Source organism: Acanthochromis polyacanthus, chromosome 8 (assembly GCF_021347895.1).
Source record: "Acanthochromis polyacanthus isolate Apoly-LR-REF ecotype Palm Island chromosome 8, KAUST_Apoly_ChrSc, whole genome shotgun sequence".
NCBI lineage: Eukaryota > Metazoa > Chordata > Actinopteri > Pomacentridae > Acanthochromis > Acanthochromis polyacanthus.
In genome coordinates, this window is record NC_067120.1 from 25,424,212 (window position 1) to 25,495,918 (window position 71,707).

A 71,707-nucleotide genomic window follows, 5' to 3' on the forward strand; every position below is an offset into this window, starting at 1 on the left:
TGTTCTCCGTGGTCAAATTAGGGTGTACAAACCAGCATTAAACAGAAGACAACAAAAAATCATGTTGCATTTGTCAAGGTCCACAGCTTGCAGGAAGGATGGACAATGAAAAGTGGCAGAAGGTTGATTTTTCTAATGAATCATCCATTGAACTGCATCCCAATCAACACAAATCCTGCACAAGCCGCACTGACCCAAGATTCACCAAGAAAACAGTCAAGTTTGGTAAAAGAAAAATCATGGTTTGGGGTTACATCCGGTATGGGGTGTACGAGAGCTCTGCAGAGTGGATGGAAATATCAACAGCCTGAAGTATCAAGAAATTCTTGCTGCCCATTACATCCCAAACTATAAGAGAGGGCAAATTCTGCAACAGAATGGTGTTCCTTCTCATACTTCAGCCTCCACAGTCCTGCAAGGCTGCTTTCTTTGCCATTCCAGATGACTTGATAAATAACTTATTTGAGTCATTGGTGAGACATATGGATACAGTCCTCCAAGCTCATGAGAGTCATACATGATGTTAATTCTTTTTTGCAAGGCACCATGACTTTATGTTCTCATGTTTTTGTAGCATATTTGTGTATTCAGAAGAAAGTATATGTATAATTTCTACATTGCGACAAGACTTTTGTCCAAGCAAAATCTGACCTTTCTGTCCTAATTAAATGATAAAACTCATTGAATGATACAAAACTTTATTTTGACTTAATAAATATAATCTAGAGGGCTTTGTCATTCATATGAGCCATTTCTGATTCTAATTGATCAACAACAAGTCCAGTTGTTATTTGTTGTTCCTACAACTTAAGAGAAGTGACAAGACTTTTGTCAGGGACTGTAAATTGACTGTAGATGTGAATGTGAGTGTGATTGTTTGTCTCTATATGAAGCTCTGTGATAGATTGGTGACCTGTCCAGTGTGTCCACTGTCTTCACACTAACTCAGCTGGGATAGGCTCCAGTCTCACCGCGAGCCTAATGAAGATTAACTAGTGTAGGGATGGATGGATGGATGGATGGATGGATGGATGGATGGATGGATGGATGTTTGACCAGTGGCTGGGATAGACTCCATCCAATAATATGGAGAGCCCCACTGCACACTTTGACAGTACTCAAGCAGTCTTTGTGACAGTCAACAAGGGGCGGCTCCTCTAGTTGCAATTCAAAGTTTACAATCAATGAAGAACACGTCAAAAACCAACAAACCACAGCAATATGTTTGCAACGCATTTTATAAAAGGTGGGGGCTGGCTAATATTAGCATGAGCACTAGTCCAGTTATGACAGGCTGCCAAACCTCTAAGCAGCAAGTTGTCCTGTAACTTTTCAGGTTGAGAGACACCAGGGTTGCCAGTTCTGTGTGTGGTGGTGTAGTTTCTGCCTATCACAAACAGGTGATAAACCCAGTGGCTCCCCTTGTTTAATTTTTTTCTCCTCTGCATTAAGAGCACCAATACTAGCAACGCTGTCCATAATTGGGACTCAGGGTACGTCTTCTTCATGGAGTTGCTCAGCAGAATGAAGAGATCTTTGATCTTTTTCTTCAGCTGCTGAATCTGTAGGTGACCGTGCTGTCAACTCTTTGCCTGATCATTTACATCTATTAGCTCCATTCCCTGTAACAAACCACTATTCTGTTTCTGGAGGAGTTAATTCATTGCTTCACTTAAAGAATCAATGGTGACTCTGGAATGGGAAGAACTCATTTTTGAATTTTCTGTGATGTGGTCATTACTGCAAGACCAGTCATTTTAGGTTCTCTAAACTATTCGTGTGCCTCTGTGGAACTTTTCCCAGCAGTTGTCTGCTCCTGGTTCTCTGTGTTTATTATTCTGCCAAGGAATGTGGTGGAGTTATGTGACGATTGCCTGTCTGTTGGTTTGCAAACACTACTCAAAACCAGACTAACTTTAATTTTCAAGACAGGTCAGAAATGACACAAGGACCAATTATTTAGATTTTGCCAGTGTTGTGGCTTATAATCTGCATCCACGATTTTATCGAGACTTCTCTGTCGGAAATTATACAATGACTAAGCAGTCTTGGTGGAGTACTGCACTCTGTGAGTGCTTTGCTTGTTTATTATGTATTGATCTTCAGTTGTACACTTCCATTCAAAAGTTTGGAATCACTCCGGCAATTTCATGTTTTCCATGAAAACTCACACTTTTCTTCGAGTGTTAACATAATTTCACAGGAGTTTCTAATCATCAATTAGCCTTTCAACATGATTAGCTATCACAATGTACCATTAGAACACGGGAGTGATGGTTGCTGGAAATGGGCTTCTGTACTACTATGTAGATATTTCATTAAAAATCAGTTGTTTCCAGCTAGAATAGTCATTTACCACAAAAACAATGTCTTGACTGTTATTCTGATTAATTTAATGTTATGTTCATTAAACAATGCTATTCTTTCAAAAAATAAGGACATTTCTAAACTTTTGAACTGTAGTGTATATCAAATCTAAACTTCTCCCTTCCTCATATCTTTGCACACTTGTCAGAACACATGACTAGGTGGGAGCAGAAATTGAACCGTCAATCCTTCAATCATTGGACGACCCGCTCAACCACCTGAGCCACCGTCACCCCTTCAACACAGATAGTATTTCAGGGAATAGCTGTGGCTGCTGGTAGGAGCAGGCGGATGTGACCATTAGATTGGGACGGGCAGGAAAGTCTGAGGACATCTGGTGGATGGATGGAGAATAGAAATGACTGCAAGACTTTATAGAAATGCAGGGCGTGGGGGCTAGAGGTGCCAGATGGACAAACACAGGACTAGGGAGTAACTACACATCAGTGAGGGATACTGTGGCACTACAGATCCCTGGTACACTTTCATACTATTAATACTTTAGTTACCAGGTCTGGTTTGTTTCTGAAGTCAATCTTTCTGTGTCCCCCTGTCTTTGAATTAGGCTTTTTTCATTCCACAAGTCTGTGATTCACATAATTAAATGATAAAGCAGTCATTATTACAATAAAGCCAAACAACAAACCCAGCTGTTCTGACAGTTGTTGCTACACTTCATAGCCGCTGTGAGACAAAACTTAGCAGACTGGTGAAAGACGGAAAATGCAATGTTTTTTAAAGGCAGTCTTCGTGAAGTCACATCATCCAAATATAACTCAGAGGCATCTCCTTCACATTCCCCATGGAGGCTACAAGGATAAAGTTAGCTTGTGAGGTAACATTAGAGGCCCCGAAACCTTGGGGCCCCCAGCATGCTGGAGACAGAGCTCAGAGAACCATACAAGGAGTATGAGTGCATCTGTGTGTGTGTGTGTGTGTGTGTGTGTGTGTGTGTGTGTGTGTGTGTGTGTGTGTGTGTGTGTGTGTGTGTGTGTGTGGAGGAAGGGGCATATTCTAATCCAGCAGTGAGTTAAATCGTTAAAGAAACCAAAGTAGACCCTGAGGAACTATAACCCACCATTCAAGGCAAACAGCTTTGATCTTGAGCTGCGCTGTCTATGAAGGGTCAGAAACCAAATACCTTAAAACCTGCCATTAAGTTCATGTCCTCAACATAGAAATCTAATTGTAAAATATCCACTATGATACAAACCACAGTAGATATCCCATTGAAGAGGTGAATAAAATGATATCAAATATGAGGTACTTACACTTCCAATTGGTGTGATGTATGGTTAAAAAATAGGAACAGAAGCTGCTGTATTTTATGGACTTTATTTCTGGAGTCTGGTGCATGTTGATTCACTAGATTCCTCAACTGAACAGACATTTGGTAAGGTCCACCAGGAACTGTCTGTTTTATTATTTTAAGGTCTGGATTACAAATCATAGCTGAACAAATGACATAATTCTTCAGTAAGAATCTCTTTTTTGTTGCTGACAGCTACAGGGCAAGAGGAAGCTCTGATATCCTTTTATAGGCCACTAAATACGTCTCTGGAGTCAGTCTTTGATGTACTGTTTGGAACAAAATGTGTCTCTGTCATATATTTCAGTTTTTATATACCAGCACAATTGATTTGTACTTTTTTTCTGGAAATCTTTCCAAAAATGTCTGCAAGCCCTGTGTTTAAATTACTTAAATATACAGATTAAATGCCATCTGCCCAAAAATGTTCACTACCGTTCAAAAAATTTAAGGTCATTTAGAAATGTCCTTTTTTTTGAAAGAAAAGCAGATTTTTTTAAAAATGAAGATAACATTCAATTAATCAGAAATACAGTCTACACATTGTTAATGTGGTAAGCGACTATTCAAGCTGGAAACACCTGATTTTTAATGGAATATCTGCATGAGATACAGAGGCCCATTTCCAGCAATCATCACTCCTGTGTTGTAATGTTAAATTGTGTTAGCTAATGGTGTTGATAGGCTAACTGATAATTAGAAAAATAATAATTAGAAAACCATTGTTCAATTATGTTAGCACATGAATAAAAGTGTGAGTTTTCATAGAAAACATGAGATTGTCTGGGTGACCCCAAACTTTTGAACAGTTATGTACATAAAACTTCAGATTGCGTCTTGTGATATACAGCATTTTCTTTCCATTTTACAAGGTATTTTGTCGTCTTCTGGTACTGTATGCATCAGTGCACACATAGGCAGAATGGAATGCACCTTCCAAATCTCCTGATCACATTCCTACTCCTCAGGGGATACACCTTTCAGATTTCAGTAAACTGTTCTCTATCATCACTTTCATCATCTTTAATTTTTTAATAACTAATGAAGAATATAAAAATAGATTTGTATGTGCACCTGCACTGACAGAAAAGTAATCTATTTCTAAGGTTTAACAACTTTTTGGTCTGTGTGTCTATATTAAACTCTCAAACTTTCAGGATCACAGCTACCACTGAAGACAATAATTTCATATTCTTATTTCACAGTTAATTTGTGTTTGATCAAGTTTAGGAAAGCTAAAATAATTAAATGAATAAATGAATAAATAAAATATTCAGCAATCCCCCAGCAGGGTTTCCTTCTGACAGCAGGACTTAGATAATCGTAATGGAAATAACATACCACAATTTAGTTAACAATTTATACTTATGAACGCTTATCTTGGCTTTAGATCTATATGTGTAAATATGATGGATATGACATGGAGGAAAAACACACAAACCCATAGTTATTACCTTCCACATCTGACTTTATTACATTTATTCATCATTTTGTGTGAATGCTTTTCTGACTGTGTGGAGTTGAAACTTGGTGTGTGAACCTGCAGAAACTGTCTCAATTCTTCCCCCTCTTACTCTAGACTAAAACAAAATGAAAAAAATACCCTCAGATACCTTAACCCTCCTGCAGCATGGGTCCTCTGAGACATGCTGATCTGCTGTACAGGTCTGTGTGACATAAAGCAATCGCCTGCTTCAACCAGCACATATAAGACACGTGGAGTACATGTAAACAGAAAGACAATCAGCAGCGGTACATTTAGGAGGTCTCAAACATCTTCTTCCTGTCAGCCTTGTCCTCAATGTTCTTACGCCAGTCACCCACTGCTTCTGTTGGCTGGAGAGGACATGAGAAACACACATATTTTATGTGCATGAGAGAATGTGTAAGAGCAGTGGATTAGGATGATCATTTTTATTACACACAGAGATCATATCCTTATAATTTGGGAGCTTTTCTAACATGCTAAAACATTATAGATAAATATATATCACATACATTACCATTCAAAGGTTTGGGGTCACCTACACAATTTCATGTTTTCCTTGAAAACTCACACTTTTATTCATGTGCTAACATAATTGCACAAGGGTTTTCTAATCATCAATTAGCCTTTCAACACCACTAGCTATCACAATGCACCATTAAAACACAGGAGTGATGGTTGCTGGAAATGGTGCCTCTGTACCCCTATGTAGATATTCCATTAAAAATCATTTGTTTCCAACTACAATAGCCATTCATGACATTCACAATGTCTAGACTGTATTTCTGATTCGTTGTTTGTTATCTTCATTGAAAAAAAAATGCTTTTCTTTCAGAAATTAGGCCATTTCTAAGTGACCCCAAACTTTTGAACTGTCGTGTTGGATTTAATTAACCGATATCTCTTTTTTTCATTCAATATCATGAAGTTGATTAGTGTTAATGTGAAGAAAGAGATGAAGCTATTTACCCGTATGTTACTTTTGGTCAGATCACCAGCTTACACATTTAACACAACACCCGACATGGCACATTTTGGGAACTCCTGAGTCCAGTTTGCTTTAAATGCTTAATTAGGATATGTGTGAAATGTGTTTGAGGTAAGTTAAACATTAAAGCAAATCTAATTTCTCACAGACATGAGCATCCTCTGGAAATTTAAGACCTTTCAAGGTTATAAATAAATACATTTCTGGCATTGTATAGTCAATCATCAAATGCAAGAATTTAAGGATTTTTAAAGCTCTCTGTCATTTGTTAAATTTTCTGAAGGAAGGGGAGGAGGGTTGTGGTGGACTTTAGGTTATCCAAAATCCTGGCTATCAGACACTACAGGATATGAGATTGAGAGACACAGTCTGAGATGGCTCAAATATTCTCCAAACACATTCACTGGTAATGATAAAAATCTAATTATGTTTAAAAGAAGCCTCTTGTAATCATTAGATCATGATGAGAAGTTACAATGGGAACCAGCATGGACTTTTACTGGAACAGGTTTAAACTATATAAGTGTAATGTTACTATAACATTAAATTGATGGAAATGGTGAAAATAAAAAGATCAAAAAATGTAAACTCACCTCCTCTTTCACCTCCTTCTTGACCTGCTTCAGGTTGGACCTCAGATCCATGGTCACCTTGTGTTTGGAGCCCAGCAGAGCCTGCAGCATGGAGTCAGCAGACATACGCACTTTCTTCAAGGCAGGTTTCTTCACTCCTCTCAGGTCGACAACTTTGATCTTCAGGTCTTCAATCTGTGAGGAAGACAAAAGTTTTAATTCACTGTTCTCTATTGCTGTGTGGTTGCTGGGATTCTGTCAGAGCTCAGTGGAAGTTTACCTCTTTGTCGGCCTTCTGCACTTTGGCCTCGATATCATACCTGTCCTCATCAATCTTGTCAATGGCGGCGTGAAGCTTCTTGCAGAGTTCCTGTTGATACATAAACCCAAGGACATGACAGTGAACCATACAATATGACTTAAATCCCACCTCTAGTCGTCTCAGCATTGCTCATAAGACTGCTAAGCGCTAAAGGATATTTCAGAGTGCTGCTAACACTGTTGGCCACACTCATTCCTTCACCTAACACTTTGACTTAATTTCTGTGGGTCTTGGATTATATCTGCAAAAGTCCCAAGTCTAGACTAGTGTTTTTTTTTAGCTTCCTCTGTTCTACAGGTTGATTTCTCATCAAAAATTGCATTTATTAGCATTCAGCAACTGTCCTATTTCCATGAGGTTTCAGCACACGTGTTCCTAAGATAATTTTAGTTGAATCTCAACATATACGACACAGAGCAATTTTTTTCATCCAAAAGAAATAGTAGGAACAAATATATTGTAGAGCCACTATAGGACGGGATCAGAGGTGCACAAAACTGTTAAATCAGCAAAGATGCTTCAAAGGATTCTTTTCAGAAGCAAAAAAATCTGTTGTACTTGTTTGATTTACTTAGCTTGGCTCACCTTAATACGCTTTAATTTTAATACTGTAAAATTAGTTGGTTCAATCCAGTTAATTTAAATTGGATCCAACCACTGGAAATAAATTCAATTAACCTTAATAAGAGCCTCTGAAAACACAGTGTAGTGTTTAAAAATATGCTAAGTAAAAAATATGCTAAGTGTGCTAAGCAAGACTAAACACAAACATAATTTCTCTGCTTTTGCTGGTGTAGATATTACTTTAAATGTAATATTTCAGAGTTTTGCATCTGATTACATAGTACTGGACCTCTAGCTGTTTTTTGAAAGATAAAGTAATGTTTTGAGTAACTTAGAAAATTATTGTTACATTTGTCAGAAGAAAAAGTATCAATAATTACAGCCTTAGCTTTAATCACACCCAACCCACCAGTGCCATATTATATGTGGGACTGTGTGTTTTGGTCTGTATTTATTACTGAAGACTGGTGGCAGACAGTGGTGGTTCTAGAAATAAGCCCTCACTCTTGGGTTTTTAGAGGTGTTGAAATTGCTAATAATTTTTTTTGTCTTTTTCCAGGAAAGAACTTGATGCCCCTCTCACCATGAGAGCAGCCTGGTCTCCGCTTGTGTCTGGAGCAGGACAGTTCTCGGCCATGTAGGCCTCTTTGGCTGCGACACCATCTTTTTTCTCCTGCTCAATCCAGTTCAGAGCAATCTGGAGGATCAGACTCTGCAGGAATAAAACGGGGAAGTCATGTGAGCAAACTCCTTACAAGCGGACAGCACTCACAAATTCGTTGCTTTGAGCCAAGAAGTCCGAAGCAGTCTCCATAACAATTAAGAAATAAAACATGTAGACAAGATCATCTGAAATCTGGTCTGAACGATAGACATTACTTTCAAACTGATAATAGTCCCAAAACGAGCACGTCCTCCTGTTTCAGTAATATTTGCTAAAGCTGACAGTGACCTGCTGTTTCAGGAGATTGCCTATTTTGGAAATAAAACTATATATTTGTGAAGTGTCTTTTTAGGCTATATGCCATGTAGCCGTGACAACCTTTGAATTCTCTGCCAAGGAACGCAGTGGGCTTGTGTGACAATCGGCGTTGGTTTGTCTGTTTGTCTGTCTGTTAGTAACATGACTGAAAAACGAACATTTGAATGAAATTTTCAGGGAAGGTCAGAAACGACACAAGGACCAAGTGATTAGATTTTGGCAGTGATGCGGCTCCATTTATTTGTTAAAGATTTCTTTATCATTGCGAGATAGCTGCATGGTGTCACTGTAAGTATGTAACTATGACAACAAGTGATCACTACGTCAGCTGCTTGTTGACGATCACATGATTGTGATCCTACCACAAATCCACCACTGTGGATTTCTCTGTCGGAAATGATACAAGGAACAATTGAATAAACTGTGGGGATGTTTCTGAGTTCCATCAATTTCCGCCGCACACTACATATTTAGGTCGCGCGATTCAGTATCCATACATAACATACACATGTATAACACACGCCTGTCCTCAGTGCAAGGTCATTTTGTTTGTGGATACATCTATATTAAATGGCTATATTCTATGTTGCCGTTATTTCTGATCATCAGTAACTAATAAATACACTTTGTATTTCTAAATAAAAAAATAATGCCTTTCTGAAAATGCCATATGAAGGAGTGAGCAGTCCTGGTGGCGTACTGCTGATTGCTTTTCTTGTTCAAGGCTGTAGGAATTATGTCCCAAACAGTATTAATTTAGACAGAAATCAGTATTTTGCTTGTTGTTTTGTTATTGTTAGTTTTGTACAGTTTTTACCTTCAGGTGATGCCTGCGGCTGGAAGTCATCTTTTTTCTGTTTGGGAGGAGGTTATAATCAGTACTGATCTTTACATGTCACATTCACCCTAAACAGGTTACAATTCTTGCAACAGGCAAAATACCCATCATGATAAAAGATAATTTAACATCTTCTGATGCAGTTTTGCTTATTTAAGTTCATCTGGAACTGAGGTAGATTTATGTGCTTTTTCAACCTTGAATTAGAAAAAAAAAAGTTCAAACGTGTCACCAATTTGCTTAATTTTACACTTATGTTAAAAAAAAATTGCATTCCACATTTACTACTTAGCATGAAATACCTTACTGATTAGAACAAAGTCTACAGTACCCAGGATGTGGTTCAGACTTACTCAGACATCTTGGCAGTTTTTGCAGTTCACAACCTGCATTGAGACACAGATAAGAAAGCAATAAGTATGATGTCTATACGTCTGTGTAGATTCTCCAGGCCAAGAGAATCCTAAGAGCTTCACTGGAAGGCTACTGGATTTCTGCTTCTGTTTGGACATTTCCCCTGTCATCAAAATGCTTCCTCAGTACAGAGCTGAGGAGGCCTCTTCAAAAAGAAATCAAATGTCTTCAAGAAAGAAACAGCAAAGAAAATTCTAGTTGCCTCCCACTAAAAATCTCAGGAGCAATGAGGAGAGGAAACCCTTCAGACTTTTTGACCCCAGCTGAACACCACTCTTCAGATCATGCTGTCAGCGTGAGTTTGTCTGAGCTCAGCATGTTCTGCTGCTGTGATGGAAATGGATGGACAGGAGTATTTATGCCGTAATGCGATCTGAGGCCACAGCTGAAGAGCAGCGACGTCGACTGAACTAAACTGGGAGAGTCAGGATCAAGTGTCATGTCTGCATGATTTTTATGACCAGATCAAGTGATGGGTTAATTTGAAAAATTCTACAATGGAATATCATTAAATAAAGTACATTGCTGACACATTTAAGTTCTTTTGAATGATAAAGTAGGAGGTCAGATTAAGGTTACATGATGTCTTTACAGTAAATTAAAGTCACATTTTGATATATATATTTTTTTGAAAACTAAAATGATGAAGCTGTGCATTTTATTCCGTTGTTTGATTTGTTTGGTACAATTTCAGTTCTTCGTGGTGACTAGACAGGCCTCAGAGACCCAAATTTATAATATCTATAATATCACTATACTTTTTTGAGAAATTAAATTATAACAAATTTGTAGCATGTGACTGCTGCATGTGAAAATGCTGCAACCAGCTATTTATTACACTGAAACAAATAACTGTACTCAAAGCATAATTAAGCTCACAAACCGAATTTCCAGATTCATGAAGCCATTTGAACAACTTCAAAAGACACTTTGGTAAGCTGTGTGTTAAAACCTGAATCAGAATTTTTCTCACTCTGATCGTGGAACTTATTGTTGTATAGATAACATTTAAAATAAAATCAGACTGAACATGCCAGTACAATAAAGTTTGCCTATGTTCAGGTTACAATCACTTTCTAAGACTGTTGTGCAAATGGCTCTTAAAACACAGCACCATAAAACACAGCACAGCGCAGCTAAATGAGTCTCATAAATTTAGGTCTGTCAAGAAGAGGTCGAATGCCACCGACAAACATGCAGAAAGCGAGTTCAGGTTGTCAGGATGGGCCGAAGGTGAAGAAATGGATGACTATGATCCTGTTTTCAATGATGTCTCCCAAAAACTGGTTGAGATGGAGCTGTACTCAGCTTCATTATTCAGCTGATAAAATAAAAGATGCTCCACTAAGAGAGGCTCAGAGAAGTTGTAGGAGAGAGAATAAAAAAGTCAAAACAAGGAAGAGTTCTCACCTATTAAGAGGAGGAAGGACAAGACACACTTGGTGGAAGAAAAGCAGACACTGCCAAAGCCACAGACAGTGAAAAATGAAATAGGTTTATATGGTGGGTTGCGATGTCTCAGCAAAATGCCCAAATCCTCTTTATGGAAATGGATTCCCAGTCAGACCAATGGGCCTGCGAGCTCCTGAAATACACCCGGCCCAGCCCTGCTGCGAAAACCGCCCTCCCTGTGAGCGCACTTCTGAGGGCTTCATGGTGCACATTCACTGTGTGTTTGTGTGGGTGGAATAAAGTGGACATAATTGAACAGTAAGTAGACACTTCAGTCTTCAGGATTCTCTAAAGCAAAACACAAATTCTTAACCAGCTTTTAAACCTAGTCTTCCTTCTTTTTTAAGCAATTTGAGCACAAAAGGAGTCATACTAAGCACTGGACTGTCACACTGAATGGATATTTGCTTTACTGTTAATGAAAAATTCAAAGAAAGCACTGTGTTCCTGTGGCATCTGCATGTCATTTTGACTGAACAGGTTAATCCAAGCTTAGCATTTCAAGACACACCCTTATCAGTCTGTTTGGAATAAAGTACCATTTTTTCTTTTAAAGGAAGAGCCTTTAGGGAACTAGGATCGCTGTCTTGTCTATGTGTAAAGCACAGAGCTACAATAATGACATGATTAGCTAAGCTTAGCATAGAGGCCGCTAACAGGATGAAACAACTGGCTAGGCTCTGTTCAAAAATACACCTAGCAATTCTTGTTTTAGTTGTAACATGCCACTATCTTGAAAACCATACAATATTTTTAGTTTAAACAAATTAATAAAACAAAATACATGTTGAAAAGTGAGCTTAAAAAAGTAAATTGAAGTGCAGGACTAATAAACACAAAAAATGTTCACTGTAACGGCAGCCTTTTTTATGTTGCATTTAAGTTGCTTTGAATGTTGCTCTGAGAAAGTGTGATGTTTGTGGCTCATTAACAGCTGTTACTGCTGTTAAAATAAAAAAAAACAACTTTTGGCATCGTAATTTTATTTTGAATTTGAATCTCTTTCTAGTAAAGAGATTTCCTTGCTTTATCTTTTAGTAGACAAACTGTTTTTTGTTCTTCTGCAGGTTGAGAATTTTCTTGAGAAGAATCTTCTGTTTACTTTAGAAATTGTAGACAAACAAAACGCATCTTTGACTCAGTGTCCTCTTAATAGTTACTCAGCCAAGGAACGCAGGGGAGTTACGAGACAATTGGTTTGTCTGTTAGCATTACTCAAAAACAGACAGATGGATTTGGATGAAATCTTTAGGGAAGGTCAGAAATGGCACAAGGACCAAGATTTTGGCAGTGATGTGGCTTATAATTTGGATCCAAAGATTTTTTTTAAAGATTTCTGTATCATTGCAAGACAGCAGCATGGCGTCACTGTAACTATGACAACAAGTGAACACTTCATCAGCTGCCTGCTGACGATCACATAATTACAATCCTACTACAAACTGACCACTGTGGACTACAATTTTTTTTTAAAGATTACATCCTTCGAGAAATCATACAACGACTGAGCAGCATTGACAGAGTGCTGCACTCTTTAAGTGCTTTTCTTGTTAATCTCTGTTTTAGAATTTTCTCGGCATACAAAAGCCTACAGAACAATGCTTTTCTTTTTTTTTTCTGCAGCATTTGTCAAAAAAAATCTGGTTCTTCTCATGTAACTGTTCCTTAAGAGTGCGTAAAAGCAATAAACTATATGTCCTTTAGGTTCCAGTTTGAATGAAATTAAAGTATTAACAAGTGGATAAAAGTAGCAAACAAATTCTTTCTTATTTCAAAACATTTATTGCTAATGATTCCATGAAAACCTGTACATTTTCAAGTGATGTTTCTCTGCCAGACATTTTAACTGTTTACAGGATAATGCTACCGTGTTTGGTGCAGTCTCTCTTGGGGAAGTGACGTATCACAAAAACAACCAAAAAACAACAAAAAAACATCTAAGCTCCTGCCCCTGAGTGTCCACATGGGACATAGACGAATTCAGTCACTCAGACCTCAGATGGAAACGTCTCCCCTGCCATTGTCCTCGCCAGTTCTCGAGGGTTTTAGGAAGTCTCAAACATCTTCTTCCTGTCGGCCTTGTCCTCAATGTTTTTACGCCAGTCACCAACTGCCTCTGTTGACTGGAAGTAACAATAAAGACTTGTTGATACCAAGAACTTTACAGTCAGGATCCCATCAAGGCAAGGCTACAAAAGTCTTTCTTTTTTATGTTTTCACCCATTTCTTATCCAAGAGGTGTCATCTATTTTCCTTCCTTCTAGACAGACAATTTTTTCCATTCATTTCTCAGGTATAAAGTCAACCTACAGCCATTGCAAACTGCTTTCCATGCATTAATTTGTCAGTAATTCATTACACTGGAAGAAATTTCCTTTTGTCCTGTTAGTAGTTATTAACTGGCAGTGCAGTAAAATATTTCAACTTGTTCTGAATATTTTTTAACTCAACATTTGATTTTTTTTCATTATACAATCTGCCGTATACTTACTGATTTTCCATTTTAAGGGGATTTTGATTGAAAACTGGTTTGAATATTCTTTATGCATTAAAGAGGAATATTTTTAGGACTCTTTAAAGCACACAGTGAATAATCTAGTAAATCTATGGGTTTAAAGGTGGAAGAAATTATGGTACAGCTTTGGATACCAGTTAGCAGTGGTGGAAGATGTAACGGACTTGCTAAAACTGTTGCGATGATTCTTTAAAATGTACAATGTTTTATTTAGCTCACACTTTCCTCAGCAGTACGGAAGCCTATCTCTGCCAGGAAAAAAGAAAAGAAAAGTGTGGAATAAAAATTTTAATTGTCATAGATGTAATTAGTCCAAATATTGACTTGGTTACTATGTCATAATTTTGAGTTGTATAATACAATGATCACATTCAGGACCCCTGTAAATTTGAAACCTCTTTCCCATAGCTAGCTAGCTGATGCAGTGGCATATGGTAAAACTTTAAGTTTTGCTTTAGGAGATATCATGTCAGATTTTCTAACTGGTTCATTTTAATCTGCTTCCAATTGTATTGCTGTATTACTATATTATGTATTATTTACATGTGTGTACAATTTTTTTTGCTTGTTTCTTTGTTTGTTTGTTTGTTTTATTTTTTCAGGCAGAACTTAGTTTCCATGAATTAGAAAGCCAATATGAAAACCTTTAGAATTCAAAGCATACTTTAAAAACAAGACAAGGCATGCACAAAAGTCAACATTAGTAAGCACATTGAACTGATTCCTAAGGCACCGAAGGACCTCTTTAATTGACTAGATATTTGAATTTCATCAAACTTTCATCATCGAAATCTGCAAACTTTCTGAGGAAAAAAGACCCCAGCAGTATGATCAGTGTTAAAAGGTTTAGTCACTGTATTGAATTTGCCTTCAAACGTCAATATTAATTCAGTGTCTGGGAAAAGTTTTAATGAGCTGAAACACAACCTGAAACTCCAACAGTAACGCCTAAGTGTTCCTGAGACAAGAACAGTCCTGGCTGTTGATACACAATCACTATAAAAACCTCGTTTCTCACCTCTTCTTTCACCTCCTTCTTGACCTGCTTCAGGTTGGCCCTCAAGTCCATGGTCACCTTGTGTTTGGAGCCGAGCAGAGCCTGCAGCATGGCGTCAGCAGACATACGCACTTTCTTCAGGGCAGGTTTCTTCACTCCAGCCAGCTCGACCACCTTCAGCTTCAGATCCGCAATCTGGTCCCAGAGAAAAGTTTACTCAGATGTTGAAAAACTGGTCTGATAGAAGTTCAATAACACTTTTATTACAGCAATAATAAAATAAATAAATAGTGATTATATCTTACTTTTTGTTAAAACAACATTTTTTGTCCACAGCTAGTTTCTGATGTCCTTTTTTATGTTTTGTATCTCCTTATGTTGTTGATGATGGTGTGTGTGTGTGTGTGGTTTTTGATTCAAATCTTAAGCTGCCTTTTTAAGAACTCCTGGGACATCTGATGAAAAGTAGCATTTTCAGCTTAATTTAAGTCTTTACTAATTTGTTACATAATTACTTGAATTCTTGACGCACTGAGCCCTTCTCTATCTACCTTTACGTTTAATATGTATACCGTTATTGCAGTACATTCACTCTGTTTCCCCCTGTGCTATTTCTCCGAGTGTCCCTGGTCCCAGAGCTGGATGCTTCAGATCTGCGGTTGATGTTCCACCAACTGGTCCAGTCTCCACCATGTCCACTGTGGGATGCTGCTGCTGACTTTCCTCCAGCCCTCTGCTTCCAACTCCCCTTTTTCCACCAGTGAACTCTGCATCGCCTTCACTATACTTGTTATGCTAACTTACATACTGTTTGAATTTTACTGCTAGCTATATATGGACTATGTTTAATGTCAGAGCCGTACATCATCAGAGTAAACTATGAGTCAGTTTTCAATGTCAGCTTATACTTTGTTTGGTTCACATATCCTGTCATACATGTATCCAAATGTGTGTTGTATTTTCCGTGCTTTCCCACCCCTCCCTCTTCTCCCATCCCTCCCCCTTGCCCTCCTCTGTCCCTCTCAACCCGCCCGGCCAGCAGGCAGATGGGTCCCCCCTATATAGAGCTGGGTTCTGCTCGAGGTTTCTTCCCTGTTAAAAGGGTGTTTTCCTTGCCACTGTCGCCTTTGGGCTTGCTCTGGGGGCCAGGCATATGGGTTCTGTAAAGCGTCTTGAGACGATTTGACTGTAATTGACGCTATGTAAATAAAATTGAATTGAATTGAATTGAATTACCTATTATAAAAGTTATTCAGATACACTATCGTTCAAAATTCTGTGGTCACCCTGGCAATTTCCTGTTTTCCATCAATACTCGCACTTTTATTCATGTCCTAACATATTTGCACAAGGGTTCGTCAATTAGCCTTTCAACACCAATAGCTAACACAATGTACTGTTAGAACACAGGAGTGATGGCTGCTGAAAATGGTCCTCTGTACCCCTATGTTCACCCCCTGTCAAAAGATTTAGGACAGGTTCTAATTCATTTGAATGAGAAAGTGTCCTAAAACTTTTGACAGGGGGTGTAGATATTTCATTTAAAATGATCTGCTTCCCGCAAAAATAGTCATTTACCACATCGACAATGTCTAGACTGTTTTTCCGAATAATTTAATGTTATCTTCAATGAAAAAATGCTTTTATTTGAAAAATATGGACATTTCAAAGTGACCCCAAACCTTTGAACCGTAGTGTATATACTTTTTTATTTACGGCTATGTTAGCCAAATTTCATCCATCATTTCTCCTTTATGTGTTACATTCTCGATATATTGAGTGGTTGAGAGGTCATTTCTATCTATTCTTTGCAATGAATTTCAAATCATTCATCTCTTCAGTTGCCAAGGAGACAGCTAAGATGGGTATGATGTTAAGAATTAATAAATCTAAATTTTCTATGTGTATTCTCTCCAAAATAAATGGTTTTAGGTATACTATTCCCTTCTCTTCATCTGGAATGTGCACTCTCAGGACCAAAGCATTTAAAATCTGTTGCAATAGACTGTTGGAAGAGTGGTTTTCCTGGATGGTACAGTTTATAGATGTCTTTGGGCAACTTTACTTTAACAACAATACATTTACATTTAAGTAAAAGCAGACTTTAACAAAGACCTGTAAATAATCACACTAGATACAATCTGTAAAATTCATCAAATAACAAGGAACAGAGCAACAATACACATCATTATAACTGCGCTTTGCAGTTCTCCCACTCCATCTTCCTCAGAAAAGTGGAGGGTTCCTTTCAAACTGGGATTTAACTTGGTGAGTTTTTGCTCCTGATATTCTTCTCTGAGCGAAGAAATCACTCACTGTTCAGAGCTCATGATCCTGACACCTGACTAATCTGCCATGATATGATTCACCTGCTTCAACAATGTCCATATTAGGAAAACCAGTACCTTACAATAAAGCAGGTCACTCATTAATTAGAAAGACACATTTACATTCAAGACATTTCTTACATTAAAAGTTATTTTTTTTACAAGGCAAAAGCTGATTAAGTGTTGCCACTATGGCTAAAATGACATCTGAACACTAGTTTATATAATGAAATCAGTGATGAACAGCGCTTCCTTAATGTCATGTCTTTCACCTCTTTGTCGGCCTTCTGAACTTTGGCCTCGATGTCGTACCTTGCCTCATCAATCTTATCGATGACCTGGCTGAGCTTCTTGCAGATTTCCTGTTGGTGCACAAAACAAACACATTCCTTCAGCTCTCAGTGTAAAGTCATTGGTACGTTTACTCAAGCACTCTACTTATGTACAGTTTGATGGAACTTTACTTAAAATGAAGTCATAATGAATGTTCAACAGGGTGTCCCTAAAATCTAGACACGTAGGAAATCTCATGAACTATATTTATTTTTACATCCACAGATTAAATGTGACTTTGTCAAAAGAAGAGAGACTTGAACTGGTGTAGGATGGACATATCAAAAGATAGCAGATGAATTGAATCTTTCGACAAAGTCATATTCATTCTGTGGTGGCAAAAAAATTATAGTTAATGAGATTTCGTATGTGGCCAGACTGTAAGAAAACCTTGTATTTTGCATATCAAATATTTTTAAACTTAAAGTATACATTGGTGGTAATTTAAACACCATTTCTATTTTGAAAGGATTTTTTTTTACAGTGTGACATTGCTACTTTAACTTTAACTGCTTCCAGCTCAGAATATGTGAAATTTTGGTATTTAACTAGTTCAGAAATGTTTAAAGGTCTTTAATCCAGCATAAAAGATAAATCACAGATATCATGCGCTTACTGTGCATATGACTTATCACTCCACCAGGGAGCGCAGCAGAGTTATGTGATGATCGGTGTTGGTTTGTCTGTCTGTCCATCTGTTAGCAGCATTATTCAAAAACGGATCAAAGGATTTACATGAAATTTTCAAGGATGGTCAGAAATGACACAAGGACCAACTGATTAGACTTCGGCAGTGATGCGCCTTATAGTCTGGATCTTTGATTTCTGGATCATTGGTAACGGCACGGTGTCACTGTAACTATGACAAGTGAAAACTAGGTCATCTGCTTGCTGACGATCACATGCTTGCGATCCTACTACAAATCCCCGTCTGCGTCAGAAATGACACAAGGAATGAGCAGCCTTGGCGGAGTACTGTGCTCTCAGAGTGCTTTTGTAGTTACACATTTGATTTTGTAAATGGGCGAAAATTTGGTGGGAATTGCAAGAAAATTACAAGGGAAATCTTTAAACTTATTTGTACATTTTTAGTTGAGCTTTCTTCACATAATAATCCACAAGTCTGAGTTTCAAACAGCTGATAATACTACAGGAACTACAGCAGTGTTGTCTCAGTGGAGAGTTTAGTGTCCTATGATGCTCTGCATACTTTTTATGAGGACACTGTTCTACCATAACAAGGTAATACACTACCATTCAAAAGTTTGGGTTCACCCAGGCAACTTCATGTTTTCCATGAAAACTCACATTTTTATTCATGTGCTAACATAATTGCACAAGGATTTCCTAATCATCAGTTGGCCTTTCAACACCATTAGCTAAAACAGTGTAGCATTAGAACACAGGAGTTATGGTTACTGGAAATGAGACTATGTACCCATCCATCCTCTATACACCGCTTTATCCTCATTAGGGTCGCGGGGGGAGCTGGAGCCTATCCCAGCTGACTATGTACCCTTATGTAGATATTCCATTAAAAGTCAGCCATTTCCTGTTAGAATAGTCATTTACCACACTATCAATGTCTAGACTGTATTTCTGATTAATTTAATGTTATCTTCACTGAAAACAACTGCTTTTCTTTCAAAAACAAGGACATTTCTAAGTGACCCCAAACTTTTGAATAGTAGTGTATGTCTGGACTACAGTTTTTTATTTACTATTATAAATATGATTATTATTATGAATATTATTATTATTACTATTTAACTAAGAACGGATGAGAAAGCAGCGTGTACCAGATTCAATGTAAATATAAAATTTTAGTCTCACCATGAGGGCATTCTGGTCTCCACTGAGGTCAGGGGCTGGGCAGTTTTCAGCCACATAAGCCTCCTTCGCAGCTTCAATGTCCTTCTTCTCCTGCTCAATCCAACTGGCAGCGATCTGCAGCATCAAACTCTGAGAGAAAAAAAATATGTACAAAACTTCCACAAGGAAAGCATTAATATTTTTTTTGAAAAGCCAAGGAGAAAGTTTTTTCTCTCACCTTCAGATGATGCCTGCGGCTAGATGTCATTTTCTTTCCCCTGTTAGATGAAAATTAAATAGTTGTCATCAGGACAATGAAGAGATTCTATCAATCAATAGCTTGAATGCGTTGATCCATTTTATTATTTATTCAAATAAACAGTCCAGCACTTTGAGCAGATTGGAAACAGTGGGGATTGACTCACTTAGCTCTGTCTAAAGATGACAAATCCACCTTACAGCACCACTAAATATCACTACATAACATGTAGGATGTGCCAAGAAATAGTGTACAAGCACAAATAATCATTTTTACTTTTGGATTCTGTACAACTTCAACAATAAGTTACAACATGCACAACACAATAATGCTTATAGGTGGATTTTGTTACCTTTGAACTGTGTTTTCCCCAATTTTAGTCCTTCTGCAAAGTTTGGTAAACTATCTCCTGAGTCTAGCATCAAATTTAGCACCTAGATATGAGATCTCATCTACCTCTCATATTCTCACACTCATATTTCCCAAGACTAGCTGTTTCCCCTTGGTTTCAGTCTTTATGCTAAGCTCAAATTTACAGCATAGACACAAAAGAGGTAATGATTTTTCATTTAAGTCTCTGGCACAAAAAGAAGTTGCTTATTTCCCAAAACGTCAAACTACTCATTTGAAAAATGCCTCAAGTGTGATGTTGTTTCACTTGTTAAAATAAATACACTACAGACACTGTCTGTCTATGTCTACTCACACATAAGAGCAACATGTACAGCTGCTGTCAGAGTTGACCTTCACTCTGAACTGGTGCCTTCACATGTGTTCACATCCGTTTAGAAACCTCTCAGAGCAGAGCAGCAGCGTGTCTGGACTCAAATATCTCAACAACTATTAGACTGACTGTACTGAATTTAGGTGCAATGAAATTCATGTTGACCAGAGAAGGCATCCTACTGATCTGGATCCATGCATTAGGTATGATCACCATCTACAATAACAAAGTTCAAAATGGTTATGTTACAGTTTGGGTCACGTAGATGCTCAAACCTCTAAAGAAAAGATCTATACAGACCCACATTCCAGTTATTCCAGAACTGACTTTGTGACCAGTTGTCTGACCTTATCATCAAGTTATTAAAGCTACAAACAAGTATTTCCTGGGAACTGGATTCCAGTTTAGAGCCCAGCACACTACCATTCAAAAGTTCGGGGTCACCCTGGCAATGTCATGTTTTCCATGAAAACTCACACTTTTGTTCATGTGCTAACATTATGGCACAAGGGTTTCCTAATCATCAGTTAGCCTTTCAACACCATTAGCTAACACAATGTATCATTAGAACACAGGAGTGAGGATTGCAGGAAATGGGCCTCTGTACCTCTATGTAGATGTTCTATTAAAAATCAGCCGTTTCCAGCTAGAATAGTCATTTACCACGTTAACAATGTCTAGATTGTATTTCTGATTAATTTAATGTTATCTTAATCAAAAGAAAGCTTTTCTTTCAAAAAGAAGGACATTTCTAAGTGACCCCAAACTTTTGAACGGTAGTGTACTTTAAGCCCAATCTGGAATCTAAACTGGAATCCACTACCCAGGAAATGATTAGAAATCTATATCTATATATATATCTATATCTATATCTATATCTATATCTATATCTATAGATTGATAGAAAGAAAAACTTGAGTCTGATAATTTGAGTCTAAAACGGCCCATGTCTTGGAAAGTTCAGTTCTAATTTGAAGCTCAGCCAGACTATCTCTAAAAGAAGAATAACAAGAAAATGTGTACTTACTCAGACATTTTGGCTGTTTGTGATGTTCACACACTGTTTAGAGAGAGAAAGCACTGCATTAAGCATGGACAGACAGCTTACAGAAAGCACACTGACTCTGTTCACAGCTGAACTGGACATGTCCTGTTGCCTCCCTGTTATCGATCAGCCACCCTTTGACCTCCAACAGGAAAGACGATACTCTTTACTATCATGGAAATCTCCCTTCCAGCTAGCACAAATCAGCTAATTTTGGATGGGTGGGGTTAGATGCCAAGGGCCCTGGCGCTCAACAGTTGCCCCCTCTGAAGATATTCTGCCTGGAATTTAAGTTGTTGCAGTGAGCCAAAGATCTGAGCACGAAATGCCACCGGCAAAGGAACCAAATGTGGCGCCAAGCATGCGGTGAGAACAGTTAACACCAATTCTAACATCACGCAGGCATGCAAAACACTGTCTGACACCAAGCTGAGCTCAGAAACAGGTTCAGATCACAATTTAAGGGTCTGTTCTCACATGAACCCTTAATAAATAGTAATTCCTCTGGAGCCAGAAAAGAACAACAATAATGCTAATCCCACTGTCCCAAAGCTTGATCTCACAAACACAAATTAAATCCACTCTATTGTGACAGCAACTGTAAACTGAGCGTCATAAAAATCCTACTTTCTAAATAATTTTTTTGTCTTTTAGTCAGTGTCCTACAGGTCACCTAAACATGCAGAAATATGAAATATGTCAACAGGCAGTTCGACATATAAAGATAACATTTAACTGAATATAATTTAAATTAAATTCTTTCTTCACAGAAATTCCTGTCTTCAGTTAATTAGTGCCAAATTACTAATTTAAAAAAAAAATACTATTGAAATATTTTTCATTAGAAATATGATACATCAGAATAATTTATAAAATTGTTGATGAAAAATGCAACAAAATTCATCTTTTCCCAGACACTGAGCTTTAAATATTCAAAATTCAAGTTGGTAAAACTAATATGGATTGTTTTTGTTATTCACAAAAGTGTCACCAACACCATCCAAGCTGCAACCACACCAAAAGACCCTCAATTCCTAGCAAACTTGATTCTCAATAAAAGTCTTGTAGCGCCACAATCCAAACTTTAACCCAACTGAATGTCCTGTAGTTTTCACCAGAGCAGAATGTGTCCTTCAATCAAGTCCAACAAGTCTCTGGTCTGATATCTGTGATTCTGCTCCGTAGCTCAATTTCAGAGGTCAGAGGCCACACCTGTAGCAGCACCTTTAGAAAAGAGTCCCACACATCCACACACTTAAAAACACCTTTGCAGAATTAAGGAAGTCCCACCTGTCAAGCTGAGCTCAGTGTGTATGGAGTGAATAAAGGCGAGCTCCAGGAGAGACTCTCACCTACCGAACGTGACGAGGACGAGCAAGGGAAGGGGGGGAGACACTGCCAAGTCGCTAAGAGTAAAGATTAAACAGGGTATATAGGGTGTAAAGAGCTGGCTCAGCAGGAAAGTCAGCACTGTTTATGGTAACAGGGCCACTTCAGACCAATGGGTCGACAGGCTCCAGAAATACCACCACAACTCTCTGAGGAACCTCATAAATTTCTGCCGCAGGAAGCTGCCTCTCTGGAGTGGATGCTGGACGGACGATATCAAATTGCCAGACAAGTGAAGAGGTGATTGTTACACAACAGTCAGGCAGTGGGGCAGACATTATTAATGCTCACTGATCCAGTTTCCTTTATAGTATGCCAGCAGTGAGAACAGCGTGAGAAGCTGATAGTCTTTTGAACTAAAATTCCACTTCACTTAAACTGAGTCTTCAGAGGGCTCAGTTAGACAAATTCAATCTTGGAAGCCTACAGTTTTAATTTAAAAGAAAATGTAATTTTGTCATAAGAAAACAGCCGGTATGAAGAACAGCAGTAATTATGTCATCTTCCAAAAATCATATTAGGCTTTTTTGTAATGAAAATGAAAATGAAAAGTCAGTTAAATTAAAATGATCTCAATATAGAAGTCAATTTAAATATGTAAACCAAGAATATATATATATATATATATATATATATATATATATATATATGTGTGTGTGTGTGTGTGTACATCGATATCAACCATCAATTAACCTTTCAACGCCATTAGCTGTGTACCATTAGAACACGGGAGTGATTGTTGCTGAAAAAGGCGTCTGTACCCCTATGTAGATATTCAATTAAAACTCAGCCATTTCCAGCTAGAACGGTCATTTACCACATTAACAATGTCTAGACTGTATTTCTGATTCATTTAATGTTATCTGCACTAAAAAAAATACTGTTCTTTCAAAATTAAGGACATTCCTGAGTGACCCCAAACTTTAGAACAGTATGTATAAGAAAAAAGTTGGTTCCTTTCAGTACCAATGCATCAAACTTAAATTTAGCACCACAAAAAAGCAAACAAAACACATCAAATGATTACTGTCACACAACGACCTTTTAACATTTTTAGCCTTTGGAAATCATTGTCATATCTTGTGTTTCTTGCAAAAATGGCAAGAAATTCATTCACCACTTTCATTCATATGAGACAGAGAGGAAAACTGTAACTCACCGTTTGTAGAACGTTGTGTGGCTGCAGCTTTGTTCATGATCATCACCAAGCATGATAGAGGAGAACTGTGATTTGAAGTATTTTACAAGAAAGCTAAGTTTCAAGACAGTAACTTGAGAGAGATGATGTGCAGGAAGGAAAAAGGCTCTCTGCTGACATCTGGTGGTTCATCCTGGGCACAGTGTCAAAATAAACCTGTTAAGTTCAGGTGCAACTTGACCCTGGAAAAGCTTCTACTACTGCTTTTCATTTTGAGAAACAAATCTTAGATTCAGACCTAATTCAAAAGTAAGAAGATGTATATGTGTCCTTTTGAGATGTTTCCCTGAAACACAAATGAACAGAAACAAAACTAAGCAAATTCATGCTAAAAGTTCCCTCTTTTTCCTCTAAACTTTTCATCATTGTCTGGAATAAATTGCAGCATGACAGCATTGCCTTATTCCAAAAAGAAAATTTAATTGTACAAGTTTTTCCAATTCCATGAAAAAGGCCAAATGTAATAGTGGACAAAAGATGCAGTAGTCCAGAGGGTGGGAAAACGGAAAATTTGGATTAGAAAGTCTTTAAGAACTTTCGAACATCTTCTTCCTGTCAGCTTTATCCTCAATGTTCTTACGCCAGTCGCCGACTGCCTCTGTAGCCTGAAAGACGAACAAGTTCAGCACAGTGATACATGTCCTGCATCCAAACACCAGGTACCAGTCTTTCAGGTAGTTATGTAACACCTCCTCACCTCCTCTTTGACTTCCTTCTTGACCTGCTTCAGGTTGGCCCTCAGGTCCATGGTCACCTTGTGTTTGGAGCCCAGCAGAGCCTGCAGCATGGCGTCAGCAGACATACGCACTTTCTTCAGGGCAGGTTTCTTCACTCCGGCCAGCTCAACCACCTTCAGCTTCAGCTCTGCAATCTAAAAACAAAAACACACAAACCTGAAATAAAGAACAAAGCTACTACACAGTCAAACAGACTCTCAGACTGAGTGACAACTGGCAACACAAGCAAGTCATCTTCCTGTAAGGAGACTCAACTGGTTGAACATTTATGTGGGAAGATCTTCTTTACATCAACACTAAGAATGTTGCTTTGAATTTGTTCAAATCTTCAAAAAACTGCCTTTTTTCAGACTGACAGTTTATTCTTAACCATTTGCACAGTGGCTTGGTGGTTAGCACTTTTTCCTGGTTTGCCTCCCGGCTTTCCCGGGGTCTTTCTGCGTGGAGATTGCATGTTCTTCCTGTGCATGTGTGGGATTTCTCCAGGTTCCGGGAGCAGAAGGAGCAAATGTCCCATGGTGGAAGTTTCATGTTCATAGCAACATGCTTGTGTTTAGATAGTTTTACGAACTCTGTTAGCCTTCGTTTTGTTATATTCTGTTCTTTAATTTGAAAACATCCACCAGTCTTGTGTTCTTTGTTATCACTTGTATGTTCAATTACCTACTGAGCAATAAATCCTTTGCCTGAACCAAATAACATTTGGTTATTTTGTTCCATCCAGTTGACCCTAGAGGTTGGATCATAACAGACAGGTTTTATTTAGGTCATTTCTTGATTGAATATGTGTGGAGGTAATCAGGCTTGGGTGTGATCAGTGAAGTTGAACTCACTTTCCAAAAAATGTGATTAGCCATAGTTAATTCATGATTTAACAAGGGAGGCAATTTCTTTTTCGCATAGGGTCAGGTGGGCTTGGATAGTGTTTCTTCCCTTAAAACATTAAATCCTCATATAAAAACGTTTTGTGTTTACTCTTCTGGACCCCCTGCAGTTCGCCTACAGAACCAACAGGTCTGTAGACGACGCCATCAACCTGGCTCTCCACTTCATTCTGCAGCACCTGGACTCAGCAGGAACCTACGCCAGGATCCTGTTTGTAGATTTCAGTTCTGCTTTTAACAGAGTCATCCCTGCCCTGCTCCAGGGCAAGCTCCTCCACTTGAGTGTGCCTGCCTCCACCTGTAGATGGATCACAGACTTTCTGTCTGACAGGAAGCAGCATGTGAAGCTGGGGAAGCAAGTCTCCAAGACCAGGACCATAAGCACTGGCTTCCCCCAAGGCTGTGTTCTTTCCCCACTACTGTTCTCCCTGTACACCAACAGCTGCACCTCCAGGCACCAGTCCATCAAACTCCTGAAGTTTGCAGATGACACCACCCTCATCGGACTCATCTCTGATGGGGATGAGTCTGCTTACAGACTGGAGGTAGACAACTTGGTGACCTGGTGCAGCAGAAACAACCTGGAGCTCAACGCCCAGAAGACAGTGGAGATGGTGGTGGATTTCAGGAGAAACACAGCCACCCCTGCTCCCATCAAGCTCTCTGACTCCACAGTGCTCACCGTGGAGTCTTTCCGCTTTTTGGGATCCATCATCTCCCAGGACCTGTCATGCCCTCCTGCTCCTGTGATCTGGCTCATCAGCACAACGACGAACAGCTGTGCTGAGAGCGCAGCTGGGAGAAATAAACAACGCATGATAAAGCCTGGATCCGCCGACAGATCCAGTGCCGGTTCATTGCTCCATCGTCCATGTCCCACGACGCACTCCGCTTTCATCCCGCACTCTGTCCACCGTCTCCCGCACGTCGCTTCCTGGACTCTGTCCCTCCCTTGGATAACGCTGCCTGTTTTCTTGCCGTCATCTCACTCCCTCCATCGGATCTGTCAGTTATGCCCCTTTTTCTGCCTGTCAAACAGTGGACAATCTCTGGACCTTCCGTGAGTCACCTCTCCCCAAAATTCAGCTTAGTTTTATGTTTAGTTTACCGTGGCCCTCGGGTCCGCCCTTGGTTTAGTTTAGTTTATTTTCTTACCCCCGTTGTTTCCCTCCTGCCTCCTTATTTAAGAAATTGTCTGTTCACATATTCTTTTCCATTAAATCATTATTAATTTCATCCACCTGTTTGTGCCTGCTGTTTGGGTTCACACGCCATTGCGTGACTGAATGAACCGGCCACCCCAGAACCCAGCAGGCTCTAGATTTTTTTTCTCTTTTTTAATCTCTGCTCCTTGATTTCCCACCATCTATTTTAATGGCAGATAACCCAAGGGAATCTCCCTTCTGGGGAACTCGATTGGCTGTCAGGTCTACCCCTTTGAGGCTTGCAGCCTCTCAGTCCCCAAGATTATGGAGGCAGCTTCCGCCATGACTAGGAAGCTGGTGGCAGCCCTCCCTCACCTTGTGAAGGGCGAGGCTGCCGCCGCAGTTCTTGAGATTCTTAAAATAGTCGCCTCTGGCGTGGAGACGCTCAAAGCGGCCGGTGCGACCTACGGGGGTCCCTGGCCGCCACCAGAGATCCTGTGATGCTTGGAGTCGCCACTTCGTGCCTGAAAGTCTTAGAAATGGGCGCAGTGTTCCTGGAAGGGTTGGACATTTCCCCTCCCCAGGTTCAGGGGGAGCCAGTGGCTCCCTTCCCCTGTGACTCCCCTGGCTGCCAACCAGTTCCGGATTCCCCGCCATCCATAGCACCCCCTCTGCAGAAGCCTGGTCGCCGTAGGCGCTGCGCCAGGAAGCGCCGTGGCTCCCCGGTTCATGCTCCAGAGGGGTTCTGCACCCCCTCAACTCCAGAGCAGGCCGTAGTCGCCTTCCTCCCCGTTGAGGAGAGGCCCCGTGCCGTTCCACTCCCTCCGGCTGAGGACAGGCTCCGAGCCGCCTCACTCCCTCCGGCTGAGGAGAGGCCCCGAGCCGCCTCACTCCCTAGGGCTGAGGAGAGGCCCCGTGTCGCCTCACTCCCTCTGGCTGAGGAGAGGCCCCGTGCCGCCTCACTCTCTCCGGCTGAGGAGAGGCCCCATGTCGCCTCACTCCCTCCGGCTGAGGAGAGGCCCCGTGCCGCCTCACTCCGTCTTCCGTTCCTGTGGGGCCTATTGCCCTGTCTTCGGTTCCAGTGGGGCCCATTGCCCAGTCTACTGTCCTTGAGGGGGCCATCGCCCTGTCTCCGGCCACTACGGGCCCGACGGCCTTAGAGGAGCTCAACGCTCCTCCCGTGCCCTTAAAGGGGCTAAAGGCTCCCGCTGCAGCATCTTAGGAGCAAGAAGCTCCCCCTGCAGCATTTAAGGTGCAAAAGGCTCCCCCTGCAGCGTTTAAGGAGCAAAAGGCTCCCCTTGCAGCGTTTAAGAAGCAAAAGGCTCCCCCAGCAGCGTTTAAGGAGCAAGAGGCTCCCCCTGCAGCTTTCAGGAAGCAAAACGCCTCCTCTGCAGCTTTGATGAGGCTCTCCGCCTCCCCGGCAGCTTTAAGGAGACATTTCTCTGCAGCCTTAAGAAGGCGTTCCGCCTCCTCTGCAGCCTTAAGAAGGTGTTACACCTCCTCTGCTGCTCTGGAGAGACGGCCCGCCTCCCTGGCAGTCTCAAGGAGGCTTTCTCCGTGTCCTTGTCGACGCGTCCCGCCTCCTCCATGTCCTTGTCGAGGCGTCCCGCCTCCTCCGTGGCCTTGGTGAGGCGTCCTGCCTCCCCCGCAGCCTTGGTGAGGCGTCCTGCCTCCCCCGCGGCCTTGGTGAGGCGTCCTGCCTCATCCGTGGCCTTGGTGAGGTGAAACGCCTTCCCTGCATCCTTGAGGCAAACCGCCTCCCCTGAATCCTTGAAGAGGCGTGGCGCCTCCTCGGCAGCCTTGAGTGGGCGTAGCTCCTCTTCGGTAGCCTTAAGGAGATGTAGCACCTCCCCCCGAACCCCGAAGAGGCATAGCGCCTCCTCTGAATACTTGAAGAGGTGTGGCGCCTCTTCGGCAGCCTTGAGGGAGCTTAGCTCCTCTTCGGCAGCCTTGAGGGGGCATAGCTCCTCCTCGGAAGCCTCGAAGAGGCATAGCATCTCCCCACTAGTCCTAAAAGGGCCCAACGCCACACTAACACCAAATGGCTCCCCTGCAGGGACCACCCTAACACCAAACGGTTTCCCCTTGCAGAAATAGCCTCCCCAGTCCTGTCCCCAGTCCCAGGTCCAATTTCGCTCCCCAAAAAGTCTCCCGGTCTCAGTTTGGCTCAGTCCCCTGTTTTTTGCTTAGTTCAGTCTCGTTCTAAACCAGTCCAATTCAAGTCCTGTCCTGTTCCGTCCAGTCCTAACCCAGTCCCGTTCCAGTCCAGTCCAGCCCTGCTCCCGGAAGGTGTACATTAATGAGAAATAAAATGAACTTTTTTGATTTTGGCAAATGGCTGCAATGACAGAGAGAGTGAAACATTTCAAGGGGTCTGAATACTTTCTGTACCCACTGTATATATAATTCAAGAAGGGGGCAAATGTTTTTTCACAACACTGTATGTTTTGGTGAGTAGCAAAAAATATAACAACTTTCGTTTGTTCACCAGCCCATTTTAACATGCACAAAGATAAACCTAAAAATGACATCATTAAACAGAGTGACTTTGGCTTTATCGTAGCATGTTTTTGTGAAAATTCAACAGTTTATCTGTTCAGCTTCAAAGCTAAGAGAATTTTCTAAGCCTAACACCTACTGTTTTAGAGATCAGAAAAATCAGAAAAATACATGGGGGTTTCCACTGGAAGCAACATTTTGCTAATTTAGATTTCAGAAACATCATTTTTTGTTTGTGAATTGATGTGTACTGTATAGGTCATAACTTTTTGACTTGTAGGTGTCAGAATGTGTGCAGTAGCAGATTGTGAATGTCAGAATTTGTCATTTCTATCTCCACTATATTTCAGTCATCAACACATTACAAAAGTTCATAACCCTCTGCCACTAACATGACTCTTTTTCTCTTTCACTACAAGATCAGCATCTAATTACACCAAGCCAAAGTTTAACTGTAGTAGAAAAATTCAGTTTAGAATTATGAAAAGGTTTTCTTCGCCTTTAGCGTACAAAAGCAAAGGTATATGTACACAAAACCAAATCCAGCTTACACTACAGCATCTAAAACTGAGAGATGTACCTCTTTGTCTGACTTTGCCACTTTGGCCTCAGTGTCATATCTTTCTTCATCGATCTTGTCAGCAGCCTGGGCCAGTTTTTTGCAGATTTCCTGTTTGTATGAACAGACACAGATTTTCTCTGAATTGTCCCATCTCACTGGAGTGAAGAATTAAAGTTTGATAAATGTGGTGGTGTTGTTTTTTTTTTGTTTTTTTTTACCATCAGAGCCGCCTGGTCTCCGCTCATGTCAGGGGCAGGACAATTCTCTGCCATATAAGCTTCCTTGGCAGCTGCGATCTCAGCAGCTTCCTGCTCCAGCCATTTAGCAGCGATCTGCAGTATCAAACTCTGCAAGACAACGACTATGTTAAACACTGGGTTTTTAAAAATACAAGCTTGAGCATCATGTTGGTTAACTTATCAGCAGAAACTGAATCAGCTCTGATGTATCACAGTTGCAAGCTGTTTACCTGACATGTTAGCACAGCAGACACAAAGTAACATTTATTTTCTCGGGGATACTAGGTAAATTGCATTAATCCAGTTTTACCTTCAGATGATGTCTGCGGCTCGATGTCATCTTCTTTCCCCTTAAATGAATAAAAATATGTTATTATTAGCAAAATTAATAGATTCTAACAGAGGCCCTTTAGAAATGATTGGATATAAATGATTTAATATAAAATATTCTAATTAGTTCTGAAACAGTTTCTTGACTTGACTTGGAGTAATCTTTAAAGTATTCCAAACAGAAGAAACATATACTTACTCAGACATCTTGAATTGTTGTTGGTTACAGACTCTGGTAATAATCAGAAAAAAAATTGAAAAGACAATTAGGACAAAAACATGAGACAATTGAGATCCAAAACTAAGCTCTAACAGAAAAACAACACTACATTACCATGTTTACATGACTTTATGGACATGATATTAGCCACAAATATAACCAAATTAATTTGTGAACCATCAATTCACTCATTAGTGAATCATTTACATATATTTGCAATCTATCACTTACAACTGGAATAATTAAATATGAAATTAGCCAAAATTATTTCACTGTATAATAATGGAGACAAACATGTGTTTACCAATTATAGGCCAGAATCGTTGATTTTACAATTTGCAAAAATCTCAGAAAAAAATATTTATTACTAGGTTGGATGAATTCATAGACAGGTATAATATTTTAAGCAGTAGTCTGTAGTAACTTTTTTCTGTATCTAAACTGCTCAAATATATTCTCTTTGCAGATGATACCACCTTATTTTATTCTGGGGAACATTATCAAAAAAATATAAAAAACAATTGCTTTAAAATACAAAGTAAAGGGTTTGTTGGATAACAACGTATTGTACATATTCTATAATTCTGTGATTGTTCCATATCTGTCCTACTGTGGTGAAGTTTTGGGAAATACCTGTCAGACAAACATCCTGTCAGTTTTCATTTTACAGAAAAGTGCCATCGGAATAATTATGCAAAAGAAGCATAGAGATTCAAAAAAGCCATTATTCCTTCAGTTAAAACTGTTGAAATTTCACGGCACAGTACATTAAAAAAAAGTGCTCTGGTATGTATAAAGCACATAAAGAAGCCAGTCAATTTCCAGAACAGATTTGCAAAAAGAGAAAGTAAGTAGAACTTAAAAAGAACAGAGATCTTCATAAAACCAAGATTTAAGACCAAATCAATGGAAGGTTGCTTTTCTGTGAAAGGGGTCAATTTATGGAACAATCTAGATGAGGAATCAAAGGAATCTAAATTACACACAAGATTTAAAAATGTAATTAAAACCAGCATATTATTAAAACACAAAGAAATGACATAAGACTAACATAGCGTTTGTCATGAGAGAAAATTATGATATGAGTGACAGCGGGTGTGCAGCTCTCTCAGATTTTAGAGTCACGTTGTTGTTTGTTTTTAATGTTCATTGTAAACTGTTTTGTATAATGGGGAGATTACATAAATTTATTATTCCTTCTCCATCCATCCATCCTCTATACACCGCTTTATCCTCACCAGGGTCGCAGAAGGTGCTTGACCCTATCCCAGCTGACTCGGGCGAAGGCAGGGGACACCCTGGACAGGTCGCCAGTCTGTCGCAGGGCTACATATACAGACAAACAATCACACCTATGGACAATTTAGAGTAACCAATTAACCTCAGCATATTTTTGGACAGTGGGAGGAAGCCGGAGTACCCAGAGAAAGCCCACGCATGCACAGAGAGAACATGCAAACTCCATGCAGAAAGATCCCAGGCCCACCCCGGGATTTGAACCAGGGAGCTTCTTGCTGCAAGGCGAAAGTGTTAACCACTACTCCACCGTGCAGCCCTATTCTTCCTCCTGCTCCCTTTAATTCAGAAGTTTGGGATTTTTTGTTTTTCTATTATATTGAATTGATTTTTGTTTTTTTCTTTTGTCAAAGACTGATAATTACCTACAGCAGTTGACAGACTTGCGGAAGTTAGGAGGAAGAGGAAGAGTTAGCTGACCCTTCATCTTGTTGTTAGATCACAATGAAAGCCTGACGACCTCCTCATGTGGTCCAGGTAATACAACTGCAATCCAATGCTAATGTGTTCTGCATGTATTTATGTCCTGCATTAATCAGTTCTCGCTGTCCAGACAAGTTATCCAGATCCAGATTACATGTTAACAGCAGTAGATAGGATATTAAAGACATTACCTGGATTACAAATACTATTAAATATTAATTAAGTTCTGTGTAGAGTGATGAAAAGATCATGGTCATAATGACGTTTAACATCAGCTCACATCAGGATTATAAATCTGATCCTTTAAGATTGACTTGAAACTTTAACATTTATTATTTATCAAACATTGTTTTGTGTTTAAAGCCTTACAAGCAGAACACATTATAACATGGCTTTCTAAAATATAATAACTTTGTGTTAAAAATGTAACTTGCAAAGCTTTAATTAAATTTTTATATAATATATATAATAATATATTGATAATGATAACAATAATAATTTTATTTATATAGCACCTTTAAGAACATTGTTCACAAGGTGCTTTGACAGTTAAAGCATGCAACAAGCAAACAAGACATGAGACAAGGCAGAACAGTCAATTGAAATAAATATGAAAATGAAAATAGGTTAAATAAATAATTAGCTAGATTAGCACTCATATCAAACAAAGGATAGGCAGTTTGAAAATTAAAAAACAAGACTGAAGGTAAAAGTTATAAATAAAAAATACAGCAAATAAAATAAAATTGAGAATTAAAGAATTAGAGAGACAACATCACACCAAAGAGACAAACAGCTTAACATATAATAAAACAAGAGGACATCTAAAATAAACAGGACAAAATACAAAATACAACACAAAAACTGAATAGAGCTAAAAGTAAACTTCACATAAAAGCAAGTCTATAAAAGTGGATTTTAAGAAGCGATTTAAAAGAAAATACTGGCTCTGCTAATTTCATCTCCTCAGGCAGTTCATTCCAAAGTCGAGGGGTCCTGATGGAGAAAGCTGAGTCACCCTTAGATTTAAGGCTCGACTTTGGAAGGACCAAAAGGGATCCACATGAGGTTCTAAGGCTGTCAGCAGGCTCAAAAGGGGTCCACAGATCACTAATCTAGCTTGGGACGAGACCATGGTGAGCTTTAAAAATGATCAGTAAAATATTAAAATGAATTCTAAAATGGACAGTAGAAGGAAGCCAGGATAGGTGTGATGCAAGAAGCCCAGCTGCTGCGTTTTGGACAAATTGGAGACAACAGAGTAGCTTGACAGCAATGTCAGAAAGGAGGGAGTTACAACAGTCAAGATGGGAGAAGATAAGTGTATGCACAAGTTTTTCTAGGTGTGGGTATGACAGCATCAACTTACTCTTGGAGATTGTACATTAGCTTACTGTAATTAACATTGGATGTTTCATAAAACATTTTTGTCAATGGTCTGTGCGCCTTCTGCAGATTGTAGGGGACTTGTGTCATCTTTAATCATTTCTCTATTTAAGAATAGAAACTCAAGGGTCCCTCAATCCTAAGCCAGCAGGGTCACTGCTAATCCTGGCTCAGGTTCAAAGGTCAACAGTGACATTTATGATGAGCTCTTTAAGAGCAGTAACATCTAAAGCAGATTAGCTTACCTGACAGAGAAGAGCTAAATGCAAGTGCTGACACTGTGTGCAAATACAGAAGTAATACTGATTATTTTTTTAAGGTGTCTTTTGCCTGTCAGAGCAATATGGTATAAACTACTTTAAAGCTTTCATTTTCTTTGAATATAGGGATGCTATTCCAAACACTGCGGGGTTGGAAAGGATCATCTTCCACTGTGGAGAAGGACATCACTTGCAAAAAAGGAAATATTTTGTACATTTTTTTGCTTCCCCGCTGTTTTTTACTTTTAACCCTTTTTAACCCTTTTTACTTTTAACAGCTCTCACTTGTCAGCAGTAATGTGATATCTGGATAATTTTTAAATTTTTCACTAAAAGGCAACCAGACCAATAAGGAGTTAAAGTTTTTGGTTCAATAAGTTATGCAGAAAGATAGAAAGCAGAACCCATAACCTGTTTAGGAGCATGACACTAACACTACCATTCAAAAGTTTGGGGTCACAAAGGCACTTTCATGTTTTCCATGGAAACTTACACATTTATTCATGTGCTAACATAATTGTACAAGGGTTTTCCAATCATCAGTTAGCCTTTCAACACCATTAGCTAACACAATGTAGCATCAGAACACAGGAGTAATGGTTGCTGGAAATGTTCCTCTGTACTCCTATGTAAATATTCCTTTCAAAATCAGCCATTTCCAGCTAGAATAGTCATTTACCACATTAGCAATATCTAGACTGTATTTTTGATAAATTAAATGTTATTTTCATTGAAAGAAAAGCTTTTCTTTCAAAAATAAGGACATTTGTAAGTGACCCCAAACTTTTGAGTCCTAGTTTAAGTTTCACCTCCACTGTAAGAAGATAAAATAAATTAAATAATACATCTTGTTGTATGTTTTAGATATTATATTGTGTTTATCCATGAATATGGGAAACTTATTAAGTTTAGTTTTTGTATAATTTCAAGAACAGAATTGCACAACTCAATGTGAGACCAAAAATTTATCTTAGACATGGAAATGGCTTTGCCACATTTAGGTCTTAAGATATGTCACAGGACCTGATCTATGTTGTACATTTCTGTAAACTGAAATTATCCTGTAATAAGCAGAAACTGCATCAGACTGACTGCATTCTGCAAAAGGTGAAGAACTTAAAAATTGTTTAACATTTAGCATCACCTTCACTTTAGCCACTAAATCCACAAGTAAAAAAGTTTCTCACCTACAAAGTGACGATGAAGAGGTCAGCAGAGACTGACTGAAGGAGTGGGAGACAGCAAGGGAGTCACAGACTATAAAGTAAAATCCAGAGATATATATGGGCTTGGACAGGGTTCAGTAGTTCCTCTTTATGGTCATGAGGAACTTTCAGACCAACCAGACAAAGTAGCTCCTGAAATACCTTCATCCTTTGACCACCCACCTCATAAATTCTCCTTCAGTGGCATCTGGTCAGGCTGAGGTGGTTAACAATCCAATATGGAACAGGTTAGGATGTCATTCAGATATGAAGAGATCTGCATTAGAGTTAAAGAAAAATGAAGACTGACCTTAACTAGACTTAATACAACTTTCGATGCTGGATAATACACCCAAATGTCACCATCATCTAACTTTGTAGTTTGTGGTAAAGTGGATTAAAATATATCTGGGTCAGACAGTCCCTGACACTAAGAGCTTCTTAATTTGAAAACACCCTTCCATTAAATATTTAAAAAGGTTACTTTGCACACCGTCTTAAACCCTAACTGCAAAAAGAAGGGCATTGCATTAATCTTGTAACATTTACACTACCACTCAAAGTTTGGAGCCACTTATTTCTGAAAGAAAAGTATTTTTTTTTCAATAAAGATAACACCAAAGTAATCAGAAATACAGTCTTGACATTGGCAACATGGTAAATGACTATTCTAACTGGGAACAGCTGATTTTGAATGGAATATCTACAGAGAGCTACAGAGGCCCATTTCCAGCAAGCATTACTCCTGTGTTAGTGGTACATTGTGTTAGCTAATGGTGTTGAAAGGCTAATTGATGATTAGAAAATCCTTGTGCAGTTATGCTAGCACATGAATAAAAGTGTGAGTTTTCATGGAAAATATGACATTGCCTTGGTGACCCCAAACTTTTGAACAGTAGTGTAGGCTAAATATACAACGTGTCGGAGATTCATATGGCTTTTCTTCATTGTCTTTTGTAACAGTTTTAACTAGCACATCCTTTTTCTAATCATTTTAAAAGTTGATTTGATTTCTGGAAATTATTTCACAACCCCCTTCAATGTCTCGCCACTTTCACTTCAGAAACAGTTGAGCTAGTGGACTGTTAGCTGAATTTGGCAAATAAATAAATAAATAAATAAATACCCTGTACTTTGCCTTTAAATGACACTTATTTGATATGAAGCAGTCATGGAAAGGGGTTCTGCATAATTTAATTCCAAAAGGTCAGATTTATTCAAGCGTTCAATAAAAATACAGCTACGGTACCAAGATGGAATTATGACTTGGATAATGTCCAAAATGTGAATGGAAGTTACATGTCAGAAACTGGTAGTGACAATGACCGCAATAAATGACAACCACATCATCAGTGTGATCTTGACTCTGTAAATGTGACAGTTCTAAAGTTAACTGCTTTAACAAACCATTTAATAAGAGCCACTTGATTTATCTGCTTTGATCTCTTTGAAAAAACAATATATAATCTACTACAAACTAATGGCTACTACAAGAAAAACATCTGTCGCTGGTTAGCATTTTATTTCTCGTACATGATGCTGATGGATGAAGGAGTAAGGAGGACTCTGGTCGACTCGGTCGGTCAGATAATCAATCTTCTAGCTCCATCCTGGTGGAGGAGGACAGACTCTCTGATCCTCATAAGTCTATAGAGTCAGGAGGACCTTCAGAAGCCCACTGGCTACGGAAAATCCTGGCTACTAGTAGTCAGTAGTTTGTTATCAATATTGTTGACAGAGTTTTTATTTTTTCTTAAGCCTGTTTAATTTATATCCAAATTTATGCAGAATGGGCATTCAAAATGTACCAGACCATCTATGCCATATAGTAACTGTGTTCAGAGGCAGATTAAAGACATACCTTTTGACTTGAGTCCATCAGAGCTGTTTTGCTTAATGTCAGATTCCCAACTAAAAACACAAAAGAGACGGCAACTGAATTAAGCAATAGAAAACACAAGATGTAATAAAGTGAAAGTTAAAAGTCACATAATGTATGAAGACTCAAACTGACTTACCTTCTGAGGGACAGCAGGTCCATTTAATATAGTCATGTGTTTTGTCAGTGGAAAAACAGAGTAGTAAGACCGTAAACTAAAACATGGAAATTGCATAAGAATGCCTTTGAGAAAACACCTCAGCATTAGCAGAGGATATTAATATGCACAATGTTCAGTACATTTGTTAAAATGTCTTCTAAAAATTTTGTGCTTTAAACAATTTCATAACTTTGCTAGTCCAGCATGTGTAAGGTGTTTGAAGTGGACTGCAGCCTGAAAGCAGTGAGGTGTGGTACAGGAGGTCCTCTGCTGACACCATGTGGTCGATGTGGATTGTCTGTTCTCTGAGAGCTATGCATTCTGCTCGACATAATTTAAAACCTCACCAATCTGGCTATTCTGGTGACTATAAGAAACAGGTGTGGTGATGCTCAAGCAATACTGACATTTAGCACGTATCGTATGTGAGCCTTGCTGAACAGAAGGTTAAAACACTTGACTTTTTAAATAATGAATAAATATTAAACATGAAGCATATTTGTGCATATCATAAATGATTTACAACACACTATAATGTAGTTGTAATCAGATAAAAGATGAACAGAAGATGGATATAATTTAATATCCAAAATGTCTTCATAGAATAGGTTAGATAAATTCTACATTAATTAACATTTTGAATGTCATTATAGCTGTGCACAATGACATTTTGCTTTACTGTAAACCATTTTTTAAATGTTTATATACCGTAATTGCTAAAATGGGAACCCTAACCCTAACTTAAAATAGCATTATCATACAGGCAAGTTTTCGCAATAACTGTATGCAGGTTTATAAAGTTTGAAGCGGGGATTTGAGTGAAAATACATCCATCCATCCATTCTCTATACACCGCTTTATCCTCACTAGGGTCGCGGGGGGTGCTGGAGCCTATCCTAGCTGACTTAGGGCGAAGGCAGGGGACACCCTGGACAGGTCACCAGTCTGTCACAGGGCTACATATACAGACAAACAATCACACTCGCATTCACACCCACGGACAATTTAGAGTCATCAATTAATCTCAGCATGTTTTTGGACTGTGGGAGGAAGACGGAGTGGCCGGAGAAAACCCACGCATGCACAGGGAAAACATGCAAACTCCATGCAGAAAGATCCCAGGCCCACCCCGGAATTTGAACCGGGGAACTTCTAGCTGCAAGGTGAAAGTACTAACAACCAAGCTTCTGTGCAGCCCCGAAAGGACAACAGTTTTTGTGAATTACCAAATAGTAAAAGCGATCTAAAAGATTTCTGGTCATGAAAAAATTAAACTCATGGTTCATTTGCAGTTTTTTGGGGGCTGTTGACTGTGTCTCATATCTAAAGTTTATGAAGACAACAGCTCAGTGAAGAAGAAAAAAAGGTATTTTCCTAAATTATTGATCTGGAAATTAGAATGGGACATTTCAACATTCACTTTTCACAACTCCCTGATCATATGAAACATGACAACCCCACATTAATTTTATATAGTACTAGATGACTTTCCCAATGACATTGTAATGGCAAGTATAACTGGATTATGTTCCGAATCCATTTCTGAGCTACATTTATGTACTCCACAGTACATAGTGCAACATTTGTGTATGGTTAGCCAGCAACAGCACTTAGGATGCAAAAAGGTTGCAGTTTGGTTAAATAATGTTATGTTTGGTCATTGCAGGATAATCATGTGGCAGTATATTGCAAAAATGTTTCCTACTGAGCACATCACTGAGCATTTTAACATGTTCAGTACGACCATTGTTCAGCCATATAATTAACATTTCCTCATCGTGTTACCTAAAATATAATCCAGTTTAGTTGCAAATAAATGTGATCTCTACAAAAATGGGGTTGATGCATTAGGAAACATGGATATTATGTCTTGTCTCTTGTTGTCATGCACTATAAAAGAGCACAATCTCAATAAAGCTTAAGCACACCTTCAAACAGAACTCATGTTATAATAAATTTTAGCAGCATTAATCAGTTGCATTATGATACTTCTATAAGACATTGGTAGTAAGCTTTCAGGTTTCACTTTTGCTCCTGATTGTTTATGTTCTTAAATTTAAAAAAAAGAAAGACAAAAAGAAAAAGGACCTTTAATGTTTGAAAAATAAGGATGAATTCTGTTTCAATTTTCATTGCAACATTCAAAAGAAACAAATCCAGGAAACCAAGCTCAACGTTGTAATCACTCAATAAATCTGATAAAGGTGTGTCATATGCTTAGTCAGCAGTGTTCTGCATCACTGAGTCAAAGACAAAATATCTCATGTCAGCAGATGTAGGAAAAAAACACATTTATTACAAAAAGACTAGGAGCAGGAAGTTGTCAAAAGTGACCATGTCAATAGAGGGAACAGGATGTAGCACTGCAGAGAACTGTGATCCTGAAATATCAGAAATGAAAGGGTCTTTACCAGTCTAAACCATTCACTATACAAATGTACAATAACAGTGTAGACTGAAACTTACAAATTTAATGAAACAAAGGGTATTTCAATTCACTGAAAAAATCCTGAAATTTGATAAAAAGTTCTAACGGCCCAGAGCAGCTACAGGAGCAGAGTTAAGTTCTTTAGGCAGCCTCGAACATCTTCTTCCTGTCAGCCTTGTCCTCAATGTTCTTACGCCAGTCACCAACCGCCTCTGCAGGCTGAAGGACACAAACAAGGCACCACATTCAATAAAAATCCACCCCTCTTTCACTTACTAAACTCTGCATGATCCTCCTTCTGCAAAGACTCACCTCCTCTTTCACCTCCTTCTTGACCTGCTTCAGGTTGGCCCTCAGGTCCATATTTACTGTGTGTTTGGAGCCCAGAAGAGCTTTCAGCATGGCGTCAGCAGACATACGTACTTTCTTCAGAGCAGGCTTCTTCACTCCGGCCAAGTCCACCACTTTGATCTTCAGGTCATCGATCTAAGTAGAACAAGAAGTTGAAAACTGAAATCAAGCCAACAGTGAAGCAGTGGTTTTACTTTTTTATTTATTTCTTAATTTTTTTCTGATGTATTTTGTGACTAATTTTTGTGATAGTCCTCTATTTTTATATTTGATGATTTTATATGTAAAGTGTCTTTGAGTATTTTGAAAAGCGCTATACAAATAAAATATATTATTATTATTATTATTATTATCGTTGTTGTTGTTGTTGTTATTATTATTATTATTACACCTAGTGGGTGTATAGTGTGCTTCAGTCATGGTGTACCTCAGAGCTTGACACTGGCATCTTAATTTTAAGTTATTAAGTATTTTAGGTTTAACCAAAATTATTTTGCCTTTTAAAGAAATCCCATTACCCCAGTAAAGTGCATAACAACCAGCTTACCCAGACACACATAATTTCCACAAAAAAGATGCAAGATGACCAAAACAAGGGCAAAATTGCCACAAATAGACACAAAAGCAGCAAAAAGAGACAAAAGCAACATAAACTGGTTCCAAACGACTACAAAATAACCACAAATCAGCACAAAAACAGGGGAAAATACCATAGAAAGACACAAAATCTCCACTACAAGAATTGAGATTACCACTACAAGAATCATCTGGTTCTTTATCTACAGTAACTTTGTTTGATGATCAAAGCTTGATCCTTCAGTGTCGGCTCTTCCTGTCATAGTGAAGCAGAATTTACCGACAGTTGGACTGTTCACCCACTAATAGGGAACGTGAGCTGGGTTTAGACCATCATGAGACGGGGTAGTTTTACCCTACTGATGATGCGTTGTTGCGATAGTAATCTCTGAAGTGCACAAAATGCAGCTGTTGTGCACTTTATTGCAGTTTTCCATGTGTCTTGACAGGTAGGTTGTTTCAAGTGCCTTGGAGAACTTGCCATGGCTCTGCTCATTTAAGCTGTCCATTATGTTGCATTTAAAATTCTATGTACAGCATATCAACTATTTCATTGTTTATAACTCTGTATTTTTGGGCTCAATGTCATGCTACAGAATGAATATTTGTCGCCTCTAATAGTAATAAGAGGTGTACCTCTTTATCAGCCTTGCTCACTTTGGCCTCCAGGTCATACCTCTCCTCATCCACTGCATCGATGAGGGCGTGCAACTTTTTACAGGTTTCCTGTAAGTATAAATAGTAGCTTATATTCTGAAAACTAAATTTCACTGATGAATGTACAGTAGTAATGACAAATGATGAATTAAAAAAAGTCTTTAAAGTTTTGACAGTCAAACAGAGTCGCCAATTAAAGAGATGCTGATAAAGAAATGACAAAGCTCTCAGTGGTAACATCTCTTACCATGAGGGCAGTCTGGTCTCCACTCAGGCTGGGAGTGGGACATTTCTCAGCCATGTAGGCCTGCTTGGCAACGACAAGTTCCTTTTTCTCCTTTTCTATCATGCCCGCCGCAATCTGCAGCATCAAACTCTGCAAGAGAGACAAAAAGTCAACTGGTCAAAGGCAAGTAGCTAATTGATCCATTTGTTCAACAATTTTGAACAAATATTTGAGGAGTTCTTTATCTCCATGTGAACACTGATGTGAGCTCTTTTTTCTAAAAAGTTTAATTCAGTTTCGTGTGCAAGTAATTCATTAAAATGTGTTTGTAGTCATGAGAGTATAGACGTACACAGAGATTCAATTGTTAGCCCATATTGTGCATAAAGCATTATTTCATAAGCCATGTACAAGTAACAATAAAGTTAAAAAGTGGATCTTCCTTCTTCGCTGTATAGTTCACTTCTGAAGAACTTGGTTGATTTCCACAATCTCTACAGCCTCATTTGTTTTCTGTGTAGACCCCTCAGACCATTTCTCTATCAATCATCTGACTGAGCTCCACAAGTTTTTTGGTCTTCACCTGCATCCTCATGGTTTTTTCTACTTAAATATAATTAGATGCAACTTATAGATAGTTGGATAGATTCTTTAATACAATAATGACTGTATTGCAGCCCATACGAGAGAACAATTCACATGTCACAGCTAAATTACTTTACAAAGAGATATTTTCAAGAAATAAATACTCGGTAGAAGAAGATAACTGCTTGAAAGCTGCTAGCTAGCTTAATTTAGCAAACGCTCATGTTCTATACTGCTCACATTTGCATTTTATTCACATATAATCCTCATAATTTATCATACTATCTCGATTGGATGAACAGGGTATTCAGATAATAGTACTAATTTGGTTGATCGATCTTGTATGTATATATATATATATATATATATATATATATATATATGTACACACGTGGACAAAATTGTTGGTACCCCTCAGTTAAAGAAGGAAAAACCCACAATTCTCACTGAAATCACTTGAAACTCACAAAAGTAACAATAAATAAAAATTTATTGAAAATTAAATAATCAAAATCAGCCATCACTTTTGAATTGTTGATTAACATAATTATTTAAAAAAAACAAACTAATGAAATAGGGCTGGACAAAAATGATGGTACCCATAACTTAATATTTTGTTGCACAACCTTTTGAGGCAATCACTGCAATTAAACGATTTCTGTATTTGTCAATGAGCGTTCTGCAGCTGTCAACAGGTATTTTGGCCCACTCCTCATGAGCAAACAGCTCCAGTTGTCTCAGGTTTGATGGGTGTCTTCTCCAAATGGCATGTTTCAGCTCCTTCCACATATGTTCAATGGGATTCAGATCTGGGCTCATAGAAGGCCACTTTAGAATAGTCCAACGCTTTTCTCTCAGCCATTCTTGGGTGTTTTTGGCTGTGTGTTTTGGATCGTTGTCCTGTTGGAAGACCCATGACCTGCGACTGAGACCAAGCTTTCTGACACTAGGCAGCACATTTCTCTCCAGAATGCCTTGATAGTCTTCAGATTTCATCGTACCTTGCACACTTTCAAGACACCCTGTGCCAGATGCAGCAAAGCAGCCCCAAAACATTACTGAGCCTCCTCCATGTTTCACCGTAGGGACAGTGTTCTTTTCTTCGTATGCTTGGTTTTTGAGTCTATGAACATAGAGTTGATGTGCCTTACCAAAAAGCTCCAGTTTGGTCTCATCTGTCCAAAGGACATTCTCCCAGAAGCTTTGTGGCTTGTCAACATGCATTTTTGCAAATTCCAGTCTGGCTTTTTTATGAGTTTTTTTCAGCAGTGGTGTCCTCCTTGGTCGTCTCCCATGAAGTCCACTTTGGCTCAAACAACGACGAATGGTGCGATCTGACACTGATGTACCTTGGCCTTGGAGTTCACCTTTAATTTCTTTGGAGGTTGCTCTGGGCTCTTTGGATACAATTCCAACGATCCGTCTCTTCAATTTGTCATCAATTTTCCTCTTGCGGCCACGTCCAGGGAGGTTGGCTACTGTCCCGTGGGTCTTGAACTTCTGAATAATATGAGCCACTGTTGTCACAGGAACTTCAAGCTGTTTAGAGATGGTCTTATAGCCTTTACCTTTAAGATGTTTGTCTATAATTTTTTTTCAGATGTCCTGGGACAATTCTCTCCTTCGCTTTCTGTTGTCCATGTTCAGTGTGGTACACACCTTTTCACCAAACAGCAGGGTGACTACTTGTCTCCCTTTAAATAGGCAGACTGACTGATTATGAGTTTGGAAACACCTGTGATGTCAATTAAATGACACACCTGAGTTAATCATGTCACTCTGGTCAAATAGTTTTCAATCTTTTATAGAGGTACCATCATTTTTGTCCAGGCCTGTTTCATTAGTTTGTTTTTTTTAAATAATTATGTTAATCAACAATTCAAAAGTAATGGCTGTTTTTGATTATTTAATTTTCAATAAATTTTTATTTATTGTTACTTTTGTGAGTTTCAAGTGATTTCAGTGAGAATTGTGGGCTTTTCCTTCTTTAACTGAGGGGTACCAACAATTTTGTCCACGTGTGTATATATGAGAATTATTTTGGAAGAGATTTTGCCCTGCCTTGTACCTCGTTTTTATGAGGTGAGCTTGGATGCAATATGTAGACGTAACAGGAATTTTCTGGATCTGCTGGACAGGGTGTCACATGGCACTGTGGGCACTTACATCAAAATAACACAAAACTAAAATGTCACTCCTGGACGATGAGGCCAATGTGAAGCACGAGCACAATAATTCCCCAGATAACTACTCCACCAAGGAATGTGGTGGAGTTATGTAACCATATGTGTTAGCTAGTCTCTCTTAGCAACGTTACTCAAAAACGGACTGACGGATTTAGATGAAATTTTCCCGGAAGGTTAGAAATAACCAAGTGATTAGATTTTGGCAGTGATGGGGCTTATAGATCCATGGATTTCTTGAAGATTTCTGTATCATTGCGAGATAGTGGCACATCACTGTATCTACAGTGGGTACGGAAAGTATTCAGACACCTTGAAATTTTTCACTCTCTGTGTCATTGCAGCCATTTGCCAAAATCAAAAAAGTTCATTTAATGTCTCATTAATGTACACTCAGCACGTCATCTTGATGGAAAAAAACAGAAATGTAGAAATGTTTGCAAATTTATTAAAAAAGAAAAACTGAAATATCACATGGTCATAAGTATTCAGACCCTTTGCAGCGACATTCATATTTAACTCACATGCTGTCCATTTCTTCTGATCCTCCTCGAGATGGTTCTGCTTCTTTATTGGAGTACAGCTGTCTTAAATTAAACTGATTGGACTTGATTAGGAAAGGCATACACCTGTCTCTATAAGACCTTACAGCTCACAGTGCATGTCAGAGCAAATGACAATCATGAGGTCGAAGGAACTGCCCAAGGAGCTCAGAGACAGAATTGTGGCAAGGGACAGATCTGGCCAAGGTTACAAAAGAATTTCTGCAGCACTCAAGGTTCAACTCTTCCTAGACCTGGCCCTCCAGCCAAACTGAGCAATGGTGGGAGAAGAGCCTTGGTGAGAGAGGTAAAGAAGAACTCAAAGATCACTGTGGCTGAGCTCCAGAGATGCAGTCGGGAGATAGGAGAAAGTTCCACAAAGTCAACTATCACTGCAGCCCTCCACCAGTCAGGGCTTTATGACAGAGTGGCCCGACGGAAGCCTCTCCTCAGTGCAAGACACATGAAAGCCCACATAGAGTTTGCCAAAAAACACATGAAGGACTCCCAGACTAAGCGGTATGTGTGGAGAAAAGCAGGCACTGCTCATCACCTGCCCAATACAATCCCTACAGTGAAACATGGTGGTGGGAGCATCATGTTGTGGGGGTGTTTTTCAGCTGCAGGGAGGATGAATGCGGCCAAGTACAGAGATATCCTGGAGGAAAACCTCTTCTAGAGTGCTCAGGACCTCAGACTGGGCCGGAGGTTCACCTTTCAACAGGACAATGACCCTCAGCACACAGCTAAAATAACAAAGGAGTGGCTTCAGAACAACTCTGTGACCGTTCTTGACTGGCCCAGCCAGAGCCCTGACCTAAACCCAATTGAACATCTCTGGAGAGACCCCAAAATGGCTGTCCACCAACGTTCACCATCCAACCTGACAGAACTGGAGAGGATCTGCAAGGAAGAATGGCAGAGGATCCCCAAATCCAGGTGTGAAAAACTTGTTGCATCATTCCCAAGAAGACTCATGGCTGTACTAGCTGAAAAGGGTGCTTCTACTCAATACTGAGCACGGGGTCTGAATACTTATGACTATGTGATATTTCAGTTTTTCTTTTTTTAATAAATTTGCAAAAATTTCTACATTTCTGTCTTTTTCTGTCAAGATGGGGTGCTGAGTGTACATTAATGAGAAATAAAATGAACTTTTTTGATTTTGGCAAATGGCTGTAATGACACAGAGAGTGAAAAATTTCAAGGGGTCTGAATACTTTCCGAACCCACTGTATGACTACAAGTGAGCACTATGTCAGCTGCATGCTTCTGTCTGTGGTTTTGACCTACTTTTTTTTTTTTTTTTACAAAATCTTGTCCATATGTCTGGATAACTAATATTTTCACTTACATCCTGGGACTTAACATTGCAGGCATTTAATAAACCCAGAGTAGAGACAAATTTAACTTCAGCTCTTTCTAGTGTTCCAGAACACCCAGATTAATTCAGTCTACCCAGTTACAGATACTGTCTTAACAACAATAAAGCTGTATTCTTATGGAGCTCTCAATCTGTAATAGGACTTTAAACTGTAGAGCAGTGTGAATGTGGAAATAGGTTGTATCATCAAAATTGGGTGATAGACAGGAAAAGTGTAAGAGTTGGCAAACCCTTTGAATGCAATGACAAGTTTTTCCCACTATCCACATCAAAGCAACAAAGTGTTCACACAGTGTAATCTGAATTAGTTTCCAGAACCCAAAACCACAGCAAATGCCAGTTGAAAAATTCAAAATTAACTCTATCAACACCATGTAACAGTTTCTCTGTGTTTAACCGATTGAACCAGCAGGTGGTGTGCCACACAGCTTTAAACTGTCTCATTTGAGCTGCTGCTTCTGGTTTCTGTCTACTCTGACACCTGTGACTAAGACAAGATAACCAGGAGTTCAACCAAACCAATAAGTCATTTCGATTACAGCTCATATAAACTGTTTTACAACAGCCATACAGTGATTACCACTGCACATTACAACAGATCAACAATTTCCCGCCTAATTTCCTGAAAATTAACCAATAACTGGCTATAAATTACAATGATATTTTCCAAGATCTTTAACAAATACATGGGAAAGGCCGAATGTTTTAAGTTCCACTACATCATATTTGAGGACGAATTTCGAAAATTTAGGAAATCATGAGGTGGACCACTGAAAAATAGTCAATAGTTTCCTAGATAGACTAGTATGTTGTTGTATTTGTTGATCATCAGATCTATTTGAAACACAAAACTATATATTTTGTGCAGCTCAAAATTAACCAACAAGTTAAATTGCTGCAGAAATACACAACATCAGTTAAATGATTATTTATTGATATTTACTGACCAAACAGATCTACAGAGAGTTTTTTAGTCTTCTGGGAAACCCTGATGGCAATCGAGGTCAGTTTACATAACACATGATTACCTTTTTTTCTGGAAAACTCAAATATAACCTTTATCTTTTTAATTTTGGCTAAGGTGTACAGGGCCTTGTTTTAAATCCTGCAATGTCCAGCTGAAAAACAGCTTATATTGAGGACATTACTGTAGTGTACTACTGTATACTACTGTATCCCTGAACTCCTGTGGTGTACCATTACATGTCATAGAAGTTCAAATAGAGGTGCAGCTGAACATATCCATAGCACCACAGATTCAACCACAAACACAGCTGAAGTGAGAGCAGTTATCACATCGTCCCAGTGAGGCAGAGCAGCTGCAGCTCACAGCCAGCAGCTGTATACTGTCAGACATCTGACTCTTTGTCCTCATATTTTTCCTCCTTTTCTTTATAATTTGTTTTCTTTTCCTCTCCTTCTTTTCTATCTTTCCATCTTTGATCCTTTCCTCATCTTGAGCCTTCTTTCCATCGTTCTGTATTGTTCATATTCTTTTTTTTCTTTTTGTATCATTTTTTTCTTTCTTTTTACTGTTCATAGTATGGGTGAGAGGAAACACACCACTTAATCCTCATTAGGATGGGGGACTGGAGCCTATCCCAGCTGACTTATAGGGTGAAGGCAGGGGACACCCTGGACAGGTCACTATTTTATCACAGGGCTACATATAGAGACAAACAATCACAGTAACATTCACACCTATGGACAATTTAGAATCACCACTTAACTTCAGCATGTTTTTGGACTGTGGGAGGAAGCCGGAGTACCCAGAGAAAACCTATGCATGCACAAGGAGAATATGCAATCTCCATGCAGAAAGATCGCAGGAAGGCCAGGATGCAAACTGGGGATCTTGTAGCTGCAAGGCAAAAGTTCTAACCACCAAGCCACTGTGTAGTCCCGGCAAAGCGATCTAAAAAGATACCTCATGATGACTTTTCATTGGCTCTATACACTTTCACACACAGAAGACGTAGGATGCTTGATCTACAGCTACACATTCCCTTCTTTAAAAAGAATCATATATTGAAAATTGAGAAATACAAAAACATACAGTTATAATTCAATGAATATTCTCTGCAAATACTTTTGTAAGTTTTCCTGTGATTTTTATAGTTCAAAAATTTTGACATTTTCTATGAGGAGGCTTGTAGCTCAGAATGTTCAGGAAACTTGTTTTTCTTTTTTCTTTCTTTTTGTTTTTTTTTTTTTTACAGTATCCATCAACAGATTCATTCCTGAAGCACTGGAACCAGTACAAAGCTCAGACAGAAACCATGATGAGTATCATACCTTGAGATGATGCCTGCGGCTCGAAGTCATCTTTTTGCTGTAATGAGCACAGACAACTAGTCAAGTCCAAAGTGTAACACAGACGGAGATGGAAAGAATTTGACTTCAAGTGCAGTTTAAAAGTTAATTATTTCTCTTTCCATTTTGAGCGAGTTTCCACAATCCAAAGAGAAAATATTTAACTCTTTATCAACTACTGCTGATGTTTCTGAACTAAATGATTTTATATCACAAAAATCAGTAACAAGTAATGGAGAAGCAGTACTTACTCAGACATGTTGGCGGTTTCTTTTTTTCACAACTTGTTGGAAGAAAAAAAAGCAGGAGAAAAAGTCATCATCAGCAAATCACGAGGGACTCTGCTGTGTATAAATGTGTCTTATTCAAATGCTTGATGATCAACTGAGTGGTGACAGAGCTAAGTTTGGAGTTTGGGTCAAATGTCGACACTGACACCTACGATAAGCTCCCTTATAGGTGGTCAAAACTAAATATCCTCTGGGAGTTAACACATCAATTCCTTTCACAGAGAAGAATCTCTGTGGGAGAATGTGCCACGGCAGCATGATAGCTGCCAGCATTTATCAGTCCACAAACGCTCACACGCTCCAAAAACAAATTGGTCTCAACAAGGCAGCTGGCCCCAGAATCAGATTTCAGGAGTTATTTTTAAAGAAATTAATTTTCCATTTTCCAGGGGAAACTAATCAAAAACAGCTTGATTAAACATTTAAACTGACTTATTACAATTGTTATTTTTTGAGGTGTAGAAGTATCTGAAAACAACTAAATGCCAGTGTTTAATTTAATTTAAACATATTCTCTCAGTTTTCCAGATAAGAACTTCAGAAGATTCCAATCTAAGTTCAGAAATCAAACTTCTGAATTTTCTGAATCAATCATATGCTTTGCTAAGCAATAACAGTATATTGCAATAAAAATAAAATAAAATAACTATAACAATAATACTGAAAATACAAAAATGTAAAAATTGTCTATGAATTAATTTCCATGAGAACAGTAACACTGCACCCCAGACAGACTTTATAAATCAGTTAAATACTTAAAAGTTTAAAGTACACTGTACAAGCATGTTGGCATAAGTCATTTTTATTTTCATGTTTCTTCAGCCTTTTTTTTTTGCAGCCCAAACCTCCAGAAATGTCCAGTCCCAGCACAGAGATATTCATAAACCAGAGGCTTTAAAAATATGAAATTCACCTTTAAAAGCAACAACGCAGCAACAGTCCAAGCTTTGATTTTTTTCCTCATCTGTTGCTGTTAATATATATATATATATATATATATATATATATATATATATATATATATACATATATATATATTAAAAAACTTCAACAGTCAGTTTTGATCTATTTTTTATCTCATTCTTTTTTGAAAGAAGTGAGAGAATCTAAAAATGATCCAAACAATCACATCTAAAAAGTCTAAAGCATTAAAAAACAGACTAAAATAATCCAAGCATAGAATTTTTAATTTTACAAGTAGTCCAACAATGAAACACAGTTGATAAAGTTCACAAATCATTTTAGCAGTTCAGAAAATTGGTAACGCAATGCTGCAATCATGCAATTATAAAAGCTGTAGCGTTCAGGAAAAAGCCCAGGCATCTAAAATTTCCAAAGCAGTGAAACAGTTCAAAAGTACACAAGTAGAAATCTTCAGAGAAAGTTAAAAGTGAATAAGAGCATCATCCAGCCTCAACTCATTCAAATCTCTGTGCTGTTCAAATACTTGATCCTTCGTCTCCTTTGCCCTGGATCACATTTCCCTTCACTTATTAACAGAGCCCAAGGGTCAGGACTTTCATCACCTTAGCACTTCACCAACAGGTTCCCCAAAAATGCTAACAGACTCCATGCAACAGCCGTTCTGCATCCATTTACAAGCTCTGGTGAGACATGCAGAGAGGAGGAGGAGTACAACGAGGAGGAAGACTGGGAAACTGGTCTCACCTACGACGGGACAGAAAGTTGAGAAGAAGGACAGCACTGACCAGTGGCAGTGGGAAAGAATCATCCCTGAGGTTTATATATGAGGCTTCTGATATGGATATGGAGCCCCTGTTTATGGAAATGCAGGATCCTTAGACCAATCGGCTGGCAAGCTCCTGAAATGCCATCATCCCCTGCCAAGTTCACCCCATAAATCAGACGTCATCAAGGAGGAGCCTGATTTCATTTTAGGACTCTGCTTGGTGCCACCAAGACGCTATAAAAGGGACGAAAAGAATGATGATTCATATTCACTATAAAACCATCAGAGTCTAATCACTGAACCAGATAAACATTGGACTGGTGAAAGCAATGGGACAGGAAAGATGATGCTGAAGAAGCCAAAGATTACGTGATTTTAACACTGAATGCAATAACTGCAAACAATGGGCTGGTAATTTAAGAGGTTATTTACTTAAAGGCTTTAACAGGTACAAAGAATCCGATCTGCATCCTTAAAGCACCTTTTTTCCCCCCAAACTTACATAAAGATAAGTCTTCTACTTTGCAAAAGCTGCATAAAACAGGAATACAGGTATGGATAAAAAACTGATTTTGTTACACTTTTCAATCCTGTGCAAGATCCAAGTTCAGAAACTATTTCCACTTGTAGAAAGTGTCATCAGTTTTTTGGAAAAGTTTAAAAACTGTATGCCAACTTCATCTTTTCATTGTTTTTGCAAATAATATGCATTGCATTTAATTATCCACAAGTTTTATTTGTTTGCTGCTCTGAGAATGAACGGTGTTCTTAAAGTCAGTTTTCATTCGTTTAGAATTCACAGTGTCAGACCTCACCGTGCAAAACTGCGTAAACATGAATGTCTTATCACTAACTGAAGTCAGGTTTCTCGTGAAGTCTTTCACAGTTGGCTTGAACTCAAATCCCAACATCTCCCTGGTGGCACCTTCATTTGCAGATTTCAGCTGTGGAGTATCAGGTCAGATGCTTTCCCTGAAGGCTGTTACCAGCAGGGTCTGTTTCATGGGAGGAGTGTGAAGGTTGGCCTGTACATTAATAAAGAATCAAGTTTGTACACTTGAAAACTTGATAGCCTTATGAGTTACTCTTAAAACAATGTGATCTGATACTCAGTTGACCAAAATAAAGAACTAAATATTGCTAATGTCTGCTACCTATAGGCTTTCCATGAGGTCACAGTTAAGGGTTAAGGCTTGTCTTATGTCAGGATGATTAAGATACTTTTTGGTATTTTAAAGGAGACCTCGAGACCCAGGGCAAGATCAAAATCCAACATCTTTCTCTTCTCGTCTCTAATTATGCATATTTTTTTTAAAGATTGGAAGGAACAAAGAGCCCTTAAGGCTTAAAATACACAAATGCATTTTTTTTTAATCAAAGAATGGTGTTTACCTGAATTCAGAAGATTGATCACAAGACCCAAAGTGTGGTGATAATCTGATGATGAAAATATAGTTCCAGGACTCAACAGCTGATGACCCTTACACTTCTGATCAACACAATCCTAATTTATAGCTTTATAGAATTGGAAAAGTCATTAAAGCTCTTCTTGATTTTCCCAAAAATCGAAATTAACGGTGTGACAGACCTGCAGCGCTTGTCAGACTGTTGTGAGTTCAGGCACAGGCTCAAAAGAGAGAAACTACCAATGAAACTTTGATATCACTTTTAACTATTGCCCCAAATAAAGTGCTTAACAAGCTCACATCTCTGCCGTCTATAAATATCTCTTAATTACTGGCTGGCCTGGTGAGAATTTCATCTTGGATTGCTGATCTGAGATGTGGATCTGCCCTCAGAAAGACTTCCAGACCTTTCTCTGGCTGCAGAAGGCCCTCTCATGTTAACACTTGTGCTATAAAAATATGTGGGCATGATTTCAGGTAGGCAGGAAGGCAAACTTTCCATGTGGGTAAGGTTACCTGTCGATTGAAATTCCTCTCTGGGAGAATTTACTTGAACAAGAATACTTTCCGGAACATGTAAAATTACTTCTACAGGAAACTGCAGGTGGTTGGGTTAGCCCTTCAGAATTCAGTCACTTTAAAGACCTCTTTTCTTGATTACTCTGGCAAAGAATGCAGCGGAGTTATGTAACGCTAGTCGTTGGTTTATCAGTGTGCTTGTCTGTCTGTTCGCAACTCAAAAATGGACTAGAAATGACACAAGGACCAAATGATTTGGCAGTGATCCGGCTTATAGTCTGGATCCACGGATTCGTTAAACATTTCTGGATCACAGCAAGATAGCAGCACAGCATCACTGTAACTATGACTGCAAGTGAGCAGTACGTCAGCTGCCTGCTGACAATCACATGATTGCGATCCTACTAAAAATCAACCACAGTGAACCAGGAATAATTTAAAGATTTCATCCATCAGAAATCATATAACTGAGCAGCCTTGGCCTCTCTGAGTGCTTTTCTTGTTTTTAATTTATGTTCATGTAATTTTTACTTCACATATTTCAACAATATTTTTTTCTGAATTGCCAACTCCATGGTTTGGTTTGGCGAAGGCAGCTACATAGTTAATGCAAGAGAAAGATTGTTGTCATTTAGTAAAACAATCACAGCTGTCATTATTGGTTGTGCTAATGGCATGGATTTATTACTCCGCTACAGAACTCAGTGGAGTTCTGCGACAATTGATCAGATGTGTTTGTCTGTCTGTTAGCAACATTAGTCAAAAATGGACTATTTGGATGCAATTTTTAGGGAAGGTCAGAAATAACACAAGGACCAAGTGATTAGATTTTGGCTGTGGTGCGGCTGATAATCTGGATCCACGGATTTGTTAAAGATTTCTGTATCATTGCAAAATAGTGGCACGGTGTCACTGTAACTATGACTAAAAGTGAACACTATGTCAGCTGCCTCGTAACTATTACATGATTGCGATCTTACTACCGCTTTGGACTTTAAGGGACATATTTGTAGGAAATTATATGTGTTAGAATGCTACATTTCTGGCAGTGCCATATAGGGGAATGCTCGGCCTTGGCAGAGTACTGCGCTCTCTGAGTGCTTGTCTTGTTGATATTAGTATAATAGCCTGACAGTAGACAGAAATATTTTAATCTTGTTTGGTGTAGGCATTCATTGTCCCTAGAAAATGATTCCTAATGGCTTTGATGATCCTGATTTTGCCCCTAGAGCTTCCTGCAAATTTCCGTTTTTGATTTATTTGTTTGTTTTTAAACTATCAACAGGATAGATGAATACAAAATTAGTTTCAGACATTTAAGTAACCTGAAGGGCATACTGAAGTAAATTTCAAGTTAAGTGACTTCGTAACTCAGTTTTACCGTCATCATCATGATCACTTTCACATGAAGAGACCTGATGGTTTGAAGTAGTTGTAATAGTTGACCTAGTGAGTCCATTGTTATAGACACTGTACAGATTAAGTCTAATGTTAGCCCTCAATTAGTCACCTCCAGTTAATTTCAGAATCGGAACAGCTGTGGCAGCTATACGACATGATTCTAACACTAAGGTGAAAATATCTTAAAGTCTGCTGTCCACCTACCAGAGGATAGATCCAAAAAATCCCCGATGCAAACTGATGCCCCTTTAAAACATGTTCAGCTCAGTCAGTCTGGGTACTTTTAAAAGCATCAGGCACCAGTTGTCCCTGTCTGCTGTCAGCCCTTGGGACTGACTCAGCTTTTTCTCCATCTGTCTTACTGCATTAAAACCTCATAGGCAGGTTTGACTACAATCTAGCCAGTGTCCTCCCTCTATAAACAACGGCTTAAAGTATCAGATAAAAAGCCAGCAGATCATCATCACAGCAATATAATGTGCAATATTAAAAAAACAAACAACTTTCCATTTAATTACCTGACACCATAAATATATTCACAATGTGCTAGCCTCCCCTGTTAGAGAATTCCTGCCCTATCCAGACAGTAGAAGAGCAGTTAAGACTACAGCATATCATAAATGTGATTGGGTACTTCAGTTAATAACACCTTTGGCTCATCTGTTTTCTTAGTTAAAGCAGTGAGGAAGTGGAATGTATCCACTCAAACATTAGAAATTCAGGCAGCTTTGTATTGTATAAAACCATGCTCAAGGTTTTACTAAATTCAGCTAAAAAAATGTCACTGCTAATGATTGCCCTGTACGTATTGTATTTATTGCATATTTTGCTTCTTGTCTTACACTGATGGACTGTTTCTCTAATTGTGAAGCACAATTGTTGTTCTGTGGTTGGTTGTTGTTTGTCTGCCAAGAGACAACAGATATAAACAGTTGCTAGCAAAACTCTGGTGTAGTTTTGTAAAAAACAAGAAAAGTACTCAGAGATTGTAATACTCTACCAAGGCTTTTCAGCTGATAAAATCTTTGAAAAATTTGTGGTCCTCAGCAGTGAATTTATTGTAAGATCCCAATCATGGGATCATCACGAAGCAGCTGACATAGTGTTCACTTGTAATCATAGTTACAGTGACAGTGTGCCTCTATCTTGCAATGATACAGAAATGTTTAACAAATCCGTGGATCCAGACTATAAGCTACATCACTGCCAAAATCTGATCAATTGGTCTTTGTGTCATTTCTGACCTTCCCTAAAAATTGTATCCAAATCTATTAGTTCATTTTTGAGTAATGTTGCTAACAGGCAGAAAGACAGACAGAAAAACCAACAATGATTATCACATAACTCCACCGTGTTCTTTGGTAGAGTAAAAGTGTTTATTATTTTAATAACATGTAATTATATTCTCAGTTGCAACTCATTGACCCTCTAACAGTTGCCTAATAATAAGTGATTACTGGGGAAAGATTGTTCAACTAATAATGTTCCTAAAAGTCTTGGATGTGCTACGTGTGCACTCCTTATGCATAAGCTCCAGACAGACAAACCATTGCTGATTACCTCATAACTCCACCATGTTAAAAATGCTGGGTTCATAGAACTTAATGGTAAGATAAGACTGACAGAAAAGTTGGAAAACAAAACTGAATTGTGGAGAAATCCCTATAAAAAGTAAATAGACAAAAACAGACAAATTAGCTAAACCAGTCAAAAGCTAAAGCCTGTCAATAGCTGGGTTTCTATTACAGTTTTTCGCAAAATAACAGTGATATTTCTAAAATTTCGACAAAGTATATTTGTGCTTTGAGCGTATTTCCATTGAAGGTTGTTCTGGGCAGAAGCATTGTAACTCTCGTAAAATATCATCCTGTGAGATTTCACTGCAGGAAGATGGATGCCCAAAACCTGTTTCTATCTCCTTATAACACTCTGCATTCCTCTGCTGTTTGCTGTGTAGTATGACAGTGATGTTTTTCTCAAGAATAATGGCAAGAAAAGTCTCGGTCTCCTCTTCTGTCCACATGTACCACGCCATGTTTACTCCGAGAGAACTAGTCATGTGACCAGGTACGTCACGTCCGGTGACGTATAATTGCGGAAAAAGTGTTTCCATTGCGCTTTTGCGATATTTTTCGATATCGAAACGTCTGAAAAACCACCTCATGAGAGCGTAAAAACTTTTTTGCGATATTTTAGTCCTTTTTCGAAATTCAGGTGTTTACATTACCAGTTTTTTATTGCGCTATTTACATTTTGCACATATCTAAGGGTAATGGAAACCCAGCTTCTATTGACGAAGCATTTGTGTAATCGATTTTATAGTTAACTCTTTACCAGTAACCAACTCACACCCTCTGACTCGAGGTGCCTCCAGGGGGGGCCATGACCCTCCTGAATTCTCACCCCACCCCATGTGACCACCTCAGAACTGATAGGCCAAGTTCATTAGCTGAAAGTCTAATGTCTAAGTTTCAGTGAACGTAGCTATGCCACCTAAGTGTAAGTGAAACAGCATGGTGACGGTGCTGACTACGTGTAGTAGCTGTCGGTCGGCTGTTCTGTTGAACATCATAGAAAGTGTTTGAAGACATAGGCAGTGCCTTTAGTTGATGAAGCCTCACACAAATCTCAAAGCTTTAACAGGAGGTAAAATTAAGTTTGTTGTTCCCAGATGTTTGGAGCAGTCTTTCTTCTGTGTTGATTAAATACCTGCAGCATTGTAACTTTACTAATCATTTCTAATTATAAATTAGTCCAAACATGGAGACAGGATATATTAAGATTAGTTTTCCCGAAAGATATATGCATCAGTGAATTAATGCTCCAATGGATGTGTCCCCTCTCATCACATTTTAGTAACTACTAAAATATAGAGACATCAGGCTGCACATATCAGACATAGACAGAATGCTATATTTGAAATAATAAATGAAATATTTATGTGTTACTGATGGGTGAATTTGTCTCTTTAATTTCAGTGGTGTCTCTTCTCCATTTTGAACAGTGGTCCCCCAACAAGCAAAAACATTAACTGCAGATATATTGGTCTATGTACATCAGTTAATAAGTAACCTTCACTGTAGAATAAGAAACCAAAATATACTGTATTAGTATTGGATTTCTTAACTCATTCTGACATAGTTTTCAACTAGCCTATTTGCAACAATAGGATAATAGAATTCATGAAATTCATTTATGGCTTTTTGTTTTGGTCCCCAAGCCAAGATTTTCAGTGCAACCCTTAAAAAAATACTTCTGCCACCGAACAGCAAAAAAAAAGTGTCAGCAGAGTTGTAAGCATTTAGCATGTCAGACTATAGGAGTGAAGGCTTAGGGAAAAGGCGGTGACAGTTCTGAGTGAGGCGTAGACAGCAGAGATGACAGAGTTTGAATCATGCTGGGAATGTGGCGGCAGAGGGTGACGCTGGGGGTCAAGTTCATGGTTCCGTCAGAGAGATGGGCAGGTGTTTTCTACAAAGATGCTCCACTTACAACTTGAGCCCCAGGAATGTTCTGTATCTCAGGTCCGAGTTTGGAAATGAAGCGTGTGGCCTTTCCTCGCTATGTGAAAGCATTAATAACTATATGCGTATGTTTACATGGAGTATGATTCATACTCCTGATGCTTGTAGTATCTTGCTCAGATCCAACCACCATCTGGTTGTGTTTGTATCATGGGAGAAGTGTCCTGCAGGGATGGTTTGTGTTTGGATTTACTTGCTGTCACTTGCTTTTCCTATGTCAAAATGCCATAACTTATAATACATACACTACCGTTCAAAAGCTTGGGGTCACCCAGACAATTTCATGTTTTCCACTAAAACTTGCACTTTTATTCATGTGCTAACATATTTACCTAAGAGTTTTCTAAGTATCAGTTAGCCTTTCAATGTGATTAGCTAACACAATGTACCAGTAGAACACAGGAGTGATGGTTGCTGGAAATCCGCCTCTGTACCTCTATGTAGATATTCCGTTAAAATCAGCTGTTTCCAACTAGAATAGTCATTTACCACATTAACAAGGTCTAGACTATATTTCTGATTTATTTGATTGATTTTTTTTTCAGTTATCAATAGCATTAGGACTAGGATTGAGCATCCGTGAAATCCAGTAGTATTTGTACGAACTACCAAATTTCTTTAATTGGGACGTCCGTACTGGATATATTGTCACAAGGTCACAAGTTGAGGTAACAAAGATTCTTCCTGCTCTCTGCTTATCATGTTGCATTGGAGCTGCTTATTGCCTTTGTGCCGTCTGTGTTGGCGTTTTCCTTTACCGTTTCCTTGACCTGTGTGAGAATTGTCATCTATAAAACTAGTAACTGATATCTAGGTTATCCCATAATTGGGAAACATTTCACGTCCCACTCTTCAAATATCAAATAATCCATGTACAAAATACTAAAACATGCAGTTGTTGTACTTGACCAAATCTAAAAACACTAGGAGAAAAGAATGTTTGAAAATGAAGTTCCCCCCTACAATATTTTTTTCATTGATGTATCTTGTAATTGTGGGGGGAAAAAATTTAATCAACATAATATTCAAATAATAATTATTATGCATGGAACATGCATCCCACAACAACCCTGTTGCCGTAACCTTTTTAGCTGAGAAAAAGACATGAGAAGAAGACGAAAACAGTGGATCACATGTCAGCCTTGACTGAATATCTCTATCTCTTACATCAGTAAGTTTGTCCTATTGGTCAGCAGTAACAGCTGAGATCAGTGATGTGTAAACTGAGCCAATCAAGCCTCTGATAGTTTATTACCCACTATTGATGAATTTGTAGCAAAAAATTGTAAAAGAAAAGGTATATTTTTCAAAAACTTTGAAGCCCAAATGTCTTCCAGTTGTGGAATGACCCATCTATTGAATATTAGAGCAGTCTAATTTTAACAAGTTCTAATAAGTTGGATGGTCTTCCATTCATTCTGAACATTTTTCAGTGTTTCGAGCAACATCTTGTGGCTATTTTAGGAGCTACAACAGAACAATCATTTCAGACACTGACTTTTGGCTGCTGTGTGGTTTAAACTACTCACAATTTGTTAGAGTTTCATGGAACATTGATGGTTGTTCTGTTTGCTTGCTGATCGACTTGATTTTCATTCAGATTTGAAGAAATAAATGACTGGCAGAAGATCTAAGCCATGGATAGAGGTACACAGGCTATGGCAATAAATGACACCGGTGTCCTCCTGGTAACTCTCTACACAGACATGGGAGCAGGTGCTGTTGGAGTATGTTTTGGGTTCAATTTCCTTCAGCAGAGGAAACTCACCTCCTCTTAACTTCTTTCATCTCTCAGTCCAGTTGGCCTTCATAAGGTCCAGTGCTCCCAGCCAGGGAGAGAGAAAACTGGAAGAAGAGGATATAAATTTGATTTAAATACAGCTTTATCAACTGTGCTTAAAAGGTGAAGTTCAATATACAGATCCACTAGTATATTATAAACTGCAAAGAATCCTGAAGATGACTAAACTTCATTACTTGTCACGGAAACAAATTCACTTAGGTGTCTGCAGTCACTCTCTTTAGCGTCTAAGTGACAGTGGGGTCTCAGTATAAGTGGCACGCAACAGATTGAAGACTATTTCTCACATTAGACTGTAATTAAATTTGTCATCCAATATTGTAATCTAACGCTTTAACACTAAGGCCTTTTGCAATGTTTTATTTAATGTAGAAGTGCTGAAGTATGTGACATTGAGAGCAGCTGATTTCACTGATTGGCAACCTTCATTCAGTGAGAAGGAACTAATCAGTGAAATCAGGTGCAGCCTACTTGACTGAAACACAAACCCACTGGTTGGATTGCAGTTATTGCCACAAATGTAGCACAGTCAAGAAAAGTTAAAATCTTAGTGTATAATAGGGATGGGTTTTTTTTTCCGGCTCAGAGCTCTGAAGAAAGTTTTCAAAAATCAAACTGAAAAAGGAACTTCTTTGAGCATTTATGTCAATGCTGGTGAGTCAATAATAGAATGTGGAAAGGAAACAAAGCTGCCGATTTATTTGTTTTCAAAATAAGCATTCCTATCCTGGATACCTGTCCTAAGTGTTGCTGTCAGGAAGTTGTTGTTTGTGAACAGTTTAGAAGCTCACAACGCATCTCTGACATGCAACGGCACACATGGTGATGAGAAACTCATATCTGGCTGACAAAGCAGTTACAATGCTGTTGCTGCCATTTTCTGGGCTCTTACCACAACATAATCAACACTGTATCCTATAGTGTTGCCATGCGTTCTGTTTACATTGTGAAAAGTGGAAGTTCACAAGCAGATAAAGTATTCGGTTTTAGCCAGGAATGATGACTGTATGACTGTATATGAAATATGGACAAAACTTATGGATCTGAAAGTGAAATCAACATGTAAACTCCTTTAACATGCATTCTTTCTAATGACCAGTAAGGAGCAACTCCACTAATTGCCTCAAGAAGTCAGATTGTATATGAAAAAATGCCACTACTTCTGTGTTGATCTGTAACCTCAGTAAACATTTTCATCATGAGTATATGATCTTGATCACTAGTTTCTAAATGTTTTAAAAAACAGCGTATTTATCATGTAATTGATAGACTTAACTTATGGTAGAGTAAAATAGACAATAAGTCAGAATGTGTTTTAGGGCGGGACTACTTTGTAATTGATAGGTTGCAACAATGTCTCCTTCTGTAGTATATTTGTCTTCTCAGTCAGACCCACTGCATCACATCCAGTTTCATCAAGATGTGGTCACCAAATGGCAACCTGGTGGTTTCAAAACATCCATTTATCTATCCATTCATTTTCTTATGCTTATCCGGGGCTGGGTCATGGAGGCCGCAGACGAAGCAAGTCATTCTAGATGTCCCTCCCCCCAGCAACACTTTCCAGCTCTTCCTGGGGGATCCCAAAGTGTTCCCAAGATACATAATCCCTCCAGCAGGTTCTGGGTCTACCCTGGGGTCTCCTCCCAGGTGAATGTGCTTGGAAAACCTCCAAAGGAAGTCTCCCCGGAGACATTCGAATCAGATGTTCAAACCACCTCAACTGACTCCTTTCGACACGAAGGAGCAGTGGCTCTACTCCAAGCTCCCTCTGAAAGTCAGAGCTTCTCGCCTTATCTCTAAAGCTTAGCCCAGCCATCCTGCGAAAGAAGCTCATTTCGGTCGCTTGTACCTGTGACGTTCCATTTTCCCATCGAAATACTTCACACTCGGCTGCCAAACAATCCAGTGCGTGCTGAAGATCATGGTCTGATGAAGCCAACAGAACCACATCATCTGCAAGAAACAGAGATGTGATCCTGATGTCCCCAAACCAGACACCCTCCTCACCCTCCATGAACACCACAAACAGGATCAGAGACAAAGGAAAGCCCTGGCAGAGTCAAACACCCACAGGAAAAGTATCTGACTTTGTGTTACGTATGTGAACACAGCTCTCATTTTGGTTGTAGAGGGACCGATGAGTCGGTTTCAAAACAGTAGTCTATAAACCATTGGGTGACGTCACAGTTGCTATGTCCATCATTCTACAGTCTAGGCCCTGATCTACTGTTTAAACTTCTAGAGTAAAAAAGCAAAGTAAAAAAGCAAGTAAAACACCCCAGTCATTGTGTACAATTGTAAACTGTAAGTATATCTAGAACAATAATTGGATGAGTTTATTGAAAAGTCAGACTCAGACACTGTCCATGAGCTCACTCATTCTTCTCTGTAAGCCTGTATCTTATGACAGACAAGAGATGTTATTGTGAAGTACTGTCACAGTATAGTTCAGCATAGTGGAGATTGCAAAATGCAAGCTCTCGTCTCTCCAGATGGCTCTGCTTCTACATTCTCTTATTTCTAATTCTGACTGGTGTGAGTCTAAGCGAAGAGGCAGCTGATATTTGCAGGATATGATATGGCCATCAACAGAGGTCAAATATAACCCGCTTTAACTCTGAGGAATGAGATGCCAAGCGCTCAAGACATTGTTGAGGCTGGTGCAAAGTGACTGATGTCCCATCGATAATATTCAGCCAGCAAGTGCACTCATAAACAGAGCCTCTTTTTGGCATAAAATCATGTCATAGTTTCCTGTCAGTGCAGATGAGAGGTTGACATGATGAGGATTACCATAGGACCTAACTGCTGTGACACTGGATAGAAATATAGGCCTGTGGACTAAACACCTGACAATCTAACAGTTGCTTCACATTCTTAATTTAATATGATGTATGACTATTTCGTCAACAGATAGACAGCAAACCACGTATTTTAACAAGATCTGGAAGCTGTGAGCGAGTGAGGTCTGATACAGAAGCCTCTTAACTACTACAATATTTTAATATTTTAAATCTTCTGCAAAGCCAGAAGGATTCTTCTGGAGAACTAGTTCAGTTTACTAAACAAACATGAACATTATTTAAATGTGAGATCATAGTTAGAGATCGTTGAGGTGGTGGAGACAACTGTGGTGAGAAATGGTCCTTTCAAGTTGCTGTTCAATCTTAATTAAATTAATTGCAGAAAATCTGTCAACTAAATGTGGGAAAAATAACTCTCCAACGCTGTTGCCATCGTCATATTTGCTTTTACTGATGCACCAGCTTTCCATAAATTCATGCATGAACGTATTTTTAAAAAATTGTGAACATTTGAGTTTAGATTCCGTTTGGAAACAAAACTGGAGAAGAAATGCAGGAAATCTAAAAATAAAATAAAGTAAATAAAATAAACAAACCCGAAATCACAGTCAGTTTTTTTTTTAGAAGTTCTCTGCTTGGGTGAAGAGGAAAAGTTGGTTTAAAACAATATGTCTTGAACATCTCTCAAGCTTCAGCACAACTGGAGAGATGAGAAATGATGAAAGATGATAAAATACTATAAGTGAACTAAAGTGTAACATTTTTAGAATTAATTCAAAAATCTAAATGTCATCATTGCTGTCACACCCGCGGCTGCAGGTGCCAGGTAGCAACAGTGCTCTCCCCTCCCCCTTGTGTTTTGGTTTCACTCTCTAATTAGGTGTGCGTTTGCACAGAGGCTGGCAGCAGGTGATGGCAGTCCCTAATCAGAGAGAGAGGTGCATGAGCACATGGGAGCAGTCCAGTCAGCCACTCCTCCATAAAACCTGACGCCACGCACCACTTGTTGCTGGACCGTGAACATTCTCTGGTTAGTGCAGGGCACCATTTAGTTTTGGCTTCTCGTCTTGTGCTTTTGGTAATTCTGTTTTGCTCCATTCCAGACCGGTTCCTGCCTGCTTGTGTTACCCTGGTTTCCTGGTTCCGACCTTCCTGAATTCCTTTGCAGAATCCCTGTGTGGTCTACCCCTGGATATCTCTGGTCTCCTCACATCAGTACTGGCTCACTCACTCCTGCACCTCGGACACCAGTCACCTGCCGCGCCACCTCTGTTGCTAGTCCACAAACCCTGGCCACCACGCCACCTCCGACGCCAACCTCACAAAGCCCTGCTGCCATTCTGCTGCTGGATTCCTGCCACGCCACTGCTGGTTCCAGCAACAGTCACTTGCAGCTGCTACGTCACTACTGGCTGTTCACTACCACCTCTCAGTGCACTGGTCTTGCCTGGAGACATGTATATAAGCTGAGTTTCCAAATTCGTACAGTACCAGACTCAAATTCATTTTTCCTTAGTGTCTAAATTCTCTGACATTGTATTTGGGCTTCTGTATTAGCTGATATATGATTTTCGTATAACACTTGATTGTAGTATTTCACATTATTACTTTGTGCTTGTTCCTTGTCTCAAATAGAGTATTCCTGCCTTGGTGTTACCGTACGTATGTCTGCTAACGTTACACTCTTCTTGTATTGTAGTTAGTCCGCCTCCCCAGTAGGAGGATTCGAGACTTCCTTGGAAGGATTATTTCTGCGTCTAGTGTAGTTCTGGTTTCCGTTTTCTCTTTTTTTTGTTGTCCCTGTTTTGTAAACAAAGTCTTTTAAATTGCTGTCTGGTCTGAAATCTTATTTTCTGGACTTGAACCTCTGTTCACCGTAACAATTGCACCATCCTCATCTTTTGTAGTTCAATGACTTCATATCACCTTCTGTAGCTCTTGATGCATGTATTAATCATTTCTTCTTTTGTGCAACATTTAGAAGGGGAAAATCAGGTATTATTGGCTTTGCTGTGTGAATATGAGATAATGTTGCAAGTTAGCTGATGGTAAACAACTGATTAATGAACCAGTCACTGTGAAGCAGCTGATGTCCATCAGAGGATAGTACAACCTCCCTGAACCATGCTCCATTCATGTAAGGATGATAGACTGTAGTTGTAATGAAAGTATATAATCTAATACTCAGTTCATTCAGCTCAAATCCTTTAAATCCATCACTACAGCTGCACACCAGGGCTCTGTCCTGGGGCCCCATCCTCTTCATCATTTACCTCCTTACCCTTGGCAATATCTTCCACAAATTTAATATTCCTTTTCACTACTATGCAGATGACACCCAGCTCTACCTCATCAGTAAACCCTTGTCCACTCTCCCATCCATGTTCCTCACTGATTGCATTGCTGAAATGAAAACCTGGTTTACCCTGAAATTTCTTAAATTAAACAGTGACAAAATTGACGTTCTCCTCATTGGCATCAAGTCCACTTTATCCAAAACCAATAGCTTTTCTCTCAACATCCATGACTCCTTCATTTCACCTTTCCCCCAGGGTAAGAGTCTGGGTGTCATCCTCAACAGCACTCTATCTTATCAATCTCACATCAGTAATGTTACCCAGTCTGCCTACTTCCACCTACAAAACATCAATTGTCTACGCCCCTCCCTCACCCGCCATCCTTGTCCACAGCCTTGTCACTTCCTGTCTGGACTACTGTAACTCTCTCCTCTTCGGCCTCCCTCCTCAAATCCCTCCATAAACTTCTACTGGTCCATAATTCAGCTGCCCGTATCATCACTCGGACCCAGGGGTAGACTGGCCATCTGGCATACTGGGCATTGTCGCAGTAGGCCGGTGTTTAGTGGAGGCCGGTTGAATCAACTAGCTGTGAAAATGGATGGCAGTGCAGCGTCGGGCCCATATCCAGCCGTCACCAGCAACAGGAGCCACAAGGGCTGGGCCGCGACAAGTAGCAAGGGCACCACAGTGAGCATGGAAGACCAGGGTGCGAGTCCGGGTAGAACTGCCGCACATGCAGATCTTGACGGTAATAGCAAATATTCAACTCAGTAGCACCCTAGGTGTCCAGGGTGTCCCCTGCATTCACCCCAAGTCAGCTGGGATAGAGTCGAGCACCCCAGCGAGGATTAAGCAGTGTATAGATAATGGATGGATGCATAGATAATGAATGTACTGTGTGACTCAAAAGACCACATTTGTCTTAATGAAGCTGGGCATAACTCTAAAGACATCACAAATTGGGTTTGCATCCAAATTTACAGTTGCTTTTAAAAGATATTTGAGAAAATTGGCAAAAGAAAATGCAAATTGCTATTGATTTCCATCAGACAGTAAATGCTTACAAACTTTTTAGAAAAAGCAAAATGGAAATAAAGCATTTCTGTTTAGGTATTACTATGTGGAAAGCTGCAGTTCCCTCACTGTTCATCACTGGAATCTTGAGGCATATTTAGAAATATTACATTTTAAATGTATGATCCAGTGTGAGCAAAGGGAGGACAGAGTTTATTTTCAACAGGAAAGTGAATGAGCGTACCTCTGCCCCACATCAAACTGTGTCACATTTAAGTTATCTGATCTGCAAGAAAAAGAAAGAAAATCCAGTGACTCACAGAGTACGAATTACTTTAAAATCCAAGGATAAAAACATATGAGTAAATAACTCACCTTTTCTTCTGGTTGGATGAAAAAACTTGAGACTTCTATTAACACTAAAAAAAACTTTAACTACAAGGTGTCCCTAAAGTCTGGACACATAAGAAATCTCAGATTGTTTTTTTTTTAGTTTTGTTTTGTTTTGCTGCCACAGGTTAAATAAGGCTTTGTTGAAAGAATAAAGCGTTGAACTGGTACTTCTCAGTGGATGTGACAGACCAACACGGTCTCACGGGGATTCGTGAAACTGTTACGTAAATTTTTTGTTTCTTTTTCGTGCGCACCAACACGATTTCGTCATGTTTTTCGTGCCGCTCACCACGAAATGTTTTTCGTGTTGGTCACAACGAAACCCGCTGTGGTAATCACAGCTGAAAGTGGTTTATACCAGCGGATTCATGACGATCTAAGCTGTCCATCGGCGTATACTGCTTGTGTGATCGCGTTTGCGGCCGCCGGACATTCTTTAAATTCCTATGCAAATTGGTAAGTGTACCACCGGGTTATGGTTAGGTTATGGTTAGGTTATGGTTAGGGTTATGGTTAGGGTTATGGTTAGGGACGATGTCATGCAAAATATAGCGTTGGATTCGCCATGGTTTTACATTAAAAATATAATACACACATTCGTTTGAAATACGTTCTGGGTGGCACGAAAAGTCCGCCGTTTAAAATACATTGGTGTGCATTTCGTGGTGAGCGGCACGAAAAACATGATGAAATCGTGTTGGTGCGCACGAAACCGAAACAAAAATTTACGTAACAGTTTCACGAATCCTCGTGAGATCGGGCTGGACAGACGGACATATCGAAAGATAGGGTTAGGGTTAGGTGTAGGGAAGTGTTTTTTGAGGCTACCATGAATTTTAACTATGACCAATTCTTTACTTTCAGTTGATACATTTGGTTGTCCAGAACAGTGTTTGTCCGTGTCACTGCCTGTTTCTTGAAACTTTTTAACCACTTTCACCATCGTGAAGAAGTGGAATCCTCTTTGGATGGCATGCACTAAATTCATCTGCTACATTTCAATATGTCCCTTCAGGTCCATTGAGAAGTACCAGTTCAACTCTTTCTTCTTTCGACAAAGCCATATTTAATCTGTAGAGGCAAAAATTGTAGTTCCTGAGATTTTCAATACATCCAGACTTTAAGGACAGCTGTAAATATTAGGATTATTTCAGTGTTTTCCCTTGTACCACTTGTACAACGCAGGTTTTGATAGTCGCAAAACAGTCAAAAATCAAACGCGTCTGTGCAAGATGACTTTTTTAAGCATTCTTATAGTTGCACAATTTGTAAAAAAAAAATTAGCACAAAAATAATTTACATATTCTGACAGCTCTGTCTGTTGTTCGTGCTAACAACTGCTACCCAATGGTTAACTGTGGGTTACAGTGAGAAACGTGTGGAAACACTTCAACAATCTAAAATCAAAGTTAATTTATATGCAATATTAATTCATATATTTTAAAATGATCAAAAAGTATCTAAATCTTCAGTACAGAACATCACAAAGTTAAATTATTTTCTCCCTGTCTCTGTCCTCAAACACATCAAGCAACACACCAGACTCCAAGCAGTTCAGAGTAGCTTTTTAGCTGAACATAAACATTGTAATTTAAATTTCAGATAAAAATACATTCTGAATTGATACCTTTTTGGAATGAACGTAAGTTCAAGCTCAGTGTTGTACAAATTCAACAAGTCTGTGAAGCAGATGAACATGAAGCATTTGTATTTAATGTAACAGCATAAATATATGAGGAAATAGCAACACACTTTCTTTTAGAAACATGAAAATGAATGAACATGTTGTTTAGTACAAATTGTCCACTGATTTATACTTCTGCAACAAAAGAGCCACAATTGCAGATTGGAAGTAACCTGATCACAGTGCCTGAATTGATTTCATAGCAACAGACTGTTGCAGTGCAGCCACCTTTGTGTCTGTAGAGACACAATGAGCTAGGTTTCCATTCAAATTTACACTACTGTTCAAAAGTTTGGGCTCACCCAGGCAATTTCATGTTTTCCATGAAAACTCACACTGTTATTCATGTGCTAACATAATTGCAAGAGCATTTTCCAATCATCAATTAGCCTTTCAGCACCATTAGCTAACACAATGTACCATTAGATCACAGGAGTGACGGTTGCTAGAAATGGGCCTCTGTACCCCGATGTAGATATTCCATGAAAAATCATCCATTTCCAGCTAGAATAGTCATTTACCACATTAACAATGTCTAGACTGTATTTCTTATTAAGATATTATTGTCTTCATTGAAAAAAAAGGTTTTGCTTTCAAAAAAGACATTTCTAAGTGACCCCCAAACTTTTGAACATTAGTGTAATTCTTTCTCACTTCTGAAGAATTTTGCAAAAATCTGCAAAGAAAAATGCAAATCATTTAATAGTATGAGATGGTTTGAAGAGATTAACTACTAACTCTCCAGTTTGGTGTCACTAAACTGTTGAAGACGAATGCAAAAGCATTGCGGAAATATGATATTTCTGTTCATGGATGTGTTCATGTATCACTGGAAGCTTGAGCGACATTTCACAGTTCATTCATTCAAACTCTTTTCACGGAACAATGGAAACACACCGACTAGTGTTGAAAAGGTTGCATTGTAGGTTCACCAGTATTTTGATACAGAAGTATAAGTCAGTCTTTACAGATGAAACCTAGGATAGTTTCCTCAGTCATGTACTAACTGACAGCAGTACATTCAGTACAAATACATCACAGTAAAGTTTTAATACAGGAAAAAGCAGTAGGCAGCTTAGATTCAACTGAAGAGTTTCCTCCAAATTGAGATATTCAAAAACTATAGAACTGTCAATCTCAGCGCACATTACAAATTTTTCACATTTTGGAAACTCAACTTAACTCATACTCTAAACAGAAGTACCTGTAATCCAACTGACTAGATAAAGGCCATTTATCACATACTATACCACAACAAACGCTTAGGAAGAATTACAATTTGTCTCCAAATGGAACCTCAACAAAAAAACAAAATGAAGGTGAATAGTCAGCATTTTGGGGTAAAACTCTTCAGTTACAAAGACATTAGACCGGAATTCTGTCCTGAAAGTCTCTCCTGAATTCCAACAGCAGATGACAAATCATATTTAACTGTCAAACATCTTCTTCCTATCAGACTTGTCTTCAATGTTCTTACGCCAGTCACCAACATCACGCAACTGCTTGTCCTGCAAACAAATAAAAATTCTGTTAGTTCAGAGGCTGATCTGAAAAATGTTACAATATGAACAAACTACTGCTCATGTTTTTACACCACCAAAAATTGATTACAAACAAAACTTTAGAACATCATTGGTTCTGTTGGCTATAGACTGTAGCGTAGATGAACCAATCAGCATCTCACCTCCTCTTTCACCTCCTTCTTGACCTGCTTCAGGTTGGCCCTCAGGTCCATGTTGACTGTGTGTTTGGAGCCCAACAGAGCTTTCAGCATGGCGTCAGCCGACATACGCACTTTCTTCAGCCGGGGCCTCTTGAACTTTCCCCTCAAATCCACAATCTTAATGTTAAGGTCTCTGACCTGAAAGAAGATACAAATTTCATGAGCAAGTACTCAAAGCTTTAGAACAAATATTAATTAGGGAAATAATAATCCCACTAACTCATGGTGGCCTATTACCGGATGATTCTGGTTTATTTCAAACCAACATTTTCCGTGAATGTGGCTCTGTGGAGCATGCTAACATTGCAGTCTTTACCTGTTATAGAAATTCAGAAAAACAGGAAGTTGCACAAAACAGCATATTTAAGGGCAACATCCTGGCTTCAGTTCAAGTGTATTAAAGATTTCCATTCGGGCATACTTGCTGTCTGACCAAGTCATCTGCATATTTCTCAGCACTTACTGGTTTGTTACTCCACCAAGGAACGGAGCAGAGTTATGTGACAATCGCTGTTGGTTTGTCTGTCTGTTTGCAACATTACTCAAAAATGAAAGGTCAGAAATGACACATGGACCAAGTGATCAGCTTTTGGCTGGGTATTGGCATGTAGTCTGGATCCACAGATTTGTTAAAGATTTCTGTATCATTGACAGATAGCAAAATAGCACTGTAACTGTGACTACAAGTGAACACTACGTCAGCTGCCTGTTGACGATCACAATTGCAATCCTACTACAAATCAACCGATGTGGAGTTATCGGGACTTATCCATCAAAAATGATACAAGGAACAATTAATTAAATTGTAGGGGTATTTCTGAGTCCCATCAATTCCCGTACAATTTACTCTGAGAAATTACTTGAGTACATATAACTATGGATAAAAGTCAATGTACCCAGTGCTACAATTAAGATGTATGAGTAATTGTTTTGATAAAGTAGCAACAAAATAGCACAAATGTAATATCAACATTAAGTCCATTAATATAATGGATAGACTTTAAAGAGAGTCTCACCTCATTCAGTACCATGTTGAGTTTAAACTCCATGCAGTATCTCTCCTCTTCACTGATGTCAATTTGCTCATGAAGTTTCTGGCAAAGTTCCTGAAAATGAGATAGTGAGGTTAGATAGTTTGTTGAGATATTGCCAACCTTTAAGCCACAAAATGTTACTAAAACTATGTGCTTGCAGTTCTCTTATGACAAAAAAAAAGAATTCCGTGGTGACAGCTCAACACACTGCAGCTTGTGAAAACACATGCACAACATAATAGTATCACAAAATTATCTTCAATTTGACAACTAGTGTTGTGTTACTCCACAATGTTTCTTTCATCAGAACAAATCTTTTGAGAGAACAAACTGAACTGAATCACTTGCGTTCATTTCTCAGTTCAGTTGATCTTTCAAGTGAGCTGTAAGTGAATGTGTAAGGAAACATTCAGTGAGGACAGGATTGAAGTTATTGGATCAAGTCACTGGAATACTGCCACACTAAATCACTATCATGTTTGCTGATAGACAGATTGCCTCCTCTCACTGTGAGTGAATGGTGCATTTTGATGGAACCATTTACTCTGTAGGAAAATATATTTCTGCCACGCTCTCACTTGATTCACTTGAAGTTAGGTTGTCTTATTGCAAATGCTGAAAGGGTAAAGCCAGTAAAAGAGTCTGTTTCATGGTTACTTGCTGTGTGTCCTCAGATTATGGGAACTGCTAGGTTATTGATGACGAAAATGCGAGCAATAACAATAACAATGTTAATAGTACAAATCTATAATTACTCCATCAATGAGTGCTGCAGAGTTATGTGACAATTTGTTTGTCTGTCTGTGTCTGTTTGTCTGTTAGCAACATTACTCAAAAACAGACCAAAGGATTTGACTAAAATTTTCAAGGAAGGTCAGAAATGACACAAGGACCACGTGATTAGATCTTGGCAGTGATGTGGCTTATGGTGTATTCAGCTTATATGTGTAGGGTATTTTTACTCCACCGAGGCATACGGCAGTTATGTGACGATCGACATTGGTTTTTCTGTTTGTCTGTCTGTTAGCAACAATACTCAAAAATTTTGGGCTGTAATGCAGCTTCTAGTCTGGATCCACGGATTTATTAAAGATTTCTGTATCATTGCGAGATAGCGGTACCGCGTCACTGTAACTGTGACTACAAGTGAACACTACATCAGCTGCCAGCTGACAATCACATGATTGCAATCATACTACGAAACCACCGTTGCGGACTTATCAGGACTTATCCTTTGGAAATGATACAGGGAACAACTGACAAAATTGTGGGGGTGTTTCTGAGTCCCATCATTTCCCATTGCCTACTACATATTTAGGTCACATGATTCGGTATCCGTACATAACGTACACATGCATAACAAATGCTTGTGCTCCGTGCAAGGTCTAGACCCTCCAGAAAAATGCAATTATGCGATCGCATGAATTCCCGCATTAATCACCAAAATGCCGCTGATTATGTGGGGGTCAATTATTTCCCGAAAGGCCGCATAATCCCCGCAAAACAGTGCATAATTCCCTCAAGAATCTTACATTTCCACGGAAAAAAGAGAAATATGCGGGTCCCGCTTGATTTCACAATTTCCGCATAAAATGAGAAAACTATAACCAATATAAATGGAGTTGTGAGTGAATTTTTATGTGACACCCGGCCTGACGTCATCAGTTCGCGCATTCACACACACACACTAGAAGCACGAGCTGATGCGGAGCGCGGCGCCAGTGTTGCCAACTTAGCGACTTTCTCGCTAAATCTAGC

At 39.0% G+C, this 71,707-nt stretch overlaps 5 protein-coding genes across 5 annotated transcripts in view; all 5 read right to left on the reverse strand.

Moving 5' to 3' along the window:
• Positions 1-5,123: 5,123 nt before the first annotated feature.
• On the reverse strand, positions 5,124-11,358 carry LOC110964563 (troponin I, fast skeletal muscle-like). Its single transcript, XM_022213342.2, has 7 exons — positions 11,253-11,358; positions 9,782-9,814; positions 9,408-9,444; positions 8,192-8,320; positions 7,003-7,092; positions 6,744-6,917; positions 5,124-5,512 (listed from the first exon to the last, which is right to left on the reverse strand). The coding sequence occupies exons 2-7, from the start codon at positions 9,787-9,789 to the stop codon at positions 5,435-5,437; spliced, it is 516 nt and encodes a 171-aa protein (XP_022069034.1). The 5' UTR covers positions 9,790-9,814; positions 11,253-11,358; the 3' UTR covers positions 5,124-5,434.
• Positions 11,359-13,067: 1,709 nt separating this feature from the next.
• Positions 13,068-20,616, reverse strand: LOC110964567 (troponin I, fast skeletal muscle-like). Its single transcript, XM_051952139.1, has 6 exons — positions 20,609-20,616; positions 19,517-19,556; positions 19,300-19,428; positions 17,406-17,495; positions 14,828-15,001; positions 13,068-13,417 (listed from the first exon to the last, which is right to left on the reverse strand). The coding sequence occupies exons 1-6, from the start codon at positions 20,614-20,616 to the stop codon at positions 13,340-13,342; spliced, it is 519 nt and encodes a 172-aa protein (XP_051808099.1). The 3' UTR covers positions 13,068-13,339.
• A 3,730-nt stretch (positions 20,617-24,346) lies between these two features.
• Positions 24,347-30,060, reverse strand: LOC110964570 (troponin I, fast skeletal muscle-like). Its single transcript, XM_022213348.2, has 4 exons — positions 29,939-30,060; positions 29,739-29,828; positions 24,591-24,764; positions 24,347-24,498 (listed from the first exon to the last, which is right to left on the reverse strand). The coding sequence occupies exons 1-4, from the start codon at positions 29,990-29,992 to the stop codon at positions 24,421-24,423; spliced, it is 396 nt and encodes a 131-aa protein (XP_022069040.1). The 5' UTR covers positions 29,993-30,060; the 3' UTR covers positions 24,347-24,420.
• A 9,319-nt stretch (positions 30,061-39,379) lies between these two features.
• On the reverse strand, positions 39,380-50,409 carry LOC110964569 (troponin I, fast skeletal muscle-like). Its single transcript, XM_022213347.2, has 7 exons — positions 50,322-50,409; positions 48,615-48,646; positions 48,346-48,382; positions 41,378-41,506; positions 41,110-41,199; positions 39,859-40,032; positions 39,380-39,765 (listed from the first exon to the last, which is right to left on the reverse strand). The coding sequence occupies exons 2-7, from the start codon at positions 48,620-48,622 to the stop codon at positions 39,688-39,690; spliced, it is 516 nt and encodes a 171-aa protein (XP_022069039.1). The 5' UTR covers positions 48,623-48,646; positions 50,322-50,409; the 3' UTR covers positions 39,380-39,687.
• Positions 50,410-67,199: 16,790 nt separating this feature from the next.
• The window catches only part of tnni2a.2 (troponin I type 2a (skeletal, fast), tandem duplicate 2), a 14,583-nt gene continuing 10,075 nt past the window's right edge, over positions 67,200-71,707 (reverse strand). Inside the window, exons 5-7 of the mRNA XM_022213349.2 lie at positions 69,932-70,021; positions 68,877-69,053; positions 67,200-68,700 (exon numbers count right to left, since the gene is read on the reverse strand). Of these exons, the coding sequence (XP_022069041.2) occupies positions 68,620-68,700; positions 68,877-69,053; positions 69,932-70,021 (348 nt within the window). The 3' untranslated portion in view covers positions 67,200-68,619. The remainder of the gene's footprint in view (positions 68,701-68,876; positions 69,054-69,931; positions 70,022-71,707) is intronic.

Coding starts and splice junctions, on each gene's coding strand:
- LOC110964563 (XM_022213342.2), bottom strand. Junction 8,321..9,407: donor GCCGCAGGCATCACCTGAAG/GTAAAAACTGTA, acceptor TTATTCCTGCAG/AGTCTGATCCTCCAGATTGC. Junction 7,093..8,191: donor GAGACCAGGCTGCTCTCATG/GTGAGAGGGGCA, acceptor ATGTATCAACAG/GAACTCTGCAAGAAGCTTCA.
- LOC110964567 (XM_051952139.1), bottom strand. Junction 19,429..19,516: donor GCCGCAGGCATCATCTGAAG/GTGAGAGAAAAA, acceptor TTTTTCTCTCAG/AGTTTGATGCTGCAGATCGC. Junction 15,002..17,405: donor TTCAGAAGGCCGACAAAGAG/GTGAAAGACATG, acceptor CTCTGGGACCAG/ATTGCGGATCTGAAGCTGAA.
- LOC110964570 (XM_022213348.2), bottom strand. CDS start 29,992: ATGGCAGAGAATTGTCCTGCCCCTGACATGAGCGGAGACCAGGCGGCT. Junction 29,829..29,938: donor GAGACCAGGCGGCTCTGATG/GTAAAAAAAAAC, acceptor TCATACAAACAG/GAAATCTGCAAAAAACTGGC. Junction 24,499..24,590: donor AGAAGGAAGTCAAAGAGGAG/GTGAGGAGGTGT, acceptor TTCGTCTTTCAG/GCTACAGAGGCAGTCGGCGA.
- LOC110964569 (XM_022213347.2), bottom strand. Junction 40,033..41,109: donor TGAGCAAGGCTGATAAAGAG/GTACACCTCTTA, acceptor TGTTCTACTTAG/ATCGATGACCTGAAGATCAA. Junction 39,766..39,858: donor AGAAGGAGGTGAAAGAGGAG/GTGAGTCTTTGC, acceptor TGTGTCCTTCAG/CCTGCAGAGGCGGTTGGTGA.